Genomic DNA, 59,770 nt, shown 5'->3' on the forward strand with positions numbered 1-59,770 from the left:
CCGGATTCATAACAAATACCTACATGATGTCCCTTGGTAGTAGTTCAGCAATTAATCCAGGCACGTCTCAAGACTGTTTTATTTCAGTAGGATCCTGCTTGAGGGTGTTTCTCCAATTCCTTTCGAGGCGGTGTTGTGCGAAACTTCCAAACCCGCCAGGCAGTGATATTGTGAGGACATCACGGGGAAAACGCGTGGATTCGTGAACCCATCTGTGCGGACTCGTCAGCCTTGCTCCCTCGTCAGCGTGGAGGATGTTCTCCTAGCGTCTCAGCTTCCTCCCACACAAAACACAACACTCGTTCATTTCACCACACATTGGCCAAACGTCAAAATGCATTATTCCCCTGAAAGGGCCAGATGGTCGTGGACTAGTCAGTGAATTACGGAGAAAGTAAAAAAAATCAGAGTTTGCCAACATCGGTCTGACAATTTGGCGATGGTAAAATCCCAGTCGTCTTCTTGTTGTTTGGTACGGCTGCTGATGTAGATGCAGAGCATCAACGACTACAACGTCACTTTCAGGTGGTCAAGCCCAGACAACAGCGTCAGGAGCAAGCAGAGTGGTAGTAGTGTATCATCATCATCGCTGTGATGTCTCCTTCGTATTTGTGGATGAGGACATTGCGTCGTTATACGTTGTACGGTCTCTGTTCTGGATGACCACAGTCGCACACTGGAGAGTTTTAGTTTTCAATGTGTGCATCATCAGATATCCCCATCTACTGCCATGATTTATGCCGTGGATGTAGTTTAGGGTGGACCATAAGCAGCTTCGTGGAACATGCAATCCTGGGATCTTCTGCGTTGGGTCTTTCACAATAGGCTGGTGTTTGCGAGTTCTTTTGAACTCCGTTCAGCTCCCCGTGAATGTGCCCGATCGAGTCGGACCTCGCAAATCAGCAGAATTGAACCCGAGTAGTCCCCCGCCTGAATGGGACATTGCCTAGGAATACCAGATGTTCGTATGTTTTGTAATGTTATATTCAGGCGGATGGCATTAACATGTTCAGGAGCTAAATACCGATGTGGAGGTCTGCTGCTGGCCACGATATGGCTTCCATAGAGAGAGAGAGTTTGTGTTGTGTTTCTATTCTTCCTCCATTCAAGGAACAGTTGTTTACTAAATGGTCCATAGTTTGGGTTGCGTGGCCACAATCGCACACTGCATTATTTGTGGCTGTGTCTTTCATTTTCCATTCATGAAGGTGTTCACATCGCCATGTTGATGTTCTGACCATGCGGTTGATGATTACACCACTGTGTCTTTGAGGAGGAATGTCAAAGTCTCAGTTGGTGTTCGGTTAACCCAAAACACCTTTATTATGAATATTGGTCGCGAAAGCCTCTGTATTAAAACTAAACCAGGAGGCAGTGCGATGTTTGGATCTCAAATTAGGTGTTTATTCTTCTTACTATGAGGTAATCAGCAGATATTAGTGCAACAATGGGTTCTTAAATTATATCTGTACGGAACTTTAAGCACCTCTGATTAGCACGGTTGGCTACGTACGGCGTGAAAGAAGTTCAACGTACACACATTACGTCCCTCGTACGCATGATGGGGTTTTCTCCGGACACTCTGATTTCTTCCCACAAGAATCCTAACACCCAATACAGTGAATTAGCGAGTGAATGCAGGCCCGGCTCGGGGTGACTGGAGGAGGTTCTGGGGCACAGATGGAGACACGACTCACGGGAGAGTCCATGGGACGTGTTTGACACTCGACAGCCGAAGCAGTTGCGGTAACCAGAACCCAACCCTCCCACCTCGCCAGGTGTCAGGAAGCTCTTGTTTAAGAGTTGAAAACGAAATAGGAACTTTAATTAATTAATTATCCATTCAACAAATAGCGATGGGTATCTTTGGGATGAGGGCTTTACGAAACGCGTTCTAAGTAGCATCCTGACGATGTGGATACACGGCGCTGGCTGCGACCTAAGCTTTGGGTTGCACTCTCATGCCTTTGGATTGCACCACTCTTCGATTTCACATGAACATCATGCTAATCTCTCACATTAACATCACTAGCCCCGGCCACTTCTTTATGATCCTTGGGCTACACACATTTCCATTTCAAACCTTGTAAAACAGTCTGCCCCGGCAGCAGACCATGCTTTCCCACCTGATGATGGACGCTTGTGTTGCGCCCGAAACGTCGTGATTTATTTTATTTTCTACCCACTTGACTTTACCGAAAGAACCAAAGAGTATGAATATCCTGCAGTCACGATAGCTTCAAATCAAGAATGGCATTTATAGGTTAGAGAAGATGTTTAAATGTCCCCTCGGGCTGTCAGCAGGTAGATGAATACGCATTGTTATGTTATCTTCCAAACACTTCACTGCAGTTGCAGAAGTTTCACACTCGGCCAGTTAATCGATGGACCCCCCCCCCCCCTGGCGTCAAACCGTGAAGCCCTCACGGATCCTCTTTGTCCCACAATCTGCCCTGACACCCCCCGCGGGGTTCTGCCAAACGGATGAGAACAGCAGTGGACACTGGGCGCATCCAGCGGTTGACAGATCGTGGACGTTAAACTTCTTTCGCACCGGACGTTTACAACCGTGCTATGCACGTCGCGTACCTAGAGCGTGATGAACACACTTCAACAGTGGATAGAGCCTGGCGGGAGGGGAAACATGGCTCATCCAGCAGTTGATAGATCTTGGAGTAAGAGGTGGGGGGGGGACTGGGCTCTTCCTGCAGTTTATAGATCCTGGAGGAGGGGGGGACTGGGTTCATCCAGCAGTGGATATATCCTGGAGGGGGACACTGGGGTCCGGGGGTCATCCAGCAATGGATCCCGGAGGGAGGGGACACTGGGGTCATCCAGCAGTGGATAGATCCTGGAGACAGCGGGGGGGAGGCGCTGGGCTCATGCAGCAGCGTGGCCGGGAGCGGTCATCGCGGTCACGGCCCCACGTGACGCGCCCCTCGCCAAGGCGCACGCGCGCGCCGCTGCGGCCAATGGGCGCGCGCCGCCGCAGCGTCACGTGGCCGCACCGCCCAATGGGCGCGCGCCAGGAAGCCCCTCCCCTTGCACACGTGCTTCTCGCGTTGTCGGGTCCGCGTGGCTGTCTCCCCTCTCGTGTCCGACGTTTCAACCCTCCCGCCACCAGCCTCCCGGTCACCGGCTCTCTCATCTCAGCCATGTTCCTCAGCAAAGTGGCCAAGGCTGCTCGCCTGTGCGGCGCGGCCCCGCTCAGCACCCTCAGCCGAGGCGGGACGACGCGGCTGCTGCCGCTGTCCGGCTCGCGGGCCCCATGGCCCGCGCCGCCTCAAGGCCGCGCCTGGGCTTGGGCCGCACCGTGCAGCGGACTCATCCCGCGGGTGCCCGGCAGCCTGTCGTGTGGCTGCGGCGGCCTCCACACGGAAAGTAAGGCTGCCGCAGTGTTCTGGCTGTAATGGGCCCCAAGGGCTTAGTCTTGGCGGCCGAGGTCTCCTCTGTCACCTCCTGTCAGCCCGCGGGGCCTTTCACCGGCTCCCCTTCTCTGATATCGTCCCCGATGCCCGATCTCGCGATTCCGAGCACTCTCATTGTGACCACCCCGCCTGCTCTGTTTAATCCCCACTGCATATCCGTGAGGTCCCTTAGCCGATTTCTTTGCCCGGGATCCATCCCCGAGGCCTGCCTCTCCGTGCCTCCTCCTAACCCCCAGCGCACGTTTACAGAAAACACTTTTAAGTGGCAGTTGTTGACTGTCCGGGTTCTTAAAAGATGTATAATTTAACTCAATTGATAGCTTGAAACGTCAATAATTGTCTGATGCCAATCATCGATACATTCTGGGCCCGTACTGCCGGTGCGCGGCCGGGCCTAGGGCGACGGGGAGATGCGAGAGGACGCGGGGGTTGGAGCTGCGCCTCCTCCGCCTAATCTCACGCCCTCCGAAATGTTCAACTTGATCACGAAAACGTTTCAGAATTAAAAGCGTTGATTTAGCAGCGAATGCTCCGCGGTGCACAGACGTCTTGAGTGGATTAATCCGAGGCGGGCTGCGATGGAGGCTCAAGGGCGCCGGGTGTGGCCTAAGAAGCCCTCGGCCCGCGTGCTCCAGTCGCAGCCGGCTCCTCAGTGGTTTGTGTTGCCTCGTTGACGATCGGTGAGCGCAGCCCAGAATTAGCACCGTCGGAGGGCCTAATTAACGTCGGGTTATTTTTTTATTGTGATATTTAAACGTGATTTAATGATGCCAATGGGTTGGTTAATTGGAAAAACCCCCAGTAATTAGGTGAGTGGGCGTACTTGCTGCAACAAGTACGTCTTTTGAGTAATGATAGCAGTGACTGATTGATAATTCGTGTTAATGTTTATTGTTTTGAAAGCCAAGCTAATGTGCAATATATTTCAATGCGATATCTTATATCATCTCATGAGTAATGTTCAGCTTGTAAACGTCATGCGTCTCTCGTGTGTCCGTACGCTGGCACCCAAAGTGTCTCCAAACTTAAATAATTCACTTGGGACAGCCCAGAGCCAGTGGTGTAAATTACACATTCCCGTGACGGGGCAAGTAAGTCCATGTTGCCATCGGCGCCTTTGTTAAAACGCCTTTCGATGCACTCGCTGCACGGGAGGAGCGCTATATACATAATACATGGTGATTCTGAACACGTGTGTGTGTGTGCGCGTCTGCTCCTGGGGATCACGTGGCCCTCGTTCAGGTGACAAAGCCTTCACCGAGTTCCTCAAGGACGAAATCAAGGAGGAGAAGAACATCCAGAAGCACAAGGCGCTGCCCAAGGTGGCCGGCTGGGAGATCGAGTTCAACGGCACCGAAGCCAAGCTGATAAAGAAGCTCCAGGGCGAGACGTGAGCCCCCCCCCCCCCCCACGGTCTCCCACATCACACTCTCCCGTATCACACTCTCCTGCATCACACTCTCCCGTATCACACTCTCAAACCGGCCCGCTCAGATGTCCCGTTCCCTGCATGGCGAGTGGGTCTTTGTTCGCGCTGCTGCCGTGGTGAGGCCTCCCTGCGCACGTACGCTCACAGGCCCCACCGCTCGCCAGACTGCGAAGGGGACATCTGAGATTCGCTCCAGAAAATAGCGGTGGTGGTGATGATAATGAATAAAATCCTGGCAGTAGTGGTTAATCATCAGGTGCCCACCACACACACGTTTGCCAATACTGAACTTATACACTGTATGGAAATCCTCACATTTGTCTTTGGGTTTTGTTTTTATAATTCACAGCATTACAGTGACATTTAACATCAACAACAGCATCCCCCCGAACGCAGATGAGCCTGCAGAAGAGAAGAAGGATGAGAGTGAGGAGGTGAGCTTCTGATACCCTCGTTCGCTCGCTCCCATTGCAGCTGTGACCGGCTCTACACAGCGGTGTGTGTGTGTGTGTCACACACGAGCATGTCGGTAATGCCGACCTGTCTCTCCCCCGTTTGCGATCGACAGCCCGACCTGGTGTCCACGCCCAACTTCGTGGTGGAGGTCAACAAGAGCAACTCCAAGTTGAACCTCGTATTTGACTGCCACTACCCAGACGATGAGGTGAGGAGGTGTCTCATGGCAGCACCGTGTCAATACATTTCATAAGAAGTGACCTTGGTGGCTTAGAGGGCTGGCGGCCACTGAACCGGCGTTGCCGAGGTCCTGGGTTGGATATCGGGTTTCAGCCACCTGCTAATAAACTGCTTCCTCAAGTGCAGCGAGTTGGTGGCCTCATCCCAATCAAATTTACAGCTCTGAAGATTTCAATGTGTTTGTTTTAACTTGTCATGCATCACATCAACTGTATGAGGGCTGGTAGGAGTGTGACAGCACTAACTAGTATGGATAACATTTATGGGACCTCAGAAGTAGTTTTGTGATGGCACCTTCCAGAGGCCGTCCTCGAACACGCGGTGACGTTACACTGCCCCGAACGAAAACTTGCTGCTCTCGTGACAACATGATGCGCAATTGGAACGCGATTGAGAGACAACAGAAGAGAATGTCTTCAGGGCCCCCTCTTCACACTCTGATCACGATTCGCCTGTCGTGTCACAATGAACAGATCGCGCACGGAGAAGAGGGTGATGAGGATGGAGACATCTTCGCCATCCGGGAGGTGAGCTTCCAGCCGACGGCCGAGGACGATTGGAAGGACACAAGCTACACGCTCAACACGGACACGCTCGACTGGGTGAGTGCTCGGTCTGCCGCTACGCTTCTTGGTTACAGAGCCGTAATATTTAGCACTGCATATGACCAAATCGCATGGATTGTGCCTGAGCCCAGATCTAGAAATCCGAGCTGGTATTGAGCCCTGTTAATGCTTGTATTGGTGACCAGCATGCATTTCGGGTTGTGGGCTGTACTCATTATTACTGGGCAGCAGAGGGCAGTGCTGCAACATGTAATGGTGCGCTGCACTTCGACACTCCCGATGTTCCCCCACGCTGACCAGCGTGGTTAAGTCCGGTCAAACAGCCCTCGTCTTCCACATTGCATCGGGAGCCCCGTGACCAGCAGTGGTCGATGGAGGGCTCCTCGCGTTACGTTGTCGTAGCTGGACATTGCGCAGAACCGACACGAATCTAGTTGGAGCAGCTGATGGGTGCAGCTGCTGCTGCTGCGTCGGTAAAATAACGAAAGCCACGTTCGCTCCCCACCCACGCATGCCCACCGATGCCCATCCCCCGATCGCTATGCCGCCCACCTGCAGACGCTGTACGACCACATGATGGACTTTTTGGCGGACCGCGGGGTGGACAACACGTTTGCAGACGAGCTGGTGGAACTGAGCACGGCGCTGGAGCACCAGGAGTACATCCACTTCCTGGAGGAGCTCAATGGTTTTGTCAAATGCCAGTGAATTTGAGAGAGTTCGATGAAGTATAATGAAAGTTATAAAATATAAGCAGGAAGTTACACAACAAAATACAAGTATGTTTCTGAGATAATTAGGTTCAGCGTAATTTTGTTTGATCTCGAATAAGATGATGCATCTCTTACTGTATCGTGTCGTTATGTTTCAAACTTGCTGTTTTTTACAAAAAAAATGTCATGTTAATCTGTCACGGTCTCGCAAAGGCAGACAGCTATTTCTAATACTGTGCCGTTCTGCCTGCTATAAGCAATTATTTATACGCAACTAAAGAAAAAACTATCCCCATTTCTGCCACTGTGTTGCCTGTAACGGAGCTCAGCTTTTGTCATCGTCATTTGTTGTCTGTATTCAATAAAAAAAACTTCGAGCCACAGATTCATAATGCTGGATGTAACATCGATCGTCGCTTGTGACTAATGTCACATGCTTTGGTGTGGTTATGCAAGGTGAGTCACCAGTTGAATTTCCATTCAGCATTTATGATATCATTTGTAGTATTCTCAGTTGTACAATTCGTTCTTTCTCGACTTGCCCTTTGCAGGCGATTGGGTCCAACTTGAGCAAGGTCTGCCTTGATCTTCGGTATTGACATCAGGATGAGAATTGCCGTCAATTGTATTCTTGATACCTGAAGTCACTTGAAATATTGTTTTATCTTGGGTTTCCCCGTCCAGGGTAGGTGGACGTGAAAGTTCACCGTTTTATTCCGTGGTGGAATTGTGACTCCCAAGGTCAAATCCCCAGAGCTGGCACCGCTGAGATCCTGTGATCAAACCGAGTGAAAACAAGTTGATGCAAGGGGCTGGGGTGCCATTCTGTGAAAGTGCTGCTGCTTTGCAAATGAAAAGTTACTTTTACAGTCCACAAATCATCTTAATGTGTGCGACAACTATGTTTTGAAACACAGTTGGCAGGGTTAAGTCTGGGCTACTGGTGAGACCCTCATCTCGCAGTGAAGATGGACACGGGGCTGTCACTGGATTTCTCCTGTTTACCAAGTCGTGAGGTGACCAGTAGGTGGCAGTGTGGTACAAGCGGCAGATTTTCTCTGGGAACTACGTTTCTGTGCTTAAACTGCTCCTACTGGTAGGAACATCTGGTTACACCAGCCCACAGGGGGTTAGTGTGTCCGTCCGTCGTGCAGGGAGGGGCTGGGGCTGGGTGGGGAGGGGCTGGTCAACCCCGTGGTGCCCTTATAAAACTCAACGTTTAACCTACTCAGGCCGGCTTGTGCCCGCCCTCAGTCGGGCATATTTGCAAAATACACCACGACGCCGTTGACCCTGGCCATTGACTGAGCAACCCAACGTTCCTACCAGCTCCCTCCGCAGGAATGTGTTTAATAAAATGGCGAAGCATTTCAATAGAGGACTGTCCTAAACGAGTCTTGAGACTCAGGATTTATTTTTAAACAAAGGGGATCATTGCAGGACAATCGATGGGCTGCAGTACCAGCCTTGCAACAGCTGTTTTCACAGTCGGGTCACTTACCAAATCAACACAGAATCTTGCAAGCTAAGCAGCGTTGAGCCTGGATAGTGCTTGCATGCGTGATTATCACAGACAGCTTATCACTGGGATGCAAGGGCTACGTTTCAGCTGACGGCAGGTGCAGCAAAAACATCGTGATCTATCTATGTTCTCAATTAGGTTGCCGCCGTGACCAGCGTGAAGTTTGATCAAATAACCCCCACGATCTACGTATGGCGTGGGGAGGGAAATGCGTTCATCCAAAGGTTGTATTCTTCTTTCGCACGGCCGATGTTGCTTCAGAGCAACATCTACAATTTCACATTCAGTTGGTGGAGCCAGACCAACCGCGTCCTGTATCGCTGTGATGATGGCTCTCCTTCGTAATAGTTGCGTTGACAAAACGTTTCTGGCTGGAAAGTGACATTTAATTGTTGAGAGTCCTTCGATATTGAGTTTGTTTCGCTCGAAGACGATCGATGTCTGGGCCCTTGAGAGACTTTGGTTGGGTATTTAGCTCTCCCCGTCACATCTCGATTCGAGTGAACGTCCCCTTGGCCCAGGTGACGGTGGTGGTCGTGTTCGTGGCGACACGAACAGCGCGTGACACGTGGAGCCGCAGCGACCAGGAACGACCAATCGCATCAATCAGAACATCAGCAGCAGACCGAGGCTCACATCTTCGTGTGTAGATATATCGCGCCTCGACTTCAATGCGCTTTACAACAATTATACAATTGGCCCAATGCAGGCTGCGACCCTTCGACGACACGAACCCCTCGTGAAGTTATTATTAACTGAAGTCCTCGCGCCGTGGCCAGCAGCAGACCTTGTTCTAAAACAACGAAACGCTGTGGGCTTTATATGGTTACATTTTATACAGGTAGGAATAACAGGTTCCACACTACCCACCAGGGATTATTTGTCTGTCTGTCGTGCACGAATGCACTGTCCGACCAAGTTCCTACCTGCCCACTACGAAGGAACGTGTTTAAAAAAAGTGCCTTACTTACCTTTCCGAAACTTTGCGCTCCTATCGTGTATCGTTTGTTGTTGCGACCTGCCCCTTACTGAAGATCTGTTTAAAAGAGCTTTATAGCTCATCGGATTCCTCCAGTGTAAAGATTCTGAGATTCATCTCCCGAAACTCAATGCTGCCTTTGCCCCCCCAACCCCAATATCATCGCCACGGATGGCTGAGCGAGAGCCTCTCCCACAAGGGGGCGCGCGCCGCGCAAGCGAACCCCGAATACACGAGCGGGAGACCCTCTTCTGTTTTAACAGTCAGAGACTGGCGCTTTTATTTTTGGTTGTGCGAGTTACAAAACCCAGCATCGTCATGAGCAGCAGCAGCAGCAGGAAGAGGAGGCGGCTCGCAGGAAGAGACACGCGTCTCGCCCACCCTCCCACCTCGCACGAGTAGGAAACACGCGCTCGCTACTGTACACGCTACAGTGCCCGGACACGCGGACACGTGGACGCGCGCACGGAGAGGACTTTTAAATCTGCTCGCGACGACGCCTCTGACGAGATCTACTCTCTGCGATCCCTGCTACTGCGGGAGAACCCGTTACACCTCCTCCGTCGTCCGTACATTCATCCAGACAACAACAACCACCTTTAAATCCGTCCATCGCTTCCCCCTCCACAACTGCTCATCGTCAACATCTTCTGGGTCACGGGATTATAAGTTAATCTTCTTATCTGGCGCTTGCATTTTTCTCACCAGAAGGAGTACCAGTCACGTAAGGCATGCTGTAATATTACAATATTATTTTATATTATTAATGTTATTTTAAACAAAGATGGAAATTCCATTAAAGTACTGTATACACACGCAATGTCTCGACGTCTTTGTAACCAAGGTTGGTGGGCCTGTACACGTGGAGCCGGGGGGGGGGGGAGGTTGGGGGGGGGGGCGCTGCTGTTGAAAACCCGAGGGGGGAGGGGGGGCTCCATCTTAAAAGGCCCCCCACCCCTGGTTGGCCCTGCCCCCCACGACCCCCCCCCCCCCAATTGTTACAGTAGTACCGCTCTCAATATCCACCGCGCAATGGGGCTATGGATGAACATACAGTATATATAGGACGGCGGCGTTATGGGACGCCGATTGCGAACGCTGATCCATCAACGCGAGACGCCACCAACTCGTTCGTTTGTACACGGGGGGGGGGGGGCGTGGGGCTGGTGCGGTCGATGGATTCCAAATCAACAGCCAGACGCCTCAACCCACGCAGAACCGCGTTCTCGCCGGAGGGAGAGAAACTACAAATTAATCCACAACACGATTCAAAACAACTTAAAACCGAAGCCCCGGGGGGGGCCGGGCTATCTCCCCCCCACCCCCCACCATGTCCCTCGACGTCGTCGTCGAGCCAATCGGTTGTCACCGTCACAGCGAATCACTCTTAGGGGTCTTTTGTTCTTAACAATGAAAGTCATGAAAGGGACGAGGATACAATTAGGGCACCGCACGGGACTGCAGCGCGTCCGTCGGGCTCGATTCGTGACACCAGCAGCAGCAGCAGCCACCGAGTCGAATGGGCTCCTCCTGGTCTGGACGGAGAGGAACGATCGGTGACGAGCATCGTCGTCGGTGGTGGTGGAGGAGTTCGACTGATCACAACACACCCGGCGGCTAAACTCGGGGTTTTACGGGGGCCGATGAAGGGAGGAAAGGGGACCGGGAAGGGGATGGGGGGGGCAAGGGCATGTGCAGGAGACGCACACAGGTCGCATGCAGCTTGGGGGAGAGACGAGGCCATCCGCTCACCCCCCCCCACACCTAACCTAGGGGTATTCGCTTCTTTAATAAAATTAACGCGACCCCACGGGGAATTTGGGGGCAGCATTGGCAGCGGCACGAACGGGGAGAGGCCGGTGGGGGGGGGGGCAATCCTACGGTAGGATCCGTGCACAGTCGAGGGGGGGGGGTCACGTACTCCGCCCCAGACGGGAGTCTCACACCAACCCACACCCCGCCGCCTGTCACGGGATACTCACCTCTACGCCACAAACACATGGACTCGGCACACCGTCCTACATTGGTCTACCACTCTACCCACTCTCCCGAGACGCGCACACACACACACGGGACACACACGGCAGAGATCTTGTTGCGAGGTTCCGCCGTTTTGGTTTTTTGTTTGTTCTTCTAGAACATGCAAGACGCTCGTGACGCGCCTCTTCCCCGCTTTGTTTGTTTTACGTACTACTGTTCAAGGGGCTGAAGGGCGGACAGGAGAGAGGCCTAAAAGTTCGTGTTCATTCCTAGAGAGAGAGAGAAACAGAAGGGAGCGGCGTTAGCGACGACGGCGAGCGCGACTCGGGATCCGTGTGCCCGGGGCGCGCTGATGCCACGCGCCCCCCCCCCCTGCCGCTCCGTAAGCCACCGGCTTCGGCTCATTGAATGCACCGTAGCACAACTTCACCACCACTGATGTACGTGCCAATGTTGCCCGTTGTTTCACATCACTCGTGTACAATGCACATTGCATTACTGCGCACGAGACGGGCGACTTTGCCCCAGAGTTCGTAATTTGGCAAGAGTCACAACCATGCCCGCCCTCCACAGACCCGCAATGGCCATTCGTGGTTGGAGGCATGGTGACATTAACCTACCCCCCCCACCCCCCCCAAACAACCACGCGCACGCACGGCGTCGCGAGGGCTGTGTATCCAGCAGTGGATTAACGAGCATTATTGTGGGGTGCATGTGTGTGCGTGTGTGTAAATATATGAACACGCGGCGCATTGAGCAAATGCGTCGCGGAGCACCGACTCGTTTCAGCCACCGCGCCTCGTGCACCCCACCCACCCACGTGCTCCCACCCCATGCCGTGGTGCAGCGTGCTCGGCAGCAGCAGCGGAATAAATCAAAGCGACGTGAGCCCCGGTGCCGCATTCATTACACATCACCGGGATGTGCGTGCAGTGAAACATGCCAGGTAATTTCGCGTTGACGGATTTAATCAAGAAAGTGGTGCTTCTTTGCAAGCGCTTAAGAAAACGAGAGAAGCTGCTGCTGCGGCAACTCGGGGCAGCGCCGTATTGGGTAATATGAACATTTTAGAGTCAAATGCAGCTACTGCAAATCATCGGGGCCGGGGTTAAGACAATTCACAAGTCCGCAGGCAAATAGGCCATTAATTATATCTGCAGGTAAAAAACACAGAAAAAATCATTCACGGAGAAACCTGTCTGCCAGCGACATGGAATGCATTCGTTAGTGAGAGTGCGCGCGCGCGTCAGGGTTATATAAATAATGTAAAGTAGTTATACTCACTCATCAAACCCCGAAGAGGGCAGGCATGAAAACATTAACAGGCAACATGAGGACACACCGCAGGTGATTAATAAAAAGACACGGCAAACGGGGAAACGCACACACACACACACAACGCGTGCGCGGTCGGGCATAGCGGCATGCACGACCCGTACATGGCTGCTACTTACTCTGCCCACCGACGCATCACTTTTACACTGTTAACGCTGTCAAAGTGATACAAGTTCTACACAGAATTAAGAGCGAGCCCAAGACTACCAAATCCCCTCCCCTCCCCCCAGGGATGTGGTGGTAGCGGCAGGGGCCCGTGGAACAAGACTGCCTCGCCTCGGATCACCGCACACGCACACACGTGCAAGCAAAACAGGTCGTCGTTCACCAACTGGAATGACTACATCGTGACACGTGGCAAGGCGCCTTTCGCGGCGGCAGGTAGCCGCCAAAAAGGTTTACAAAGAATCCCCACCTTAAAAGCAACAAATACAATGGAGTTTAAATAAAAGGGGAACTCCGTTGCATGCCCACTGAGAGCACTTTGTCCTAACGCGTTAGTGGCGGTGGGTGATGATGGTTGGTGGTGTTACCTACAACGGGAATGCAGACCGCAAAACAAGGAGAGTAAACTTGAACAAGCACTGGTTTGTAGGTGTGACTGTACATTTACAAGTTTTATTAATTCATTAAACAATATCTGGATCGTTAATCCTGCAACAGCATTTGCGTTATAAACTTTTTAACGGACCAATTCCAAGTTGTCTGCTCAGACAATAAAAAATACATCCGTGTTTTTGTTTTTCAAATAAATACCTTCGTTTTAAAAATCCGTGGAAGAAGTGTGGTTAGAGAGGCAAGGGGGTAAGGAGGGGGGGGGGGGACAGCAGCACGAGACGAGAACAAACACGAACTCTGTGGAGGTGGGGGGCCTTTTTCTGCACACGAAGATAGATTTTGAGTTTGGGCGGTCGGATGCGGCCGCTCTTCATCCTCAGCTTTGTAAACGAACACGAGGGAATGAATTCAAGCGAGAGGGGATTACGAGACAGCCAGGACACACCACTCTTAGCATGTGCAGGAGAAAACCCCCCTCCACCCCCTTGTATTAATATATGTGTGCGTGTGTCCACGCGCGCGTGCTGGAACGCATGTACGCACACGTGCATCGCACACGCACAAACACGCAAACACAACTGATGCTTGGTTTCAAGACTACACTTTTAGCACGTCAAGTCAAACAGTGAACGACACGAGCAGTTAATTGATCAAGCACCTTCACACCATGCAAGATTGGTTCGTTACCTCAATGTCTTTTATAGTTTATGGCATCACAAAAAACGTACAAGCGTTGCCACTTTGAGGCAATGCCAACATTAATTCTAACCGTCTTTCCACTAATTTAGTTGTTTTTGTTGTTTAAGATTTAAAATTCATTTAGAATTCTAATAACCTAACTATTAAATCTTCAAAAAAAGGTAAAAACAACTAGGGGCAGTTACGCAAAAAAACCCCTTCCAATGATAATTACACAAACGTGTGCCGGGGCCAAAAGGACTGCCGCTGCAAAAAACAAATCATCAAGAATAATGCAATCAATAAACAGGACGTCCCGCGGTTGTGCTCGCAGACCGCTCGTGGGCGGTTCGAGTGGTGTTGGTTGGAATTTCTTAAAATGAAAAAAAAATACATATAGACGACAAGTCAACAGAGCTTCGAGAGTTTCTCGTAGGCAGGCGAAGAGGTGCCCGCGGTGCGTGAGGGGGGGGGGGGGACGCACGCTCCAAGGACGGCGGCTATGGAACGCTGCAACGGAAGGATACCTTTTCTCCCTCCATCGCGCAAACTCTCGCGTGACAAATTAGAACCAATAAAGACGCGTTTGCATCGTCTCAACACAACCGCCATCGGTGCAGATTCCTCTCTACGTACACGCACGGGCTTGGGGAGACGGTACAAATCAACGACGCAACCTTGTTTGTCTGCTTGGAGTTGGCAAAACAAAAGAATAAACAATTATTTCTTCCAAATCAAAACGATAAACAAGGAAGGGTTTGGCGTGGGAGGGTGGGTGGTCTGGAAATACAGGAAGTGTGCGGCGGCGTGGGGGTGGTGGTTTTAGGTGGGGGAGGGGGGAACGAAAACGACGGTAAATCACGCCCAGAACATGCGGTTGATGTTAGTGTCGACGCTGTACAGCCAGACAATGAGTGGTGTAAATATGAGCAGGAACGGCCAGGAGATGCCGTGCGCGTGTGAGCCCAGGTAGACGGGCCCGCCCGCCTTGCCAGGGAAGTGCGGAGACTCGAGCTCTTTACCCTCCAGGTAGTTGCGGGCGATGAACTTGAGTGTCTCGTCGAGCAGGATGACGGGCAGCGAGATCTTCAGCACCACCAGCCACTGCTCCAGATTCAGCGGCGTTATCTGGAAGATGATCTGCGCGTGGAACAAAAAAAAAATGGCACGGGCGTCGGTTGGGTGGCGGGCGGGCGGTTGACTGGGCGACGGCTTCCGGTTCGGCACCAATTCAACGTCCCACACTCGACCACAGTGGGAGGGTGGCTGTCGAGTGTGCAGACGGTCTAACTAGGGTTGCTACTGGTCCTGGTTTTGACAGGATTTGTACTCTACTTGAGGTAGCCTTACTGGGAAACTTGCAAGTCTTTTTGGAACATTAAAATTGCCAGTGTCTGTCAGTTGCGTAATAATACGCCACTCCAGGCAATGTATTTCTGCCCTTTTCTGTCATTGCAAGATATTCTTATTCCCATGATATGCTGTCAACTCCCTGCCGCTGCTCAATACCTTACGATTTACTTTGGCCTATAACAGACCGCCTCGATAAAAATAAAATATTCTCAAACGTTTCCATTCAGCTGTATAAATCCACGTGGTATTACAGTCTCCTGCCGGCGCCGCCAGCGCCAGGGCACGCGAGTACGCACGGGCAGCGGCTCCACGTAGAGGATGAGGAAGTGCAGGGACATGGAGAGGCAGATGGCGCCCAGCAGCCAGATGTTATCCCACGGCGGCATGCGCAGAAGAGACTGGTTCTCCGACAGGCTGCAGGACAAAGAACCCATCATTGGCTTGGTAGGTAATAAAACACATTTTGGGGGGCTATTCGAGCACGCTTTGCCACACTCATCAATATGGGTTGGTTAAGGCGGGCAGCATACACATTGAAGGACAGCATAGTACAGTACAACACTGGATTGAGCTGCCCTGGCCCCTGCTGAAAACATAGCCCTGGGGCAAAAAAACACACAGGGACAAAAAACACAATTACCAGTCAATACTTTTGAAGCCCAGTATGGCCAGTCGTCACACCATGGCGGCTCCGAATATGTAATATATAATGAATAACTTACACATTCCAAGTCATTTCCTGCTTAAGCGAGCAGAGGTGGCGCTAATCTCCCGTTTACAGCCCCGAGCCAGCGGTGGAAGTTCCACATCCCCCACCAGGGCGGGGCAACCATCTCCGTAGGATAACCCGCTGGTGACTTGCCCAGTGGCAATCGATGTGAAATGCACGCGAATGTCCAACCGCGATGTAGCATGCAGCAAATAAATTACACCATAACGCGCTTGTCCACACAGGAAAGCCTCAGGGTCTCAGGCTTCTTTCAGGAGGATCCTGCCAAGTATTTACAGTGGGGAGGGGAAGGGGGTGTTGGCGGGCGTTGCTGTTGTGTGTGATCCCAATTTAGTGATTTTCAGGTAATTTTTTTCCAGCATTCGGATGTGGTTTGGGCCAATACCGGTTTACTCTGTGTGGTTTGCGTTTAGCTATACGAGAGGATGAAACTCGAGAGGCCGGAGGTAACACATGGTGCCCAACAGGAGGAGAACATACAAACATTGGGTTTGTTTGGCCAATACAAGTTAGTGTATATTTTCTTACATATTTTAATATTAAAACGCAATAGAATATTGTTATTGGGTCATTTTTTCCAGAACCGGTCTCACACCGCCCCCAACACCGATGGAGACATGCGGCGAGCCCCACCTGTTGAGAGCGTTGCACATCTCGATGGTGACGAGCACGGACAGGGCCATGGTCATGGGGTACGGAGACTCGAACACGTGGCAGTCCAGGCCCTCAAAGTCGGGGTGGTCCGGGGTGCACTGCATGAAGTGGCTCTGCAGGAGAAACAAAAATGAACGTCAAACTTCGTCACTGCGCCGGCGCAGTGTCCGCTGGCTCTCGTCGACAGGACAAGAGTGGCGATCAGGGAGGTCTTGTACATATGACGAACACCTTGAAGCCCAACACAGCACATGGCTAGACTGTACTGAGGATTGCTCAATCGAGATGAAGCCGTTGTAACGTTGTTTCATTGCGCTGCAATGTGCCTATGGTCACAAGTGTGCCGCCGTTTGCTGCATCAGTCGCCTTTTGCACAATGTTAGCGTTACAATATCGTACCTTCTGCCTCCTATGCTAGCGGGTAAAGTGCTGTTCGCGAGCACCTATTAAAGCCAGCGCAGCACATCAGGGTGCGATTCAGCCAGCACCATACCCGGCAGCAACCTTTCCCCAATATTAATGTTTTACACCCACCAGATAATTGACAGGCGAGTTGACCGACAGGAAACCCAGAACAGGTTCAGATACCAATTGCTAAATGACATTACCTGTGGCTGGGAAATCCAACGCAGGTTGCAGAGTGTACGACTGTGTGTGATTTACTACACCACCACTCTCCACACAAACACTCTTAGTTCAAAAGATCAGGGTAGGCAGATGACCTTCATAAATAAGCAGGTTAGATTCCACCAAGACAGGCCCCAATGTAATTTCAAAGGGCAACCTGGGTTTAAATAAACACCGACGAATGACACCATGACAAGCAGAACCTCATTGAAACGACCCGACGGAGGGGGTGGAAGTTCCGGCTGTGCCTCCCCTTACCAGCTGGTAGAACGTCACACCAGGCCCGTCATCGGCCGCCATGAACCACCAGGCGGCGGCACCGACCGTGGCAGCGCCCACGTAGCCTGAAAGTGGCAGCGATGACACGTGACAGTTGAGGAGTCATTGCAACAGCCTCCCTTCTCCTCCCCCCATCTTGAGACTCGGTAAGTAAACAACAAATTACGACTGCGAGGATTATTGTTGTGGACCATATCAGGTTTCGTGGTCGGGCCGTATTGTTCCCCACGTGCTTTCCGGTTGGACAGCGTCGCGTTCAACACGACGTCCGAACACGCGGTACAACCTGTACGCATAACAGGCAACTTCTAATCTTCTCCCAAGATCCGGGTTCTGGCCGTGAGATGTGACCAAACACAATGAGTAGAGATCATCTGAAAGTGGTGGTTAAAAGGGACCCTGATCGCGTGTTGTGGAACACTCGGCACAGTGCATCTGCTCAAGGCATCGAGGGCTCCGGGAGATTAGTCTTTCTCTTGCGTGTGATGCATGGACAGCCATCTATGAGTCTACATTCAGATTTAACAAATAATTTGGTGGCACTGCTGTGCTGGCAGTGATGCAAAAGCACAAATAACGAACTTACATTCGCCAACAACACTGTGGGCTGAAAATTACAATATTTAATAGGGGCAATGGGCCATCTTCACAGCACACAGAGGTCGAGTAATTATTTAGCAAGAAAATGGCTTCAAAGAATGGTCGATTGTACAGAATGCCTGTAAAACTTTCCAATTACATGGCAGTTCACTACACTGCGGTCCAAGGTTGGGTCTGTGTTTCCGCAATCATGTGCCATGCTTTCGTTGAATTTCCACTTGTGAAGGTGGTGCTCGAGGTAGATTAAAGGTTGGTGGCCATTTGGTGGGATCGGGGACTCGTGCCTTGTGGTAACCATCGGAACGTTGGGAGGGGAGGCTGCCTACTGCTCAGTGCTATGGCCACAGACCTTAAGACCGCAAAGATTGGGTTTCAAATGAACAATATCTACAGGATCCGGCAGGAGGAAGTGATTACGAGATTGGGATTAAGTGGAATAACCAGCGTGACTGCAATGACCTCTTAAACCCAACTTAAGAGGCATTTTGGGGAAAATAGATTTTACAATTCAGCGATGGCATTTAAAAACATGCCGAGGCATATTTTCACCTGCGACGAACGAATATACACCAACAACCATTTCACATGGACTGGTGTATTGTTTGTAAGGGTGGTGGAAAGTAATACAACTAAAGAGAACGCATCAAATACAGAACCCAGAAAAACAAACCTGGGCTGCGTGTCCCAGGCTGTCTGTCAATTTAGAATTATCGGCGATTAAAACGTGATGCTTTAGGGGACGCTCACAAACGTAGTCACAGCTTTCCTGGTTGCTTCCGACTTCGAGAGCAATGCCAATCTGAGCATACCGGGTGGCCGAGCCAACACCACCCGAGATCCAGGATTCAAATCAAGGTAGCTGCCTGCAATTAAACTGGCTTCTTAAGTCAAGCGAGGCAGTGGTCTTCGCCCGGATGCCAAGCACTGGGAAAGGTGCCTGCCATCTCTACCGCATGGATCGGTGGCGACTGAAATGGATCTCAGGGGAGGTAGCTTCTGCCATCTCCACACACGCGAGCCGTCCTCCTACGCGACGGGTTGCACTGCTCGGGGAGACAGCCCCAACGGATACTTTGATCTCGTGGCACGGGCAGCCCCGTTCATGAAGGAGAAAAAAAAAATCGTTTTTTTTTTTTACAAAACAAGTGCAACGTACATCCGATGGCGAGGTAACGGAAGAAGAGCCAGCCGCTGATGAGGGGCTCCTTGGGGTTGCGGGGAGGCCTCTCCATGATGTCCAGGTCGGGGGGGTTGAATCCGAGCGCGGTGGCCGGGAGCCCGTCCGTCACCAGGTTCACCCACAGCAGCTGCACGGGGATCAGAGCCTCGGGGAAGCCCAGGGCGGCCGTCAGGAAGATGCTGGGGTTATGGGGGGGGGGGGGGTCATCGGTGAGAGGAGGGAGCCAAGACATCAGACGGGGCCAGGGGCTGTAGGAGTTTAATCTAAACCACTGCACACATTCGCCTTAACCAATGTGCTCGGGGTAAAGTGTGCAGGTGAGTCAGAATGATTCCCCACCGCAGAGATGCAAAAAAACGTCCTAATTCAGGGTCACAATTTGATTCGAACAATTTTTTTTTTAAACAATGTGGTATGTGGCAACTCCTCTAGTGGATGCGGTGAGTAAGAAGAAAACATTGCAACAAAACATGAATTACAAAACAGCGATTCTTAAAACACATTAAACTGATGCACGTGTTATATTTAATAGGCAATAGCTACAAACCAAAGTTGATTTTGCACCGTTCCAACGCGAGTTTCAAATGACACTTCAAACTCAAAGCTTCCCTTGCATGATAATTGTTGGGATTGGGCCAGTATTTTTACGAGCATTTCAGCACGTTACTAAATAACCAGTAGGTGTGTGTGGGTAGCCACAATGTGTGGCAAGCTAGCAAATGTGTGCAGGTAGCCGGTAGGCGAGTAGCCAGCGGTCGTAATTCTGAGCAGCCGTGAGACCAGCCAGTCGGTGCACTAGTACGCGATACGGGAAGTCGGCAGGGTAGGTCGCTCACCACACCACCTCGCCCACGTTGGAGGAGATGAGGTAGCGGATGAACTGCTTCATGTTGTTGTAGATGGCACGCCCCTCTTCCACGGCCGCCACGATGGACGAGAAGTTGTCGTCGGCGAGCACCATCTCGGACGCAGACTTGGCCACGGCCGTGCCGGAGCCCATGGCGATACCAATCTCGGCTTTCTTGAGCGCCGGGGCATCGTTCACGCCGTCGCCAGTCTGGGGACATTTAAAAAAAGGAGCAAACGAACGTTGAAACTTTCGCTTGCAACTCTCGCCAGCGGCGACTGCTGCCCGGAAGGGATGGCCACGGTCGCCGGAGGCGCACCCAGGGATGGCGGTCGGAGCTCCCGATCCTTCCACCCCTCCCGATGTCCCGGCATCAACAAGTGACCACAATGACTCGCTTGACCTGACAGGAATGCAAAATACTCACCACTGCCTCAAGGTCACACCAACACGGACGAGTGTCGTGCCCCATTGCTCATTCGAGCAGGGAACAGCTTTAGAAAACCCATCGACATTCACTGCAATTAGCTAGGTTTCCAAAACAAAAAGGAGGCCCCGGTGCGGAGGGACAGCGCGACTCACCATGGCGGTGATCTCGTCGCAGCTCTGCAGGAACTCCACGATCTTGGACTTGTGCGAGGGCTCAACGCGGGCGAAGCAGCGTGCGCGCTGACAAGCCAACCTCTGCTCCTCCAGCGGGAGGTCGTCGAACTCGCGGCCCGTGTACGCCTTGTCCTTCACGTCCTCGTCCTCGCCAAAGATACCGATGCGTCTGCAGATCGCCACGGCCGTGCCCTGCACGACGCCCCCACCCCAAATCACATCGCTTAGAGCTCCGTACATGGATACAGTTATTCTGCAGGTTCATAACATGTCAAAATTAATTCATCAACTATTTATGCGACTCAAAAGTACACGTTTGTTGTTGGCAAGTCACTCAAGACACATTCACACACTTGTTGCAGCCGACGGCAGTTGTTCAATTGATTAATTTCCAAAGAGGCAATGCTGTTTCACGCCTCTCAATCGTGTTTTTTTTTCACCTCCCCGTTAAATAAAACGATTCAACAACTAGAACCAACTTGAGACGTTTAACCGCAAGCACCTCGCAGGACAAAAACACCCAAACCCCGACCCCCGGGCGGTGTTGCGTCACCTTGTTGTCTCCGGTGATCATGATGACGCGGATTCCGGCCTCGCGGCACAGGATGATGGAGCTGGAAACCTCCTTGCGGGGAGGGTCCAGCATTCCCACGCAGCCCACGAATGTCAGGTCGACCTGCGAGGTGGGAGGAGAGGCACGGAAGTGGGGGGGGGGGGCATTGCTTTAATTTCCTTCTAGTAGGTAATATCCCTGGTTACTAGCAAACTGGAGTAGGCCCACATGACCGGTAGCCACAGCGAGAAGGTACACTGGACGTGGTGTGTGCCCAGTGTGAAAATATTCTGCCAGTGACCGACCTGGTCAGAGCGTCTGGAAATTAAGGCCTGATCATGGGCGAATTAAATCGCTCGGCCCAAAAGGCACGCCCACAAAGCAGAATGCTACCTTCAGAGACCAACCCCAATCGACAAACTGCAAGCTTCATTAGGCGTGACCCCTCAATGCAAATTCCTGTTTTTTTCCCCCCATTCTTCACCACTGCCAATATCCATCAAGTTTGTCTTTTTACAAATGTATATTCTAATTACACTATTTAATAATTACACTTACAATCCAGAAATACACGACAACACGGACACCCCCTCTCTGTATGAACCAACCCATTTCTTTCAGCATTACCCCCCCATACGCACCATTCTCCTGAATCGACAAAGAGCTTGAAATGGTTCATCGAATTGTCAACTAAACCCCCAACCACCCTTCGCCTCCCACCCAACAGCACACGTGGCCAACAGAGGAGAGATTTTTCGCGCCCGACTATATTTACGTTCAAATAAATTGAACTGATAAAAATCGGTGGAGCGATCGATAATTTCACTGAAAATCAGATGACACCGCAGCCTCGGGTGTGAACCCCCCCCCCCTCCGCTCACCTCGTAGGAGACAAACTTGGTGGAGTCGATGAGGTTCATGTCCTCCCTGCGGGGCGGCATGTCGCGCGTCGCCAGCGCCAGGCAGCGCAGGGTGTCGCGGCCCGTGCCGTACTCGCGGATCGTCGCCAGGATCTTCTCCTTCATGCCGGCCGTCATGGGCAGCTTGGTGGTGCCCACGCGCACGTGCGAGCAGCGGTCGATCACTCCCTCGGGGGCGCCCTGACGCATGCGCCCCATTGCATCCAGTCAATAACCCTCGCCTTTTCCCTCCGATTCAATTTACACTATTGATTAGGCTTCATTATTTACGCGCCTATTTATTTATGCGCTTTACTAGGCATTGCGTTTATCGCGTGAACGCATAATGTAGGTGTAGAACAATGTAACTTGCAACCTTCATTGCCAACACTGCACGAGAGAAAAAATACACCACAGCCAAACGTTTTGGGATACAATTACAATGCGTGTTCCTTTGTAAACAGGCCAAAACATTTTTAAATTGCCTTTACGATGGTTACATGGGTGCCTCCGTTAGGTCCAATTGGCAAACGAACACCAGGGTCACTTCGTGACCAGCGCAACAATCACCTTCACAAACATCTTGTTGCCAACGGAGGAGCGCGAGGGCTTGACGGGCGTGCAGTACACGGACATGGACTTGCGGTCGCGGGAGAACTCCAGGGTGAACTCCTTCTTCATCAGTTGCTTGATCACCTGCAGTGGCAGCGTGGGCAGACAGGGAAGGCCCAGGTGAGAGGGGGCTCAACCACTGCACTTGTACGGATGTAGAACTTCTTTCGTACCGTGCGTAGCCAAACGTGCTCATCGGAGGTGCGGGGGAAAGACAAACTAAACACAAGAAGCAGGTCTAAAGAAATTAATTTTCAGCAGTGGTTCGTGTGCAGATCGTCAACTACCACTGGGGGCACAAAGCTCGTAGCCTTCTGGCCCAGACGGAGATGTCCACCAATTATGCATTCCGATGGCAGGGATTACTTATTGCATAGGACAATCACGGTTGGCTTCCCCCTACAAAGTGGTACTAATTTTATCAACCCCAGGAGGAACGATGAGCCGAGTAAACTCCCAACCACGAATTTCTTCCGATTGAGAGCCGAGCCACTCGCTCTTCCACGAAGAAGTGCAATTAAACAAATCCTCTCCCCCCTCAAGTGGACAACTTGGAGGTGCGTAAAGTATCAATAGGGGGGGAGGAGGAGCTATGCAAGGGTGGTGGTGGAGTCCGGAGGAGACGCTGCCACTCACATTGTTGCATGCGTTGGCCCTCTCCACCTTGGACAGGCCGACCAAGTGGGTGTCGAACACGTTCATCTTCTCCACCTGGCAGGTGAGGGCCGTCTCCGTGGCCTCACCCACCTTCTCGTACACCCCCTTAGCCTGCGGATGCACACACCGACACACGTGACATCCCGCCCTTGTCCATCACCATTAAACGCTATTTGCAATTAATGCGTGGCATCAGGAGTGTGCGTGTTAATGCGTGGCATCAGGAGTGTGCGTGTTAATGCGTGGCATCAGGAGTGTGCGTGTTAATGCGTGGCATCAGGAGTGTGCGTGTTAATGCATTGCATCAGGAGGGTGTGTGTTAATGTGTGGTATCAGCAGGGTGCGTGTTAATGTGTGGCATCAGGAGGGTGTGTGTTAATGTGTGGTATCAGCAGGGTGCGTGTTAATGCATGGCATCAGGAGGGTGTGTGTTAATGTGTGGTATCAGCAGGGTGTGTGTTAATGCGTGGCATCAGGAGGGTGCGTGTTAATGCGTGGTCCGCCAAATGGTATTTTGAAATTCCCATTCACTCAGGCTACCCCCACCCCCTGCAATAGAAAAACACCCAATCTGACATTTTAATAAAGTTGTGTTGCACAATTAAATGAAACGAGCCATCCATCTAATTGCGCTTAATTTGACCATGTTAACAGCATATGATTACGTGCCCAAATAACATCCTCCACGCTGTCCTCACCATCTAATAAACTGTGGAGAAACTCTGGAGTGGAGTCAATACCAGGTTCAATTAAATCGTGGCTCTTCACAAACAGAACCTATTAATACCCTAGTTGTGTCAAGAATACACAATACATGGGGGGGGGGGGAAACATTAATGAAATAATTCATTCAACATCGATGCTTTCGGACCCCCGTACGCCTTGAGATGGTGTGCATGTGCGCGCTGCCAGAGGATGCGCGCACCTCGTTGAAGTCGAGCGAGGAGTCGTTGCAGAGCGCGCAGATTGTGGCCAGCTCTATCAGCCCGTCGTACTGTCCGCAGCGCACGAGCTTATCATTCTTATACCTGAAAAACCACCCGTCCGCCACCGTGGACATTAAAGCAAAACCGACCGTCAAAACGAAAACGTTGTGTACGTTTTTTTAAGACAAAGGTTCGATGCGAACAAATACCTAATCTCCGGTTCGGGCAATTTGCCCAACACTGATCGCAGAACCAAGCTTATTTATAAAAAATAAATCTATTTTTAAAAATTGGTCGCGAAAGCCTACGTGTTAAACAAAAAAATTATCTATAAGAATATGTTTTAAAACACCGAGGAATTCTAAGCCGCCCGCAATCTCAACAACATGTTTTATTTGTAATAAATAAACACCCCGTCACTTCTGGGTTAGCCGGTGCGGCCCCAAAGAACATTGTGTATTTTCTGGATACACGTGTAAAATTGGCAATTGAAACATTGGCACGCTACAAGAATGCTATAACCGTCGATGAATGGAGGCTGACATTATCTCAAACCACATCACGACAATAGAAAACAATTGCAGCCAGGTGGCCAAGTGGATTGAGTCAACTGTGGGTAGCCTGGATACGCCATGGCTACCCAATTAAACCTTGGCAGCCTGTGTTCACCAAGGGGACCTCCGTTAACCGTGGTGGGCCAGGTCATCCGTGGCAAGGTCAGGTTAGCGGTGAGGAGTTGGGGCACCTACACTTCTCCCTCCGGTGCGTAGGTGGAGCCCGTGATGGTGAACTCGTTGAGGCTGCAGTTCTCGCCATCTGCACGGTCGATGATGAACATCTGCAATGCAATGTTTACACACAAGGCCAGCGGTGAGCGAGGCAGCTCGCGGACCTCGCATCACAAAACAAGATGGCACAGCCACAAATTCACATTTGTTGCAGTGTGACGTAAGGTTTTCATATTGCATTTCAACCAATTACTTTAGTAGATATACAGTTTCATTTAAACGGTCGAAATTACCTACTAAAATGTATAAAATTTAAGTGGCCTTCTAGCACGGTTGGCTATGTATGCGACAGAAGATCAACATACATACGTTAAAGACTTCACACTTCCAAAAATTAAATCATTTCTCCTGAACAGCATTGGTGTGCTCTGTATATAGTGTGTATATACTGTACATGTACAGTGTGTATAAACAGCGTGTATAAACAGTGTTGACAGCTGTCCGCAATTTGATTAAACAAAACAGCCTGCATCTCCCTTTCCCACTCAATGCATCTTAAATCTACTCGACATCTGTAAAAGGGCTTCATAGGGCAATCGGATTTCTCCAGAATAAATATTCTCATGAGATGTATGCATGTCTAACCTATGCAGGTGTAATGACAGGGTGCCACCTGTCGGCCTGACGGGGTAATCGCGGTAATGGGTATATTACGTAACGCCTAATTATGAGGGGGGCGTATCTGGGGTAAGGCGGAGTCAGTCGAAGCTCCGGGAACCTGCTTGAAGGTTCTGGAAGGGGGCGTGGCCGAAGGCGGGGCTTGGCTGCGCTTTATACAAGGGGGACCAAACCAGAGGTTCGGTGCTGTTGTGGGTCCTGGGTGCGTCGCTGCTCGCCGTCATCGCTCTTAGTCGTCCGACCACGTGGCCGATCTTCTGCAAGGCTCTCATCGTCGCCATCGCTGCGCTAGTCGGACGCCGACGATGGGGTTGCGTGATAGGGTCGTCTACGTGTAGCTGCGTTACATAAATGTATGTGTTCCTAATAAATAAGAAGCCTTCTACACGACGTGTCTCGGAAGCCGCTTACTACACATGTTTATCCGAGTCAGGAATCGAACTCATGCCTTTGGGATAATATCAGCGCGATAACTACTGCGCCACCACTCATCAACACACGACGACAATACGAGAACAACAACAATCGCAATCCTCCATTCACCGGCGGCGGCAACGTCACCGCAGCCGGTGGCCCGTTCGCAATTCGCTCACCCTGCACACGCTCATCTGGTTGGTGGTGAGCGTGCCCGTCTTGTCGGAGCAGATGACCGAGGTGCAGCCGAGCGTCTCCACGGAGGGCAGGCTGCGCACGATGGCGTTCTTCTTAGCCATGCGGCGCGTGCCCAGCGCCAGGCAGGTGGTGATGACGGCCGGGAGGCCTTCGGGGATGGCGGCCACGGCCAGCGCCACGGCAATCTTGAAGTAGTAGATGGCGCCGCGCATCCACGAGCCGCCGTGTACGGGGTCGTTAAAGTGGCCGATGTTGATGATCCACACGGCGATGCAGATCAGCGAGATGACCTGCGGAAGCGTGGAGCGGCACGGAGCGACGTGTCGGATAATTTCCACTGCTGTGTGTGTAGCTGGGCCCGATTGGCTCATTAACAGACTAAAATAAAAAAAATCTGCTTCATTTTCCTTGGCGCCAGTTACTCCGGGCCCCCCCCCACCCTTTTAAAAGAGCAGCTGCCTCCTGAAGGTGGGAAACCCACCAAGAAGCCACCCACGGTGCGACGCGGCAGTTGATGCCTAGAACATCACAAAGGCCTCCCCCATCACCTCCCGTCAAGCGGCACAAGTGGGAAAAGGTGACTTTTTTTTACGTGTTCGTGTCATCTTGTTGAGTAATCAAACCAATAATCGATAATCAATTACTAAAATAATCGGATAGCCCAGCTCTACACCGCTGCTGTTAAACGAGAGATGACCAGCACTTGAAAAGGCATGATAACATGTATGCAATCGTTCCAAAAAGATAACCTTCACAAATAAAATACCCAAAACTGCCGGGCTCTTCAAACTCGTAACATTTTTGTTAAGGGCGTGCCTGCTTGAGCCGTGTAAGCGGTGGCTTGTACGCGTGGGCGTTCAGCACTTTGCTGCTGTACGGGAAGTGTGCGCGTTGGCGCGATGTTGGTAGTTATCCACGCTGGCGGGGTTAGGGCGGTTTTGCATGTGCCTCTTGAGCACACGGTGTGAGCTAATCGTGAGGTGCGTGGGCGGTGTACGCATCTGTGCATCGCGCATTCGTACCGCATGGATCGTGCGCGAACGCTCCTGTGGTTAGAACAAAGTACACGTGTGTGCGAGTGTGAAGAGGTTCGCGCACTCGCGAGCGTGGTGCGCGCGTGCGGCACCTTGGACAGCTGCTCCCCAAACTCGTCAAGCTTCTGCTGGAGGGGCGTCTTGTCCTGTTCAGTTGCGGCCATCTCGTCACGGATCTTGCCGATCTCCGTGTTCACGCCGGTCGCCACCACCACGCCCACCGCCCTGCCCGCCGCGATGTTCGTTCCCTGCATAAGACAAAGCGTGCGCGTTTTTTTATTTAACCCGTTGCCAAAAACGCCGGTTACCAGAGCAAGCGTGAAAAATCACTTACAGCGCTTTGTGAATCCACTGACGGACGAAAGTCTCCCAATGCCATGTCAGTCATGGGACTAGTTTGTCCATACTAAAACACGTGTGGTCAGGGCAAGGTCAGACATGAAAGGCCAATCAATCCTGTTCACCGATCGATGGCCGGGAGTGTGCTAATTACTGTGCCACTGCTCCACCCCAGCATTAACATCCAAAAGCATCGATTATGATCTAGCCGCTGCTGGATAAAAGGATGAACGCCTCCCCACGCCATCACTATCCCTCGTAGTTAGACAAGTTGTCAACAGTGCAGAAAGAGGAAGGGTGAGGTGCGTGTCTGGAGTTTCACACACACAGGAAGATAAATACACGGATCGGATCTCAAAATATGGGACATCATATTGACCGATGACACAAAGGCCCTAAGTAGTCCTCATAAAAATAAATATTTAGAGTCTTGCATTTCTTGTTTAATCATCCATGGTAGATGATGCACTCACGACAAGGTGATTAGAATTAATGTCACGGAAAAACCAAACATTGGCACGCAGTCACATCAGAAACACCGCAGCAGAGGAAATGAGAAGGGGAAAGCGCAGGGACACGATGATAATAATAATGAAGTGTGCTTCTTGTGTTATTCTGTTTGCTCTACGGATCACAGCGATGACGACGGGCGTGCTGGATAACGAGGTCACCCGCTCACGCAGCACAATGGCAGGTGGGGATCAGGTTCCCCCCCCCACTCACTGTATTCTTGAGCAACACTGCAGCTCCACCTGCCCGCCTAACGAGTTGCCAGGGTGATACTAAAAAAAAACAATCTTTAGATATAGTTCAATGGAAATGTAGAATGTTTTTTACCAAGATGAAATGTGCAACCCATGTTCAATACACTGCTGTACAAAAGGCCTACCCCCACCCCACTTCCCCCACTCTCCCGACCACCCGCCCCCCCCCCCCACACCGTGTAGATCACAAGCGTTGTTTGACCATACTTCACCACCTGGTAATGAATGAAGCAAACGAATGAATGACCCATTTTCCATCGCGGGGGCACTGTTGACCAAAGCGGAGAAGTCTGACTTACAGAGAAAAGCATGTTCTTCTTGTCCTGGTTGACCGCTCTGGGGTCTGGCACGGGGTCCGTGTGCTTGATCACCGACACAGACTCGCCTGTGAACAGAGGCCGGGTGAACGCACAGACAAGTAAGCTCACCGAATGTTCCCGACCTGGTCAGATCTTAGAATACAAGCAGGTTTCCTCATCCTGGTTAGTGCCGAGATCAGTGAACACCAGGGTTTTCCAAACGCCATAGGGCTGTGAATTAGCTAAGATATGGCAATGGGTTCTTGCATCGACCTGTGTGGAGCTTTTCGTGTAACCACCCTCACGTTGCAAATTTAGTGGTGTGTGTCTGGCAAATTAAGCGAAACACCCGTTAAAGCAGTGTTCCTCATTTTATGGATTTTCTTTACCGAGTTGGCTAATACCCCCATCGGTTTGATTTGCCAGAAAGCAATGTCAGCCATGAAACGGAGCGATTATCCAGAACGCCTTCCGACAGGATCTACAATTAGAGAAGAACACTTCAAGAAACTGAAACCTTGCCTGGAATACCAGAAGGAGTTGTTAGCGCCGACAACCGAGCAGAAATCGTAAGTTACCGAAGCCTCTTTTTGAGAAACAAAAGGAGGCCGAGGGTGACACGGAAATTGTAAAGGAATGCTCCATTGAATCTGCTAACATTCTTTTCACTAAATTTCCAAACAAAAGGACAAAGTACTGGAAGAGATCAGTCTCTTGCAACCATCAGACATAACAGCTGCAAGGCAATGCGAAAATCATGGTACGGATGTTTCCGAAGCTCCAATGTATGAGGGGACCGCTATAGCCCGACAACAACAATCACAGGTTTCTGATGTGGTGGCCCTCCACAATATTTTACCGGGGAACTCTGCCTTGCTTAATGGACTCGGTCAAACATCCCAATGTAGCAGGACCTTCCTGAATTACCGCGAGACTCGCCAAGGCTTTTGTGGGTAAATAGCTGGCATTATTGTACTTGGTATACGAGATGCATGGCCCATTCATTCACCGTAACTGGACACCACCAGAGCGTTAAGAGCTGCTCCCGAGTGCTGCCTGCAGCATTAGGGATGAGCACTTCAATTACAGAGAAGCAAGAAGCAAAAGGGATACAAAATTTTAACATTATTTTAGAAGTGATTGCCATGTACACGACATTTTTAAAGTTCTCATTTGCATGACCTACATTTAAAATGGAACCTTGCCGAATTAGGTTTTAAAATCGGATGATTTCAATTCACTCTCATCTTACTCGACTTACTGGGCAAACGAGTGTCAATTTGATACCATAAACACTGTAGTCCCATTTCCTCAAGATGTAAATCATGTCGCCGGCGTTAATAATAGCTCGCTGAACAAAACGTTCGCTTGCCAGGTCGCATCGTTAGCGATGCCAACTAAGTGACAGAGCCGCCACTGTGGCCATACGCACACCCAGCACGCCGTATGAGCGAGTGTGCGGGCCTCGTGCCGATGGGCGCGTGAGGAATGGCGCTGCGATGCTCGCGTGACTTCGTGGGGCCCTTTGCCAAGCTGTAGACGTCTCGTGTCGCCATCTCGCAGCGCCGGATGACACAAACCCCAAGTTGCCCCCTTGCCGAAAAGCACCGCCGCCTACTTGAACGAACCCAAACTTGGTCGTGGAAACGGGGAAAAAAAACGTACGCTAAAAACGGTTCTTAAACTCACTCGCCAGCAGCGCCTCTAGATCGCATCCACAATACAACCGTGCCTTTTAACGGTCCATTAAGTAAATCTTTTCCAAGGAAACGTTCGGTCGGTTTTCAGCTGCGCAATGGGGTTGCACTGGTGTCCGCTTCCCTTCTTCTCCGCGCAATCACAAACATTATCTTCTTTCTTATGAAACAACCACCCCAACCCTGCCCCCCTCCACCATTCACCGGTGAGGATGGACTGGTCGACCCTCAGGGTGGTGGACTTGATGGACGTGAGCCTGATGTCGGCTGGCACTTTATCTCCCACTGCAAGACAAGGGAGAAAACGCAGGACGACAGATGCACACATTATCATCAGGATCACCGCGCACCGGGTAAATTATCAGGCACGTGCGCAGCTAATGGGTGCATATGGCCACGAGCGGACATGTCGACTCTTTAAGCTTTAAACGCTGCCTTTTTTTAAACAATCGGTCACAGGTCCCCGAGAGACCTCGAAGGCAGCGTGGGGAGAAGCGTGGCAGCAGGGTCGTGCGTCAGAGGGCCGACGGGGGAGGGTGCCCCCTAAAATCCGTGCCACCAAATAAGGACAAGCTATGAGCGCTGGGACCCAAGGCTGGCAAGGGGGGACGTGGACACACACAACCGTAGAAGCCTGCCAAACAGCTGGTCTCCACGGCTCAATCAGTAGCGGTGGGGAACTTCGTCAACGCGAGCCAATAACGGAGCGCGAGCTTCACGGAGCGGCCACGCGCGGGGGTCAAGGCAAACGCCCGCCGCGTCACGTCAACCCGGTGCGAGAAACACAATCCCCTTTTTTCCGAACCGCCGGTCCGTAAATTTACAGCGTACCACGAAGAGCGCCCGTAAAACACGCTCACGGAGTTGGGACTGTTTACAAGTCCTTCTGAGAATGTTTTTCAAGAAATGCCTTTGTTTATCAGCAACATTAATACTGGGGCCAAGAGATACGATCATGTTTGAACGAAGTGAACGACTTCAGCCGGCTCCAGGCAAGCAAGGCTATTTGAAGTTCCTCGACCCGAGAAAGGCCCGGCCATGTGGCCGGGAGGCGCCATGCACACCACTGGTTGCATTCAGATTTGATTACGACGAAAGTTACCATGCGGGACATGCGGGCATGATAACGGCGTTCTAAAGGAGGGACCGGGGGGTGGGGGTAGGTGATAGAGGACTGACAAAACCAAACACTCACCGGGTAATTATAACTCTGTTGCGATTCTCAGACGATGCAATCACCATGGCGCTAATTCAGTACACTTTATCCCAACGACCAATGTTATTTCGAAATGCAATGCCGCGTTGGGAACACAGTGCCTCACTTATTAAAGCGAAGAATTCCCACTATTCCCACCCTCCCCCACCACAGGAGGGAACATCGCGTCCGCGGGCCCCGGCGGCGCAAGGAAGGGGCCGCGGGCAGCGCTCGGCTGGTGCGCTGGGGGCCTCGTGTTCACATGCCGTGCGCGCGCGTCCCCCACTCGGGCACCCCCAAAAAAAAAAAAGATCGCCGGCCCAAGGTCACTTTGATGGTATTGCACGAAGCGCCGACAATGGGCAAACCTACATTACCACACCACCAAGCTCCTTACCCAGGCTTCAGAGTCTAAAGAAATGAAAGTAATTATTTTAGAATAGGAAACTGAAAGAGATCGGTTTCTTAAAAATGAAAGAAAAACGCAAAAGAGGGACACCAAGGCCCCCCCCCTTGTGCCCTGCGACCACCGAACGCGAGCGAGGTCGTAAATCACGCAGTGGCATCCCGACCAATATCCAAAAGCGTTATTTGGGAAAGCACTTGGTGGCCGATGTAATGTTTAGACAGCAATTGCAGTAATATAACACCGCATTAACATTCACCATTGTCAATCGATATCCATATACACCCACACACAAAGCCGTCGGTGCGCATCCTCATTACGCAGGTTTACTTTTTGACGAGGGGCTTACGTTTATGACGGGTTATGAGAGTTCTTATCGAGCACAGGGTTAGCCTGCGGCTGTATGTAGGAGGGGGGGGGGGGCCCACTGGCAAGTGCGATAACGCGTTCCTAAACCACTGTTCTAACACGGTTTCACTAGGGCTGTCAAGCTCTTTTTAAGTGTCCCCAGTCACGCCGGGCAAAGTCCTAACAGCTTACGCCAAAACAAATGGCGCGGCTATCACTACTCCCCTCCCCCTCGCCTGCCACTCATCCCCATTGCAATTGCAATCCGGTCCCCCGGGGGGGCAAAGTGACAAGAGACAATTGCCAGAGAGAACCGTTACCATTCTCTGGCCTCGCCACGGCATTTTAGAAGCGAGGCTGCCGGGCAAGCAAGACAGGAACATGTGCTTGTGTACGTGCGTGCGCGAGAGTATGCAAGAGTGTCAATTTGGGGGGGGGGGGGCGAATTGCAGGGCGGGAACGCAATCAGCAGAGTGCTCTCACGCCTGCCGTCCATCTTCCCTACATGGCCAGCTATCTCGCGGGCCGCGCACTCTTCAGCCAGCGTAGGGACCCCGCCGCGGGACACGCGCCGTCGCCGTGCCCGTACGCACATCCAGCCGCCAGCAGCGCCGAGGAAGCATTCTCCGTTGAAGGCAGTCGGGCCACAATACAATCTAGATATTATAATGCATTGTGGGAAAGACTGCAGTGCAGCAAAAATCTGTCGTTCTGCTGTAATGCAATTCCCCAACGTCTAAGCACCACACCGCCATCCTGCGCTGCCCGGTGAAGTGGAGTCAAAAACCTTCATGATCTACATATATAGTGGGGAGGCCATCACATTGCTAAGGGCTGTACATGTGCAATACTTTAATGTAATTTGCGTCTGCATGGCAAGAATATGCTGTTTAACTGACACTAACAAAAGATACATTTTGCATGCCGAGAAAGAGACCATTGCCATGATATATATTTTTTCTTTGAAGGCAAAACATATAACATTGTTATGGCATATTGATCAGTGTTATTTGATCAGTGTTATTAATCGGTGTAATTTTTTGTTTTTAATATGCGATTGTGCTCACGTCTTGAGCAAATAATTTGCATAGTAAGCGTAGAGTAACATTTTAAAAAATCCTCATCGACAGTTTCCCAACACTAGTATTGAATGTCATTCGATTTGGCACACAAAAACCAATGCAACCATCCTCATCGTGCGTGCAAGACTCGACTGTATTTCCAGCATGAGAGAGATATATGGGCTTTAAATATTTGAATTGCATAAAAGGCAGCTTGCCAAATACGTTGAGAGAATCTTTCACGTGTAATATGATGGAGAAGAAATGGTCATGTGGCCTTACAACGGCAATTATTCTTACATTTTTAAAATGACATTGAAATGCTCGAGTATGCGCCCTTAGGTGTCCCCAAAGGAATGACAAGGCAACTAATGAAACGTTAAAGCACACGTATTAAGTGACGATCGTTTATAAATAATCAAGCACTCGTGTTCATTTGGTTATCATCATTAGAGCTTAAGACCCTACAAAGCCTCAATAGGAGCCGATTAATAACTTACACAATCACATGGGACTCATAATAAAGGCTTGTTTACACTTTATACACACACACTCCCCTATGTGCACACACAAGCACTTCCAAACACAAACACACAGACACACGCGCCAGGAACCCAACCTCGGGTTATTTTTACGAATGGCAGGAGCAGGTGGGCTGGAGGCACTCGACACTTTCACAAGCCGCAGGAATCAATCGGCTCTCCTCCCGCCACACGCCTGCCAGGGGTGGTCAACTTTTCCACGGCTTGGGAAGACCGGTGGGGGGCGGTGGGGGTGTCATCTCCTCCTTAATCCCCAAAGAGCGACAGCTATGTTGCAGTTTACTTTTAAAAAGAAGCCGACGTCTCCTCGAGTCGTAAATCCTCATCTATACTCGGGTGCTGCGCAGAGATGCGCCCGATCTAACGCCAGAATACCAACCAGCAGCGCAAAAACAAATACAGCACGGGCTGGATTTACAGCTGGCCATGCATAACGGCCCGGCGCAGCACCTGCTGTACTTGAACTCCGATACAATACAAATGTTTGCCACCACGTGTCCCATTCGTCCTTTTTTACCCTTAACACTGCAGCTCCTGCAGCGCGTTGGTCAATCTCGACAACGGCAATCGTGTAATGTTACAAGTTGTTGAGGGCTGCCAACAAGCTTTGGTTTTTTGTTCTGCCTCGAATCATCGTGGGCGTGACACGGGTTTGCATTTGTAACACAACTAAAGGGTGGGGGGGGCTTCATCCAGCAGTGGATTGACAAGCGAGTGAAAAATCACCATTATTAAAATTCAACTGCATCGGACTGCGAACAAAACATTGGGTGGGGTGGGGGGGAATGCATCCAGCGACAATCCGACAGACAGGCAGCAAAGTCGGTCGTAGGGAGGCGGTGCAGCAGCATCTCCCCGTTGTGAATTTTCCCCCACACCGATTTTTCACCGCCTGCATCTAAAAATGTTCAATCGCCCCGGTTGAAAATGCGAGCGCGCATTTACGGCGGCGCACAACAGCAACGAAGCTGCCGCTTGCAACGGCTGGTAATGCAGGGTGATCAATAGCATCGATTAAACACTCGATCCCGGTCCACAGATGCACTGCAAGAAAATTGAAAGAGCTCCCCTCCCCGCTCTGCATGCAAAAGCTATCAGTCACGTCAGCAGACTACTCACACCCACTCCTCGCTTGAACCCAGGAGAGTACGAGCGAACACGAGGGGCGTGATTGATGCTCATGTCAGGAGAATATTTTTTTGTAGCAAGGATTTCAAATCTCCTTGACAGAAGGGGGTCACACTTTTTCACGCATTACAGGCTTTCCCCAATACTGGCACCAAATTAAAACGCTCACACCTTCGCGAGGCACAGCTCCCGGTATATTGCAATGCTTCAACTTGGTTCTGGTAGCAAAAGCTCCGAGCGGATTAAAGACATTTCCCCTTGCTCCGCAGCCCCCCCCCCCACCACCCGCGAGAACCCATCCACTAACGTCTCGAGTGCCGTGCATCTGCGTTGCCATGCGTCATACTCAGCGTTGTGACCACGCGTCCGTTCCGGGGGGGTGGGGGGAGGAAAAATAAAATCTGCAAACATTGCCGTGGAAGCACGGTGGTGCACACGTGTGATCCAACAATTGGAGGCAAGGGTTGGTGGATCGCGTGTAGATTTTTTAACTCGCAAACCTGTTAGAATGTAGGTACTACAGTAACTGGGTTCGTAAACCCATCTGCGAGTGCTAGAGTAGAAACCCATTGTAGGCCTGGATTTGCTTTGGGAACTCCAGTTTCCTTTCACACACAAAGCACTCCTAAACAAGGAAATGGCCAAACATCCCAATGTAGGACCCCCTCCTGAAAAAAAGCCTTCAGAACTTTTCTGGATAAATAAATGCCACGGGATAGCAGACCACGTTTCCCGCACCGCACGCTCGACGCAAGGTTACAGAACGTGCAGACAGACGCACACGCGACCCATCTGCCACCCGCCCCCCCCCCCCCACATTTTGCAGTTACCACCACGTGCGACTACCCACCTGCCACCTCGACAATGTCTCCAGGCACGATCTCGCGGGCCTTGATCCTCTGCACGGACGTCCTGTCCTGCCGGTACACCTTGCCCATCTCCGGCTCGTACTCCTTGAGCGCTTCGATCGCATTTTCCGCATTTCTCTCCTGTGGACGTTACACACGGGCAACAATCACCAGCGACAACTGTGAGGTAATCTGTCGTCAATTACACAGATGTACTTATTATAGCAGAGCGTACTGCGTCAGCATATTTCGGAATTCTGAGTTCTCACTAGGCCATTGTAACTCGGAGAGCGCCAAATTACTATTCTAAAAATAAGCAGCCGGCCGCCGGGTTATAATTACCTGGCGCCAACTACTCCTGCACGCCATGTGTGCGCCACAGCAGCACAGGCATCGTGACGTCGACAAACCGACGCCTAAAGCACACACGGCGAGATCAATATTTGCCCTCGTGCAAAAGGACGTAAGATAGTTCCCGCATCAGTACCAGCTCTTTTTGTACTCCAGGGGCCCAAGACCGGGAGCAGCACACGGCCGTACGTTTGATTGGGCTCCAACGGCAGGAACGCCACGAGGTACGCACACAGAGCGCTGCTGGCAAAGAAAAGGCCAGCCGGGCTTTCATAACTTTTGGCAGGAGACTGCGCGTGGAACTGAATAATTCCGTAAATGAAAAACCAATAACAAGCTGGGCAGCGCATCAGTGGGAGAGGGCTTATAAATGCTCCGCATCAGCACAGCGCCGACAGTAGGATGGGCGGCCGACTGTCGCACAGTATGATGCTGCTCAGTGATGGGCATTAATGGCTTTCAAAGGCGACAAGCAGCACACATTTCATCGTATATTTAGAGGCGCACGAAAAAGATTGCTTCCTCGTGAGCGACCAACTTTTAAGCTAAATATTGCCAAGACTACAGCGACCCATTGAAAACCACGCAAACAATACGAGTCAAGGTACATGTTTACACAGTTCATGTACATTAAACACGAGGATGGTTATTTTTCCGAGCAATTTCCCACGCGAAACGAGCTAAGCCGAGGCGCCCCGCTTCCCTACACGGACTAAGACACGACAGATGAGCTTCTTGCACGACTATTATTTTTGGCCCCTTTTCCGCAATTCTAAAAGAGCACAACCACCCCAGCGCGTACGCGAAACAACAATAATTGCTACCCCCTGCCGTTTCCGAGGAAACGGCTGCCCTGCCCTGCCAAGCACGAAGGCCTGTCGCCCTCTACTTGCCGCATCATTGACACGAGCCAGGAATGTCAAAAGGCTTCAGAGCTCCTACACCCTAGTTGTTGTTGTGGCACCACCGGACCAGCGCGAAGCCACCCTTGCGACGAGGCTGCAGGTTGCCACCAACAGACGCAAAATGTTTTTTTTACGCGCTCCAACTAAGGTTGAATGCGTTAACTTGTTCACTTCTCTCCCGTCTGTCCGTCCGCCCAGAATGCGTGGTTAACAATAACTCTCGTAAAGATGATCCAATATCAACATTTCCGTCAAAGGATTGCTCCAAAACGTTTCAATAATAATGAACAAGTCTTTTCGGCCCAGGCGACGACCTCACGCATCACGCCCGCGCCACGCCCTCGCTCCCTATGTCATCACGCGCAACGGCGCTTCGGGACGTCACGTGCAGTGCAGCATCAATCTCATTGGTGGAACAGAAGGTAACAGTATTAATCGCTAACGGAATACTTGCGAGGGCAAAACGCACGTTGGACAGCATGGTGCGATTTTATTGTGTTGTTTTACAGCTGCCGATGGCCGTGCATCAGAGCCCGGCTTAAACGTCCGCTGCCGTGCCGGACCGTCCGCACAGTAGCTTCACGGAGCGGTGCCGTGCCAAGCCTGCTCCACTGGTGCCGCTCCCATACTGAATTAACCCCCGTAAGATAAACACTCGCGTGCCCTGCGGAAAGGACGTATATTTAGGCTCGCAACATTTTTCCATGACATTGTACGAGGAGCCGCAAAGCAAAAAAAATGCACAAGTTGGAGCCAAGTTCGCGTGTACTCGTGTTGGCCGGCGGAGGTCATGCACAGGGGCAGCGGCGTTACGTAAACCGGAGCCGTCGGCGCGAGTTCGTCGTGTTCCGACGAGGAGAGACGAGTACCTGCCAGACTCCGACGACGGCGTTGGCGATGAGGATGAGGAGGATGACGAAGGGCTCGACGAAAGCCGTGATGGTTTCCTCGCCTTCTTCGAACCACGCGAGCACCTAAAGCGACCGACGCCACAGCGATCATCACGTATCCGTGCGCAGGAGGACAACGCAACAGCACGATGCGGATTTATAGAGTCTAAAATGTTACCACATCGCTGCACAGAGACAGCACGCAGGGTGTTTATACATGGCAGTCAGTTATAGGCAGGGGCAGAAACAGGCCTGAAAGTGTGGACTACGAACTGTGGTGGCAAGTCTATGCCACGAATGGCTGCGGAAAGGGAGTTCACAGGATCAACCCAAATCATGCATGACACAGTAGGCCTTTAAAACTTCACTCCTCCAGCAGATTAACATTTTCCTAACACAGGGTCACAATTCTATTAAAGAATCGATCATTTTTAGTCTCAACTTTACACCGTGAGAAAAAAAAAACAATATAAGCCGTCGCTTCTCAATGCAGTTAGGTCCCAAATTGTCGAGTTTTGTTCGAATCTTTTAGCCTGACCGTAGTAAAAATAAAATCATTTGCGTGATTTTGCCTCGATTGTCAACACTCGACACGCACATTTCAACGCACGCACCGTGCGAGCGACGCTATATTTTGCTTGGTTAACCCACGCGTCATTACACGCCCGGAACGAAATGCGAGACCCCTCACGGTCGGGTATTGTGGGATACGTGCAGTGTACACACAAATACATGCAAATACAAACTCCCCTTCATGCATGAGACAGTACTCGCACGTGGAATAATATTGCGCGTGTGGAGTTGATAAAGTATTGTGAAACCAAGTTTTCAATAAGGGGCTTGATTATTTGGTCAGTGTGAATGCAAGTGTTTTAGCATTAATTATCTTGAATTAAACATTCACACATTCTTGACCTCGTAATAAACTCATTTCTCAACCATAACACAGTATTTCTGTTGGAACAATTAACATCTGCGTTTGCTCACGTTCTTCTGGACGGTTTGATTAGTAATTGTTTATGGCTGTGCATCTCTGCTGTAATTACTTTTAATCCAGTTTTTCCCAGACAGAGACATTTAGCCTCAACGGACTCTCACGAGGTTGTACATGAAGCACACGAGCACTCGCACGTAAAACAGCTGTAAGGGAAGCTCATTCCAGACACTGAGAAGCAGATGAGATAGGATTTTTGTACTCTTATTGTGAAAACACACGAAACAGAAATGTAATACAACGCTAGCTTAGTGGATCCTTTTTTTTGTTTGGCACGAGATAAAAAATGGGGTTGAGGATTACTGTATACATATGTAATCCACATATTTCATTATTTCAACTTGTTACGTAATTATTGTTTATGTAAGCATACGATGCAACTTTTTCTGCTTGGCCTTGGCATGTCTTGCGCAAAAGGGAAGTTAGCCCTCCCCCGCCACAAGAACCAACACCCGCACCACCCACAAGAATCAAGTTAATAAGTACGTTTGCAACTTTCACTCATTGTACACAGTAACTAGCTGGGCTTCTGATCACTTTACACGTGAAAAGGACTTGTCGGTCCACAGTACAAAAGCACAAGCTGCCAGCATCCTGGAGCAACTTCATTCCCCCTGCACACCCACCCTGCCAACCATGCACATTAATCCCCCAAAACAAACAGCTGTTGTTTCTGGGCAGCACCTAACAGCCCCCCCCCCCTTCACGCATCACCTCTTGCCCGTCCCACCCATCACCCTCCTTCGGTAAGTGACAGCTGCAGGCCAGGGTGAGCGAGCGGGCTGGCAAGTGCTGCCATGCCTCCATTTCCCATGTGTCCTCCCCGCGTCAAGTGTGGCACGAGCGGCATGGACACCCGAGCCCACAGTTTGTACAACGCTTGGACGTCTACATAAGCAGGGATCAACGGGCTCGACCCGGGCAATCGCACATTACCCCCGGCGCGCATCTGTCTATCTCTGCCCATCCGCTGCTCAAACCATATCGAGAGACAGCAGCCAGGCGGCGCGTCATTGCCTGTCCTTTGTGTCCGCGCGCCCCGTGAGAAAGGATAACGCACGACTGTACATGCTGCACTGTGCCTGTGTCATGGATATGAACGACCGCAGAGAAGCAGCCAATGATTTTTGCCGTGAATGCGCAGAAGGACTGGGCGTACACTCGTACACCACCTACGCACATTCATCTATAAATAGCATAGACTCGATGTACGTTTGCAATTTTGAATGGTTCGGCAGAAAGGAATTACTGTTGAAAACGACAAGTAGTAAAAAAATATATAACATCACCACTTTAAGAGGGTTCATGAACGTCACCAGCACGCTTTTTCCAAAACAACGACGTGGGCACAGCAGGCAGTGGTCGCCTTTTAAACTCCAGATCAATACCTTTGGGCAGCAACACTTGCCACGGAGAGTCTTTTAAAGCCCACCACTGTGGATCAAGGACAGTTATAAATATGTCTAGCTGTATGAAGGTCAATGTCCTAATATGGTTTGGAACTTTTAAGTGAGCGGAGGGTTGCAAGCCAAACGCCGCCACCAATTCTGCCAGAAGCACCACGGCACTCGCAGTCCCCCCGCTCGCTGCGGTTCAAAGTTCAGCGCATAAAAAAAGACAAAAGCGACGAACCTGGAACAGCAGCTGCTGAACGAGGGGGACGAGTGTGCAATTGACAGGTGGTTGCGTAACAATAACCACATCAAAAGCGCGACTCAAAATGGCAACCTTACATGCCTCTGGTGCGTCTTGCCAAGGACGTCCTCACAGTGAGTGCGAGGTGAGGGTAGACACGTGCCAAGCGTCGCACACTCCGACCGTGCTGTTCTTAGATTGGCAAATAGCTCCACCCCCACACCTGGTCCTGTAGCATCACGGGCCGTACTTCAGGGTTGGACTAATCCCACCAACGCACTTTCGATAACCACCCACCCCGCCAGTGCCCAAAAATACTCACAAAGGATATGCAGGCTGCCAGAAGCAGGATTCTGACCAGGAGGTCTTCAAACTGCTCCATCACGAGTTCCCAGAGGGACTTGCCTGTCAGGGCAAACCACCATCACAATCACATCAGCGTGCGATTCCGCACGCGGGCCCACCGCACGCGCACTCCGCTCAACACCTCAAAAGAAAATGCAACTACGGGCGATCGCGTGGGCGAGCGGCAGTACGTCTGCAGAGGTTCCCAATTCGTGCCCTGTGGTCACCCGGTTTAAAGCTGCGAGCGGTGTTAACCAGTCCGCTTCACGGTGAACGTTCAAGATTCTGTAATGTTGTTAATAAAAAAGAAGGCAATGTGCCACAGTGTCAGTTAGAATTTGAATAATTACTCAAATTACTTAACTGGGTAAAACCAAAGAGCAACATTACCCCACACAGGAAGACCATACTTGTATGCAAAACTTCACACCTTTGTGGGAGCCTTGCTCTGTAATGTTGCGAATACCAAAATGTACTAAGGGACTACGACTACAATTATCCAAAACATGTAGGCTTTCGCGACCAATATCATCCATAATACAGGTTTTTTGGCTTATTGCATGGCTCACCAGTCCGAAGTGTATGCCCAGTAAAATATGAATATTGGTTATGGCCAGCGCAGACTGCGGCGTATGTCCATACGTGCCTGGTGTGCCGAGTTGCACCGCAGCAAATGCTACCGTTTATGCTATTTACGCGATCCAACCGAAAATGTTTTACTGTATTATGGACAATTACACAAAGTTACCCCGCAGGCTGGATTTAAGAGTCTTGCGGGTGAAAACGTTTTGGCATGTTCAAATGCAGTTGATTTAACACCGCGGGAAAAGGAACTAAAGTAGAGCATCGCATCAACCCATTAACATCGAACGTTCACATGCAGGAAGGGCCGTTGCAGTAGCTGGACTTATAACAAAGATGCTGATAATAAAAAAAATACAGCGAACATCAGTCTAAAAGGGCGAGTAATAAAATTATCCTTGCAGACCTCAAGCAATTACTTTTTTTCAATGTATACTGTACGTCGATGACTCGGCATTAATTATTGTAAGAGCTTCTTCGTCCATTTCGCAAGACGGTATGATGTACGCACATTACCTACGCGAGCACGCAACAGTGGGCAGCGGAGAGTAATTCTATTTCGCTTGAAAGTGATTTGCAAATATACAATGTGTACGCTCCCGCGAGGTAATCACGCAGTATGCGGTAATTACCTTCTTCCGCTGGTAGCTCTGTTTCCACGACAAGTTTCCGACGAGCACATGGGAGAAAGAAGGGGAAAAGGGGCACATTTTAGTCAATTTGTAAGAACCAGACAACACTGGCATTCTGCCATAAACCAGACTCACCGCGTGGGGGTTCAGAACAAGAGTGACAGGGCCCTGACAGGACCCCAGGTTGCCTTGTGGACACAAACATTCATGTAGATGAAGCTAAACACAGGTGCTTGATGTGGCCTAGCAGCATGCACCTCTTTAGCAGCTACAGGTCACAGTGCTGAAGGGTTCCATTCAAGTTGTTGCAAAAGACTGGGGATAAAAGAGTCAAATGGCCAACCACCCAAGTTGTCGTGATCATCATCATCTGATATCGCCCACATTTTGTAATGTCACTCAATGCGTAAAGCAGGCATAAGGAGGCCACAAGCAGTGATGGACCCATGTGGAATGCTGGACCCATGAGGTAATGTACACAGTCGCTTAACGCTAGACGCACAGCCACTTACTGATGAACACGCAGCTTAAAGGTCACGGGCAGGCTCGGCCTCCATCTCTTAATGCGGCGGCGGTTCATGTAAACTTCCAGCGCTTGGCTAATGCAGTAAACCGGGGCCAATGAATGATGTACACATCAAGCTGCAGACACGCTAAATGCACGGCGTACACATGCAGCCCTTTGTCACTCCACTGCTGGATGAAGGCCTCCCCATGCCGTGTGGGTGCTTGGGATTTTAATTGACAATACTTTGTACATTTACGTGGTGTACGCAGTACCACAAGTAAAGTGGTACGTCGCTAATTCTTGTGTGCCATGTATACAGTAAGGGATTTACAGTGAGCCATGCTTAGTGCATGCTTATTGCATGGCTCACCAGTCCGAAGTGTATGCCCAGTAAAAGGTGAATATTGGTTATGGCCGGCCCAGACTACGGCCTAGGTACACGTCTGTGCCAAGTTGTACCGCAACATTGCTAAGCAACAAGACCTGTCTCCAGCAAGTCCTGTGCAGCGTAGTGATTATCTAAATAATTGATGCAGCAAGTAATATACGTGCACAGTGTATTGGCTCAAGTCACGCACAGGCACGGTTTTGTGGTGTGGGCTTAATGGGTGTTCAGAGTGTTTGGGGTAGTAGTGTCAAGCGTGAGGAGGTGCAGAGTGATGAGAGCAGTGAAGAGATGTAAAGAGCTGTGAGGTGGTGTGGGGAGTGAGGCGATGTCAAGGTGGTGTCAAGGTGGTGTCAAGGTGGTATGGGCGTTAGGTGCGAGGAAGAGGTGTCAAGGGGTGGTGGTGTGGGGAGTGGATCGTGCGGCTTGTAAATGGGTGAAGGAGCTGAGGAACAATGGGGCACATGGAGAGAGGCGAGGTGTAATCGAGGAGGTGTTGTGATGTGTTAGATGAAGTGAGTTGAGGTTTCAAGAATGAGGCGCCGTTGGGAGTTATTAGGGAGCGAGGGGCGATTTGGTGAGGTGAGGGAAGAAGATGCGGAGGTGAGTAAAGAGGTGTGGAGCAGTGAGATGAGGGATGGTGTAAGAGGCTAGAAGGGGAGTGAGGGGAGTGAGGTGAGTGAGGTGAGTGAGGTGGTGGTGAGGCGAGGTGGTGAGGTGGCATGGTGAGTGAGATGGTGAGGGGAGCGAGGTGGTGGTGAGGTGAGTGAGGTGAGTGAGGTGAGGTGGTGGTGAGGTGAGTGAGGTGGTGAGGTGAGTGAGGTGAGTGAAGTGAGTGAGGTGGCATGGTGAGCGAGGTGGTGGTGAGGTGAGGCGAGGTGAGTGGAGTGAGATGGCATGGTGAGTGAGGTGGTGAGTGAGGTGGTGGTGAGGGGGGTGAGGTGAGTGAGGTGGTAGTGGTGAGTGGGGTGGTGAGGCGAAGTGAGTGAGATGGCATGGTGAGTGAGGTGGTGAGGTGAGTGAGTAAGGTGGTGGTGAGTGAGGTGGTGGTGAGGGGAGTGAGGTGAGTGAGATGGCATGGTGAAGCGAGTGAGGTGAGGCGAGGTGAGTGAGGTGGTGGTGAGGTGGTGAGGTGGTGGTGAGGTGGTGGTGAGGTGAGTGAGGTGGTGGTGAGTGAGGTGGGTGAGGTGGTGGTGAGGTGGTGGTGAGTGAGGTGGTGAGGCGAGTGAGGCGAGTGAGGTGGTGGTGAGGTGGTGGTGAGTGAGGTGGGTGAGGCGAGTGAGGTGGTGGTGAGGCAAGGTAGTGGTGAGCGAGGTGGCGAAGCGCCGGTTCGGCCATTATGCGAATGAATTGGCAGCGCCGCACACACTTCCCAGCGCAGATGCGCGCGCCGCGCCGCACGGCCGACGCCAATTCGTCGCCCGCCGTCACGTGGGGTCCGAGGCGACCAATGAAACTCGGAGCAGAGCACTCGCGATGCCAAACCGTAGTGGGAACTCTAATGTCTGCGCCGGGCGTACACGAGGGAGACGATTCGTGGGGGGGGATGAGAGGCCAGGGAGGAGGGATCGGGGCCCTGGGGACGAGGAGACGCGAGGGGGCATGGAGGGGCACACGGGAATCCAGAATAGGACGAATGCTACAAGAGGAATTAGACGGGGAACAAGGGAGACAAAGGGGGTCGGTGAGGGGGGGGGCTTGAGTCTGGGCGGCACTACGGGGATGGGGGGGGGGCTGGCTCCGGAGTCGTGATGGGAGACGATGACATTCCTGACGCTTCATTTGTGTTGTTGCCCCTCGGGAGGCACAAGGCGACAACAAAAGCCCCCCACCACCTCCCCTTACCGGGGTCGGGGACGTAGACGAAGACCAAGAGGGCATCCTCCGCCTAAGAGGATTTCAGGGGGTCTTGGAAGGGCAGTGAATGGGTGAGCAGAGCCAGAGAGCCATGACTGACTGACTGAGCGCCCCCCCCCCAACCCGCAGGGAGAGAGAGATGTGTGATGGGGGGGGCTCTCGGACAGGCTCTGTCAGCGAGGTTTTAGTAATTTAGCGGCTCGTGACACGAGACACCGCCGCGTGGTTATTTTCTCCCTCGCCGCGGCACAGATCCACACGGCGACACCGAGAGAGAGAGACACATTACACGCCGTGCCCCCCCCCCCCCAAACACAACGTGACACAAAGCCGTGCTACTCAACACGCGGCGTGGTTCTGTAACCGGCCACCCGTGTTGAAGACCGGGGCCCCAGGGGGTAGGAGGGGGCCTGGGAGATTGGGGTTGGACAGGGTCCACCAGCACAGACCCGGACACAGACTTAGCAAGGGATATACGAGGGGTACAAAGTCCGAAATTGAGGGATTGTGACAAGACCGTGGAGATATTTGGTGACCCGACACGTGTCACGAATGTTCCAGAAAGTCTCCCATTGCGGTCTTCCTGACAGATGGATGTGCGGCTTTGCGGAACAAGCGAGAACACAGCACGGCTGCAATGAGGGTTCCCTCCATTCATTCATCCGCAGAGATTGGGATTTCCATGGGGGAAAAGGGGACCCCAACCCAACGGGGATACAAACTGGCAGGAGGGTTTGGACAGCGTATACCACGGATACTCTGAAAGAAAGGGGGAAAACCATGAATCAATGGCGGTAGAAAAGGAAACCATCCAAGATCTTCGGGGGTGAATTTACTGGGGGTACAGGGAACAACCCATTGTGGATACTGGAGGCCCACCGAGAATACGGGGAGATCGTGGGGATTGAGGGTTCCCCGAAGGATAGAGAGAGAATCCGCCGGGGATTCGAGGCGAGTCGCACTCCACCACTCACCGTTGGGGCCATACTTGTCCCGGGCCCTCTTCACCTGGTCGGGGCTCAGGCCGGTGCTCTCGTTCACGCCAAAGAAGGTGAACACCTCCTCCACCGTCTTGCCGTGCCCGTTCTCCATGGTGGGGTGCTTCGTGTGCGCGGCCCCGGGGTCGCGGCCTCGATCTCAAGTCTCTCTGCTGGCCGACTGGCTCGGTCTCTCTCGGTCTCTCTCGGTGTCTCTCTGTGTATGTGGCCGTCTGTCTCTCTCTCTCGCTCGCTCTGGCTGGAAGCGGCTACACGTGGACTCCTCTTCGTGACCCCGTGTGAGATTCTCTTGGCTCTCTTTCAGGGTTAACGATTACGAACGCCACTGTTAGCTACCCCCCACCCACCTCGCCGCCCACCTCCTCCTCTGCTGCTGCTGCTGTTACAATTACCGTGACAATCAAATAAAAGACAGGCCGACTGGATAGATCTCAATTACCGCACGCCACTGCCAGCCACTGATCTCTCGCTCCCTCCCTCCCCTCTCTCTCTGTGCCGCCGGCCGCTAGAGGAGACGCCGCCGATGACGACGACGACGATGACGGCGCGGGGCGCGTCCTCGGCTTAGGAACAGCGACAGCGCTTGGCAAGCTTAGAGCGGGCGGGGAGCGCAGGAGCTGCTGCTGGTGCTGCTGCTGTAGCAGCTGCTGTGGGACGACGAAGGAGGACGAAGGAGGTGGATGTGGTGGTGGACGCGAGGCGTCACGCGGCGGGCGGGCTGCGTGGAGGAGGAGGAGGATGCCGCTCGGAGCTCCGCTAGTTATGCCTGGCGCCCACAGCGGCCGCCCGAATGTGGAAGCTCGCGATTGGTCGAGGAGGCCGTCACGTGGGGGTACGTCAGCAACCGTTAGGGGGGGTGCAGGATGGGGGGGGGGCAGTGGCCCCTCCCCTCCCCCACTATTCCCCCCCTCCTTTCTTCTCAACCCCCACCCCACCAGCCCATTGTAGGTTTACCGGAATGTAAGACGCACCGGAATGTAAGACGCACCCATAACGCGTGGCCAGATGTGTCTCGTATTGTTTGGGTCACGTCGATAGGTTCAAAGAAAATAACAAAAACCTACGACGTTTCGATCGCGACACCCCTATTCCTGATGACGGCCGCTTGTGTTGCGATCGAAACGTCGTAGGTTTTTGTTATTGTCTTTGAACCTATCTACGTGACTTTACCAAATGACCCAAAGAATATGAATTCATGCAGTCACGAAAGCTTCAAGTCAGATTTGTCTCGCCGTGTTGGGTGCGTCTTATAATCCGGGCACGATGCGAGGAAGAACGGCGACACGTGTGCGGTGCGTCTTACTTTCCGGATTTAGAGAACGTGCTGCGTGGAGAGGAAGTGACGCGAATCTGGTCGCATACACACCGAAGCACCTACCGGATCACAAGACGCATCCCCAACTGTTTATTTTTATAATACGGCAATAAACTGTTGGGGGTCCGTGCTGTTCATCATCACATTTGGAATCATCAGCAGCCATGGCCAATCCACTGCTGGATGAAGGATACCTCCTCAAACCGTCGCCACCATTGATGTTCGGCATTACAAGCAGGGGCGACGGACGGAGGAGCACATCTATCTCCCTGGACGCACTCGCTGTGGTTAGATCTCAGAAGCCCAGCTGGGCTGAGTCTGGATCGTGCTCGGATGGGAGGCTGCGTGGGTCACTCAGCAGGGCTGAGTCTGGATCGTGCTCGGATGGGAGATAGCGTGGGTCACCCAGCAGGTTCTCGGATCTCCTCCCACCCGAGGCTGAGCTCTCATTTCATACTATTGGCCAACATCTCCCCAATGAGTATAGCAGGATCCTTCTGTGAAAAGAGACTTCAGACTCAGTGAAACTTTCCGTGATAAACAAAGGAAACGCTTATCGTAGTATTATTATCTTGTACCTACGACAGTATTATTATTATTATTATATTTTACCTACTACACACAACGGCTGCGTGCCCGGGCTGTGCCACGCGAGTGTGAAACTGAAGAAGTTCACAGCCAACAGCGATGCAACTGCAGTGTTGGCTAACGTATCGCAGTACCGAAGCTTCAGCTTGCTATTGACAAGATAAGAGTGAGTCATTTGTACCGACAAGATAACGATTACTGGTTCTTACAGCGTATCAGCGAGGGCTTAATATTGCATCACCAATACTACCCCCACTGCTAACTCGACTCACAAAGACAAAGATCTTCCGGCCTTAACAGACTATGTACTGTATCTATGTAAATTGAACTTCTTTCGCACCGTACGTATCCGATCGTGCTCATCGGAGGTGTGACCGATGGGGCAAGTACTGTTAGCGAACATCTATGAAAGCCTGAACGGCACACGAGGGAGTGGGTGGCCAACACCATGTCTGGCCGCCTTTATCTCCCTTGTGGCGATGTCTACACACCGTGCCAGGTACTCATTTCAGGCTGAGTCAACCTAGGAGGAGGCCCAGGACCGGCTCTGACAGCCGTCACTGGTGTTGGCCGTGAGCGGGAATCGAACTCGACCAACACCACTACCTCCACTGCCATCATTACCACCACCATGACTAACATCACTGCAACCACCATCAACAGCACCACCATCAATAACCACCGCCACTAGCACCACCATATCCACCACCGGTACTGCCACTTCCATCACAACAACCGCCACTGCAACCACTGCCACCGCCTTCACTTTCCACGATCACCACCACCAACGCGACCAGCGCCGCTACCACCTGGGCCATCGTGGCAGGTGCCCCGTGGTTTCCCAGGGCTTCGTGCGCTGTTTTAGGGACCTGGAGGGATGTTCTGGGGGTCCCGTGGTGTGAAAGGGGCTCAATAATGTATTTTTGTCCTGAGTCCAGAGATGTGTGTGTGTGTGTATCTCTCTGTGGACCACAGCCACCACCACCATCACCCTAATCCTGGCCCCCTCTCTTTCCAACCACAACCCCCTCCCCAGACACGTGTCACAGTGAGAGAAAAATGCAACACGTGCACACACTAATGGGGTGAGTGGGATCCCTAAATCCCCACTGCATGGGATCACAAATCCCAAAAGTACCACTGGGAAGAGTTGGCTGTTAAAAGCCGTTTTGAGGTGAATGGGCGGGGGCGGGGGGTCTCAGAAGCCCTATTTGGGTGAGCGTGGGTGCCAAAAGCCCTATTGAGATGAGTGGGGTGTCAATAGCCCAATTGGGGTGGTTGGAGGGAGATCTCACAAGCCCTGTTAAGTTGAATGGGGAACACAACATTACTTCTGGGATGAGTGGGGTCCCAAAAACCCGATTGTGGTAAGTGGGGCCCCAAAATCCCCAGCACCGTTCTTGCTCGCTGAGCCCACGTGATGCTCAGCAGCCGCAGCACGAGTGCACCACGTGTCGCTACCATGTCCACACCGCACGGCTCCTTAGGAATGTCAAGAGATGGCCGTCGTATTCCAGCCCTGAATTAAAACAAAAAAAATCAAATTCAGGAGAGAGACAGAGATGTGGCCGGGTGGCTTGTAGGGTTTATAATGGCCGTGTCAGATACACCAAGCCCGTACTGTTGAGACATCTCGGTTGGAATCCGCGTTTGAGCCTTCCATGATTAAACCGGATTTCTCAAGCCCAGTGAGTTGGTGGTCGCAGCCTCGTCACCAACGACTGCACACACAGCTACATTTGTTTTTCACGTGATTCACTTTATTTCAGATTCCAGAACTGTTACTATTTTAACATGCAGCGACAACTCTTTTGCAGGGCATATTTGTTTAACCAGCTCAGAACTCAAGAGCTAATCGTGGCCTGGGTCACCAAAGGCAACACAAAGCGCTGAGGAATCGGAGAAAAAACAACAGCGTCAGCTGAGAAGACGAAGACGCTGCAAAAACACGAATTAAGGTGAAGTAATACACTCCGTGTAGGCCGAGTGGGCCCGGGCAGATCGCTTCCAGAGCGATCGTCGCACAATTATGAACATAAGTTGCATTCATACCGAAACAGATGTCGGGTGGCTACTGCACCAATACGTGAACTGACGAGGACACGTGACCATTGCGGGTGACGTTATCGTGAAGAATCGACAGCTCGGCGTCGACTTGAGGCTTTGACGCTGAGATGAGAGCAGATTATGGGACAGATGGGATAACCCCCCTTTGCCCCCCCACCTACCCAGGGGTGGAGGCGGGGCATCAGTCCCCAGTGTTGTAGGGTCAGAGAGAGTAATGCAGGTATGGAGAGGCAGGTGTTTATTTGGAGAATCGGGGACATGCAGAGGAGCCGGCTAAGGGCCCCTTGCGTGTGAACCCATTCCAAAACAAATGACCTTGCTCTTAATCACAGAGACACGACACAAAGACACTCGGCAAAGACACCCACACAAGCCCGCCCCCCCCCCCCCCCCCAAGATATCGAACTTAGGTGGCAGGATTTGTAGACCAGCGCGCTAACCACTGCGCCACCGCTCTCAAACGTACAAAGAAAAATATCTGCTGTACAGCCTTAACCGACTGTTGGGGCAAGTGCTGTTAGCACGGTAGCATCTATGAAGGCCGGCACTGGCACACGAGGGGGTGGGTGGCCAGCACCACGTACCGTGTATGCGTATAAACACACAAACATGTGCACACGTTATTTTTTCTGATACTGCACAATGAACACGCGACTCGACACATTCGTCAGCAACACTGTGTCTTCAAAGGCAAAGCATAGGTGACGTTTCAGGCAATGGCCGTTCTTCATAGGGCACGCGCACAGACACATTGACAAAGACACCACACGTGCACGCGCTTGACGGACACACGCACAGACACTCGTACACACGTACTGGATACACACGTTAAACAATACAAATATACACGCAGACACGTGCACACAGACGCACACATATACACAGAAGGACATGAAGACACAGATACACGGAGAAAGACGTGTGCACACACAGACAGGTACACACACACAGATGCACGTGTGTGTGTGTAGTGTCGCGGCGAGCGCGCTGCGCTAAGAAACCCGGGTTCGATTCCCGCTCACGGCCAACATTAGTGGCGATTATCTGAACGGGTCCTGGGCTTCCCCTAGACCGCCTCAGCCTCAAATGAGTACCTGGTGCCGTGTGTAAAAATATTGCCACTGGGGAGACAAAGGCGTCCGGGCATGGTCCTGGCCACCTACCCCCTCGTGTGCCGTACCGGCCTTCATAGGTGCTCGCTAACAGCACTTGCCCGAACAGTCTGTTAAGGCTACGCGGGGGCTCTTTGTCTTTGTACTACAAAAGGCATCGCGCAGCGCGAGTGGCCCCGGAATGTTTATGCGCCGTCCCACGAGTTGACGCTAAGTTTGGGAAATTCTCCTTTCGCGTCTGGTGCCGCCGCTGCGATGGAACAATGTTCCATCAGTGTCACATTGAGATCGCGAGGGTCCTTCGCGGTTATAACACAAACCCTCCGCTTCTTGCAGCGTTTGAAGTTAAAAGTCCCCCACATTGCAAGATGAAACGAATTATTTTGGTCGCACTGCTGCGTTGACAGGGGTACACAAGCGGCCAACGCGCACCACACCAACACCTCTGGCCTCTTCTGTGTGCTGTGCAGAAGGGCTATTGCTCGAAACGTCGCCTGTTCTATTATTATTGACGAACGTGTTGATTATTATATCTTTTTTAATGTTCCTTTGCAACACCGTACACACGTGTTCTCGTCATTGCTGGAATTCCTTAATGCGTGCCGACATTATTTAGGCAAGGGTAGGAACGCGCCCGTTTCAACCACTCAGCTTTCACTTCCTCATCGCCGCTATACCAACAAGCTCCGTCCGTCCGTAACGGCTCGGCCCTATAACCCTAACCCTAAATATGATCCCATATGAACCAAGCTTCCGTTGTAGAGATCTGCTCTGATCGAAAGCCGTCCAAGTTGATCAAAGTGTCGCGCACACAAAACTTGGAGATAGACATTCAGAGCCGAAGGGGACCCTTGTACGTATCGCATTATAAACGGTGGCAAACAGGGCCCTGCCCTGAGCAGGTCCGCTGCTAATATAATCGAACCCTGCCGAAGACAGAGAGCACGCGTCGGAAATCGCTCCATCGTCCACGCGCGTGCATGGTTTTTCTCACCGGTTTCATGTCTCCCGTAGGGGGAGGACTGTACTCATTTTTGGTAGCCAAGTCGCTTCCGAAAAAGAAGGTGATACTTCAGTGGGCTTTGCCTCCTGGTAGGATGGGGATGGTTTCGTTTTGTTTGTAAGTGGTTTTATTTGTAAATGTGTTGGTGATTTGTTTACCTTTCGTCTACTTTGCCCGACGATCATGGTTTTTGTTTTGTACTGTTTGTTGTTGTAACGTTTTTACCCGCCCCTACTTGACATTTGTGATAAAGAGCTTTATAGCTCATCGGATTCCTCCTGCAGTATAAATACTGATTCTGGGTGAGTGGTGGGGGCGGGGGAGGAAGGGGTGGTGGTGGGGGAGAGGTATGAAAAGATGTCTCCTTATATCACGACTTTCTCCGCCCATACATTATCTACAAATATAAAACTTATATCAGACGAATGCTCGTGGCGCCCGCGTTGTAACGATGAAGTACATTCAAATCTTCTGTCACGTGCATTTTTTCTGTTTGTTTTACAAATTGGTGACGATTCAAGAACCGTGAGTCGCTGAAAGTTTTGCTACGTCGCACCAGACCGCGTTTTTTTTATTCTCAAGATTCAGTGGGGGCAGGATTCTGGTCTCGGGGCCTCTCTGTGTGGAGTTTGTGCGTTCTCTATCCCTGCTGTGCATTGGTTTCCTCCGGGTTCTCCAAGAAGCCTCCCATAGATGAAAAAAAAACCTCCATCCAATTTCACTGACGTTGGACAAACATACCACTGCTGAAGATGTACCTACAAATGTACTCAACTTGTGGAATCACACAGAGCAGCAACATCGCCCCCTACTGCGAAAACATGGCAGGACCCTCCTGAATAACGAGTCTTGAGACTCCGTGAGCTTTTCCTGGGTAGACAAGCGGAGTCACAACAACAACAGCAACAACGTGTCAATATCAAATGCCCCGGGATCCAATCTCACCCAACGTCGCCTGCCGGTCGTTGTTACATTTCATGAGAATTGCTTTTTCTGTTTAGTGCGGGGTCCTTCCCTCCGCACCTCCGATTAGCCACGGTTGGCTACGTACGGTGCGAAAGAAGTTCAACATACGGCACATATACATACGTCTCGAAGACCCTCAGAGTAGCGAGAGAAACCGCCCAAGCCGTCTTGCCTGGCTGCTTCGATCGAGTTTGAGCCGCTCAACCGCACAGCTGCGTGAGACCCCGTCACCGACCTCGCTACGTATAAGGCCTCGGGTTCGATCCCGGACCCTGTTGTCGTACATTCGGAGTTCGCGTGGTCTCCCTCCCTCTCTCCACGTGGTGGTCGCGTGGATTCTTTTTTTCCCCCGGTTTCGTCCACATTTAGAAACATTTAGAAACACACGTTTAGATTATTTGGCTGCTGATAAACATTCCCACGTGGAATGATGATGATGATATCAGCCACTTCGATGCGTGACCAGATCGCCTCTGAAAAAGCGCTAATAACTCAGTGTGCTTTACCTGGTTAAATACAACGGGTTAGTTTTAGGCTGAAACAATGAAAATAAGCACACAATATGCCTCCTCCTCCACATATCTGTCCCTTCACAGAACAATAACACATTTTGTTCTCACATCCCATCAGCCATGCTGCCTTCTGTGGAGTGCATCATTTCAGCAGTTCAACGCCAGCCAACTCCCGACTGCTGGGATTGTGTCGCAGTGCGCCTCCAATTGCGGGATGGCCCTCGACACAAAGACTAACAAAGGTCCCCCGTGTAGCCTTAACAGACTGTACGGGCAAGTGCTGTTAGCGAGCACCTGTGATAGCCGGTACAGCGCACGAGGGGGTGGGTAGCCAGTACCACGCCCGGCCACATTTGTCTCCCCAGTGGCGATGTTTACACACCGCACCAGGTACTCATTTGAGGCTGAGTCGACCTAGGGGATGGCCACGACCAGTTCAGATAATCGTCACTTGTGTTGGCCGTGAGCGGAAATCGAACTCGGATGTCCAGGTTCGTAGCCGTGTGGCCTCCATAGGTGCTCTCTAATAGTACTTGCCTCAACAGTCTGTTCAAGGCTATACGGGGAATCTTTGTCTTTGTGTGTGTGCCGCGTGTGTCTATCGCGAGATCGTGGGGAGGCATTCATCCAGCAGTGGATTAACCAGTGATGGTGGTCACCCATCCAAGCATTCTCGTCTTCCTAGATCTGACAAGATCGGGCGCGTCCTGGGCGATTCTGCCATTGGTACAACAACAACAACCGCCATTCACCACTAAGTGGCGGTGACGTCACCACGACGCTTGTGCCAGGCGATGTGCACCTTGAGGCCACGTGAAGTGTCGAACGCCCGCTGGCAGGAGGTCACGGGGCAGACCCAGGTGCCACGGGTCAACTGACGCATACACACACACATATATACATACACATATACACACACATACACACATACATACACACATCATATACACACACACATCTACCCTGCACCTGTAACCCTGTGAGAGAGACGTCTCTGTTAGCAATTGAGACGCCTGAGAATTCGCAATCCGAGCGGCAGCCGCGTGGGTCCGGACGGTGCTGGGCCGAGCCAGGTCGGAGCCGGCTCAGTTCCACGTCTCCCCTCCCCCCACCACTCCCCCATCCCCCCACCACTCCCCCATCCCCCCCACCACTCCCCCATCCCAGGCCGGGCTGGGTTCATCCCCCGCGGGACCCAGCTCGAACGCGGCGCAGGTGTGAGCGAGTGAGCGACCACATGGGCGTCTGGTGCCAGCTCACATCTCCTCCTCTCGATGGGACAAGCGGCGCTGTTTGGGACATTGAGTCCTCCCCAAGTGACGTGGTGGTATTCCCGCCCCCCCCCCCTCAAGAGGGGTGGGGGGCGGTGGACGGGAGGAATGGCTTTTTTCAATTTTGTGGAAGCAGCACGTGGGCTCCTGCACACGGGGTCCAGACGGTCGGGGTCGCAGAGAGGCCGCCTCAGTCGCAGGTCATCACAGTCCATCACGGACACATCAGCAGAGTCCATCACGGACCCATCAGAAGAGTCCATCACAGACCCATCACAGTCCATCACAGCCCAGCAGAGTCCATCACGGGCCCATCACAATCCAGCAAAGTCCATCACAGACAACCACAGTTCATAAATACCCCATTTGAAGACCACCACAGAACCATCAACGTCCAAATCCCCAATCGCAGACTACCGCAAATTATCCCAGCTCATGCACAGCACATCGGGGCCCTTCGGCGTATATTGTAGCCCGCTGGAGACCATCACAGCCGAACAAACCACCGCAGGCCGACATAGATCGTCACAGCCCGCAAAGAACATCCACAAACAATCAGGGCCCTTCACAAACCATGAAGCCCATTCGTGAACATTACAGCCCTATTACCATCACACCTCATCATAGCCCCATCGCCATCACACCTCATCGCCATCACACCTCATCACAGCCCCATCACTGCCCCATCAAGGCCAACGTTTACACACAAGTAGCGCCGTCTCATTTCTAATTAGAAATGCGACAGCTGCTGATGCTGCTGTGCATAGACTACACACAGGCCAACGTGTACACCCACACACATCATGGATATACACGCACACTAAGACAAGACAAAGATCCTCCGTGTAGCCTTAACAGGCTGTTGGGGCAAGTGATGTTAGGGAGCACCTATGAAGGCCGGCACTGTGGCACACGAGGGGGTGGGTGGCCAGCAACCACGCCCAGCCGCCTTTGTCTCCCCAGTGGCGATGTTTACACACCGCACCAGGTACTCATTTGAGGCTGAGTCGACCTAGGGGAGGCCCAGGACCGGTTCAAATAATCGTCACCGGTGTTGACCGTGAGCGGAAATCGAACCCGGGTCGCCAGGTTTGTAGCGCAGCGCGCTAACCGCTCCGCCACCGCTCCCCACAGACCCACTCACGCACTTATCGGTGGGGTGGGTGAGAGATGGCAGCAGGAGGCAGTCGCGGTGGTGGGGGGCAGCGGGAAAGGGGGGGGGGGGTAAATGTGGAGTTGGGGGGGGTCCCAGAGCAAACTCTACCCCCCACCGAACCCTCTCACCTGCCCCCCACCCCCCCGCGACCCCACGTGTTCCACCCCAGCTATGAACATAATTAATCCGCCCCTATGGGAACCTCATTTGCCAGTAAAAATATGATAATTGTTTTTTTACCCTTCTATCTGGCAACAAAACTGACACCTTTTTACAAGGAGTCATGTTTGCATAGACCGCAATACCTGCAGTCATAATACAAACAAAAGACATAACTCTGATAATGTGCACTGTCCTTGAAGTTGATTGGTCCACACCCGAGACAGCTTTCCTTAGAGCCTAGTCTCACGTGGTGTTGGACCAGATGACGCCAAAAGGCGCACAACTCAAAGACAATGCACCATCAGAGTATGAGAGCTCGGGGCAAGCATCTACACTATGGGAACCTCACAAAACTGACACCTTTTTACAAGGAGTCATGCAAACATGACTCCTTGTAAAAAGGTGTCAGTTTTGTTGCCAGATAGAAGGGTAAAAAACTAATCCGCCCCTATTGAGTGTCCGGTGCAGCATTGCAGAGAGAACAATGGCCGATAGAACAATTGCAGGGCGGTGACTCGGGGGGGGGGGGGGGGGCAGGGACCCCTCCCTTGGCTGGGGGTCTCCTCGGACCCCAGAAAACGACGGCAGGGAACGTGCCCCCAAATCCACGGAACTCGGTTCCAGCATCCCCGCTCAGGTTCTCTAATTAGCCGCCGTCTGCGGCTTGGTAAATGAGATTCGTTAATTAATTCATCATCATCACCGCCGCCATCAACAGCAACAACATCGGTTCTTGTTTCGTGAAAATGGCTTCTCGTCGCGAGCTAATGTCTGCAGTTCATCGCGTTAAATATAATCATCGAACACCCCCCGTGTCGTGCACATTAAGCATCGTCATTATAATTTGCATAAATACATCATCATCATTATTACTATTCCTGGAGCATTATTAACTTCCTGCGTTGTTCAGGCTAATTGTCATCATTACCATCATCTGCGTTCCTGGGGCAGCGGTGGGAGCACCGCGATTCGTGCACCGCGCTACGAATCCCGACATCACAGTTCAATTCCCGTTCACGGCCAACATCAGCGTCAAGAGATAGCTGAACAACGCTCACCCCACCCCCGCACCCCTAACCCTTCACTAACTCTTCACTAACCCTTCACTAACCCTTCACTAACCCTTCACTAACCAGCACTGACCGGCGTGGTGAAGTATAACCAAACAACCCCCATGTTAGACATTGCGTCGGGGGAGGCTTTCATCGAGAAGTGAATTGGCATCGTCATTCCCCGAGTAATTCACGTTACACTTTATCACCATCAGCCCATGAGTCATTCAATGTCATCATCATTTTCACCACCATCATCATCCCTCGTGCCATTCACGTCACCAGGTTTGGCCTTACAAACCCAGGTCTGGTATCTCCGTGACACTGACTCCCGCCCTCTCGCTCACCGTAGGGGGATGGTAGAGGGGGGGAGGGGGGCACAGGGGAGTTGCACCACGCGAACTCCTCGTTCTCCCCAGCCCGTGATGGATGTGGGGGGGAGGGGGGGGGGGATTTGTAGAGTTTAGGCGAGGTTGGGAGAGAGTTAGAGAGATATTGTGAGAGTTTGGGAGAGTTTGAGAGAGACTGGGAGAGGAGTTTTGGAGATATCGGAAGAGTTTTAGAGAGACTGGGATAGTATGAGAGAGATTTGGGGCATTTGAGAGCAATTGTGAGAGTTTGAGAGCGATTGGGAGAGTTTGACAGAGACTGGGAGAGTTTGAGAGAGATTGGAAGAGTTTGGGAGAGACTAGGAGAGTTTGACAGATACTGGAATCATTTGGGGGAGATTGGGGGAGTTTGGGAAAGACCGGGAGAGGTGGAGGAGCATCGCGGAGTGTGGAGAAGTGCCTTGTGGGTGGGGGGTGTTTGAGAATGTTCAAGGCAGTTGGGGAAGACTGCCGGCGTTTGGGAGAGTTTCGTGGATATAAAGACGCGCGTGATGGGGGGGGGGGAGTGGTGCTTGAGCAACGTGGATAAGCTTATGACTCTGGAAGAGTGTGAGAGAGTTTCAGTTCTGGGGCAGTCTGGTCGAGAGAGTGAGACGTGTTTGGTTCGAGACTGGGTGACGCGTGAAGGAGTTTGAGTCGTTGGGAGAGGAGCGTGTTGAGGTGTGTGGGGCCTCGTGGCGGAGAGCGTGGGAGAGTTCGCGAGAGCGTGGGAGAGTCCCGGGTGGGCTGAGGCCGACGTTTGGGGGAGATTGGGAGAGACGCGCAGACGACACGAATCTCAACTCGGCGGCTTTGAACGTCACTCGCCGCGGAGGCCGCCAGACCTGGGTTCGACACCTCCTGGAGGAGGGGGACATCGCCGTTGGCAGCAGCACGTGGGTCACCCCTCCCCCCTATCCCCGTATGACGTCACAACGATGCGTGATGAACGCAAGTGAATAATTGGGGGTCACGCGGCGACCTCCCGGCGCGGCAGTTCTCGCGCTGAACGCTGAAGAGCGAAGAACGGTCGCGTTCAGAGTCACAGGTGGACGTGTGGTTCGGGCCAGGGCTGGTGCTAAGGGCTGGTTCGCTTGTGTGGTTCGGGCCAGGGCTGTGGCTAGGGGCTGGTTCGCTTGTGTGGTTCGGGCCAGGGCTGGTGCTAAGGGCTGGTTCGCTTGTGTGGTTCGAGCCAGGGCTGGTGCTAAGGGCTGGTTCGCTTGTGTGGTTCGGGCCAGGGCTGTGGCTAGGGGCTGGTTCGCTTGTGTGGTTCGGGCCAGGGCTGGTGCTAAGGGCTGGTTCGCTTGTGTGGTTCGAGCCAGGGCTGGTGTTAAGGGCTGGTTCGCTTGTGTGGTTCGGGCCAGGGCTGTTGCTAGGGGCTGGTTCGCTTGTGTGGTTCGGGCCAGGGCTGGTGCTAAGGGCTGGTTCGCTTGTGTGGTTCGGGCCAGGGCTGTGGCTAGGGGCTGGTTCGCTTGTGTGGTTCGGGTTCGGGCCAGGGCTGTGGCTAGGGGCTGGTCAGATCGTGTGGTTAGCACCTCCGATTAACACGGTTGCGAGATAATATGATTTATATTTACAGTACTCTATATGTGTACAGTACGCTGTACGATATTTTCCTTTCAGCAGCTCGGGGATTATGAGCGTCTGTGATCGGGTGGAATCTGTCACGGGAAGGGTTTTGTCCACTCGCCACTGCGCCCCGGGACCCGTGTATCTCAATCTCAGGATCGACAGAGGCAGCGGCGGCTTGGGGATGAGGCCTTCATCCAGCAGTGGATTGACCCTGGCTGTCGACGATGATGCTGATGATGATTATGATGGCACGTTCATCCTGTTGGCGAGTTGAGTGACGTTCGTGGCAGGACGCACACGTTGCCGTCAGTATCGATTTACCAAACAACGACTCATAGAATTATCGGCGCTCACTGCAACAGAGTGAAGTGACCCCCCCCCCCTCATCACCCCTCCCCCTCATCAACCCCCCCCCCCGGTAAATGGGGGCCTCACCGGCCCCCAACGCCACGGGGAAGCGC

General features: G+C 52.0%; 2 protein-coding genes across 3 annotated transcripts; one reads left to right on the top strand and one right to left on the bottom strand.

The window, feature by feature from the left end:
- Positions 1-2,972: 2,972 nt before the first annotated feature.
- Positions 2,973-7,215, top strand: C1QBP (complement C1q binding protein). Its single transcript, XM_078595170.1, is given in 8 exon segments — positions 2,973-3,038; positions 3,040-3,141; positions 3,144-3,381; positions 4,671-4,818; positions 5,207-5,291; positions 5,426-5,521; positions 6,027-6,155; positions 6,678-7,215. Coding segments are annotated over 8 exon segments (1,014 nt in total). The 3' UTR covers positions 6,828-7,215.
- A 2,367-nt stretch (positions 7,216-9,582) lies between these two features.
- LOC144719323 (sarcoplasmic/endoplasmic reticulum calcium ATPase 2) lies at positions 9,583-46,957 on the bottom strand. 2 transcript variants are annotated; one of them, XM_078595164.1, is made up of 23 exons: positions 46,142-46,957; positions 42,418-42,435; positions 41,181-41,263; positions 38,209-38,313; positions 36,086-36,224; positions 30,760-30,840; positions 28,859-28,944; positions 27,549-27,704; positions 26,404-26,712; positions 25,154-25,242; positions 24,404-24,506; positions 23,458-23,589; positions 22,780-22,905; positions 22,192-22,410; positions 21,311-21,433; positions 20,737-20,949; positions 20,144-20,364; positions 19,284-19,486; positions 17,507-17,592; positions 16,601-16,734; positions 15,534-15,651; positions 14,907-15,024; positions 9,583-11,582 (listed from the first exon to the last, which is right to left on the bottom strand). In XM_078595164.1, the coding sequence occupies exons 1-23, from the start codon at positions 46,257-46,259 to the stop codon at positions 11,563-11,565; spliced, it is 3,000 nt and encodes a 999-aa protein (XP_078451290.1). In that variant the 5' UTR covers positions 46,260-46,957; the 3' UTR covers positions 9,583-11,562. The 2 variants fall into 2 exon arrangements, with proteins under 2 accessions (XP_078451290.1, XP_078451289.1); XM_078595163.1 differs by lacking the exon at positions 9,583-11,582 and having other exon boundaries at positions 13,237-15,024.
- Between the last annotated feature and the right edge of the window lie 12,813 nt (positions 46,958-59,770).

This window comes from Lampetra planeri, chromosome 6 (assembly GCF_965212315.1).
Source record: "Lampetra planeri chromosome 6, kcLamPlan1.2.h2, whole genome shotgun sequence".
In the NCBI taxonomy this organism is placed as follows: Eukaryota; Metazoa; Chordata; class Hyperoartia; order Petromyzontiformes; family Petromyzontidae; genus Lampetra; species Lampetra planeri.

What these genes read in the sequence shown, in the direction of transcription:
- LOC144719323 (XM_078595163.1), bottom strand. Translation starts at nt 46,259, where the DNA reads ATGGAGAACGGGCACGGCAAGACGGTGGAGGAGGTGTTCACCTTCTTT. An exon ending in CCGTCGTCGGAGTCTGGCAG is followed by an intron (nt 36,225 to 38,208) that starts GTACTCGTCTCT and finishes TAACGTCCACAG; the next exon opens with GAGAGAAATGCGGAAAATGC. An exon ending in CGACCAGTCCATCCTCACCG is followed by an intron (nt 28,945 to 30,759) that starts GTGAATGGTGGA and finishes CTCTGTTCACAG; the next exon opens with GCGAGTCTGTGTCGGTGATC.